Here is a 72,089-nt window from a genome sequence, read left to right on the forward strand (position 1 = left end):
TCCCATCGCCGATCCACCTCGGTGAACCGGGCCTGCTTGCCGGGACACTGCTCACCGCGGGAGGTCGAGTATTGTGTTGACAAAGTTGCTGTTATATTAACTTCATGATCGTTTGTTTGTAAACTGTTAACATAGGCAGTCTTTGATTGGGTTAAAATTCTCCATATGGAATTTTTTGAATGAAATTATTTGTATAAGAAAAAAAACTCCCCACAAAACCAAGCAAGGGACTCAGCCAGGATTGAACCCGGGTCTCAGGTGCCGTAAGGCAGCAACTCTGCCACTGCATGAGGACGCCGTTGCTAAGGATGGTGATATAGTTGTTTAATAGTTCATTTAGTATATTTGTTTTGCTGGTATTGAGGTGGTGGGGTTTGTTTTTGAATCGTTTATTGCCATTATTGACATTGTTGCCATAGAGGGAGTGCATAGAAGGTTCACCAGACTGATTCCTGGGATGTCAGGACTGTCTTATGAAGAAAGACTGGATAGACTCGGCTTGTACTCTCTAGAATTTAGGAGATTGAGAGGGGATCTTATAGAAACGTACAAAATTCTTAAGGGGTTGGACAGGCTAGATGCAGGAAGATTGCTCCCGATGTTGGGGAAGTCCAGGGCAAGGGGTCACAGCTTAAGGATAAGGGGGAAATCCTTTAAAACCGAGATGAGAAGAACTTTTTTCACACAGAGAGTGGTGAATCTCTGGAACTCTCTGCCACAGAGGGTAGTCGAGGCCAGTTCATTGGCTATATTTAAGAGGGAGTTAGATGTGGCCCTTGTGGCTAAGGGGATCAGAGGGTATGGAGAGAAGGCAGGTACAGGATACTGAGTTGGATGATCAGCCATGATCATATTGAATGGCGGTGCAGGCTCGAAGGGCCGAATGGCCTACTCCTGCACCTAATTTCTATGTTTCTATGTTTAGTATTGTACATGTTATTGTAAATAGGTGAATGCATTATTTTTGGTTTTTAAAAAAATCCCGTGCCGCTGCTGAGACGGCCTGCGACACTTCGCCGGTCTTGGCACAAATATGACACAAAGTGCTGGAGTAACTAACTCAGCGGGACACACCCATTCCTTCTCTCCAGAGATGCTGCCTGTCCCACTGAGTTACTCCAGCATTTTGTGTCTGCCTTTGGTTTAAACCAACACCGGCAATTCCTTCTTAATATGGTTCAGTTGCACCTCAGATTGGCTGGTATCGTTGTGGTTAAATATTTCCAAGATTACATGAAGTTACCATGAGAGACGGAAGTATCACAGGAATGATGCACAGGGAAGGGTGTGTGCCATTGAATTCCTCCAGTGAATTATCACCAAGGAATGGGAAAAAGCGAATTCATCCAAGTTCACAGTTCGGTTCCTGAACGACAATGGAACGAGGCCACAAAATGACTCAACAATGATTTAATTCAATGATTCTTTGAAAGTTTATTGTCACATATGCCAAGCAATAGAAGCAAGGTGCTGGTCCATACACAAACGGCCACTAAATGCTGGAGTAACTCAGCGGGTCAGGCAGCATCGCTGGAGCGAGACAAAAAATGCTGGAGTAACTCAGCGGGTCAGGCAGCATCTCTGGAGAGAAGGAATTGGTGACATTTCGGGTCGTGACCCTTCTTCAGATTGGTTAGGGATAAGGGAAGTGAGAGATACAGACGATGATGTAGAGAGATAAAGAACAATGAATGAAAGATATGCAAAAAAGTAACGATGAGAAAGGAAACAGGCCGTTGGTAGTTGTTTGTAGGGTGAAAACGAAAAGCTGGTGTGACTTGGATGGGGGAGGGATAGAGAGAGAGGGAATGCCGGGGCTACCTGGAGTGAGAGAAATCAATATTCATACCACTGGGCTGGAAGCTGACCAAGCAAAATATGATAACATAGATAGAAATATAGACAATAGGCGCAGGAGTAGGCCATTCGGCCCTTCGAGCCAGCATCGCCATTCAATATGATCATGGCTGATCATCCAACTCAGTATCCTGTACCTGCCTTCTCTCCATACCCCCCTGATCCCTTTAGCCACAAGGGCCACATCTTACTCCCTCTTAAATATAGGCAATGAACTGTGGCCTCAACTACCTTCTGCGGCAGAGAATTCCACAGATTCACCACTCTCTGTGAAAAATGGGTGAAAAATGATTTTCTCATCTCGTTCCTAAAAGACTTCCCCCTTATGCTTAAACTGTGACCCCTTGTTCTGGACTTCCCCAACATCGGGAACAATCTTCCTGCATCTAGCCTGTCCAACCCCTTAAGTAGTTTGTAAGTTTCTATAAGATCCCTCCTCAATCTTCTAAATTCTAGCGGGTACTATCCGAGTCTATCCAGTCTTTCTTCATAAGACAGTCCTGACATCCCAAGAATCAGTCTGGTGAACCATCTCTGCACTCCCTCTATGGCAAGATTGTCTTTCCTCAGATTAGGAGACCAAAATTGTACGCAATACTCCAGGTGTGGTCTCACCAAGACCCTGTACAACTGCAGTAGAACCTCCCTGCTCCTATACTCAAATCCTTTTGCTGTGAATGCTAACATACCATTAGCTTTCTTCACTGCCTGCTGCACCTGCATGCCTACTTTCAATGACTGGTGTACCACGACACCCAGGTCTCGTTGCATCTCCCCTTTTCCTAATCGGCCACCATTCAAATAATATAATAGGGGATGTTCGTGTCAATATCTGGATTCAACACCTGTAGTCAGGATCGAACCTAGATCTCTGGCGCTGTGAGGCAGCATCTCTTCCCCTGCGCCACAGTGCTGCCTGTTACTAATAATTCACACATTAATAACACCAATAGTATCCAGAAGCCCCGATTCCAGATCTGGAGACTTAATTTGGAATTGGATCATGTCTTCAGGGAAATTTACATTCCAATATGAAATAAATCTGGAATTTAAAAAAAGTTAATCCTTCTGGTGGTGACTCTTAGACACCAGACTGACGTGAAATATACATGAAGGAACTGCAGATGCTGGAAAATCGAAGGTAGACAAAATTGCTGGAGAAACTCAGCGGGTGCGGCAGCATCTATGGAGCGAAGGAAATAGGCAACGTTTCGTCCCGAAACGTTGCCTATTTCCTTCGCTCCATAGATGCTGCCGCACCCGCTGAGTTTCTCCAGCAATTTTGTCTACCTGACGTAAAATCTATCTGGTTCATTGCCAGGAAGGTAAACGGTGAGGAGAGGGTAGGGCTGAAGATGTCCTGGTTGGGTTGCTCCCGGGCCTGGCCAAGCTGGCTATCCGCGAGTCACTGCGCCAGGCGGAAGGCGGCTCTGCCCGAGCCGGCTGCCTGCCCCTTTTCCGGGGTTAGGTCCGTGCCCGGATGGTACGAGAGAGGGACTATGCGCTGTCCAAGGGCGCCCTGGGGGATTTCGCGGTCCGCGGGGGGTGTAAAGCATCCTTAATAATTTAAGGATAGAAACATAGAAACATAGAAATTAGGTGCAGGAGTAGGCCATTCGGCCCTTCGAGCCTGCACCGCCATTCAATATGATCATGGCTGATCATCCAACTCAGTATCCCGTACCTGCCTTCTCTCCATACCCCCTGATCCCCTTAGCCACAAGGGCCACATCTAACTCCCTCTTAAATATAGCCAATGAACTGGCCTGGGATAAGGGGGAAATCTTTTAGGACCGAGATGAGAAAAACATTTTTCACACAGAGAGTGGTGAATCTGTGGATTTCTCTGCCACAGAAGGTAGTTGAGGCCAGTTCATTGGCTATATTGAAGAGGGAGTTAGATGTGGCCCTTGTGGCTAAAGGGATCAGGGGGCATGGAGGGAAGGCAGGTACAGGATACTGAGTTGGATGATCAGCCATGATCATATTGAATGGCGGTGCAGGCTCGAAGGGCCGAATGGCCTACTCCTGCTCCTATTTTCTATGTTTCTATGTTTAATAAGGATGGGGCAATAGTTATCTAATGTTCAGTATATTTGTTTTACTTGTACTACGGTGGTGGGTTTGTTTGAATAGTTTAGTATTGTAAATAGTATTGTAAATAATCGAACAAATCTACTTTAGGTTAAAAAAAATGAAGCAAATCTGTCCTCCTTACTTCCAGATTCAGGGACAGTTTCTCCCCAGCTGTTATCAAGCATCTGGTTCATTTTATCGCCAACTAGAGAGCGGTTCTGAGCTACTATCTACCTCATTGAAGACCGTTGGACTATCATAAATCATAAAGTCTACTGGACTTTGCACACTTTGGGTTGCCCGAGGCAAACAAGGATTTCACTGTGACTTATCACATGTGACAAAGTATTCATTCATTGCCCTTGCACTGAACGCTATTCCCTTTATCCAGTATCTGTACACTGTGGGCGGCTCGATTGTTAAAGCCCTGTCCCACGGTACGAGTTCATTCCAAGAGCTCTCCCGAGTTTAAAAAAAAATCAAACTCGGAGAATGAATGTAGCGGGTACTTCGGAGCTCGGCGAAGTCTCTTAGCGGCTCGTAACGCTAACGGCAGGCACTCGGGAAGACTCGCTAACGGCAGGTAAGCACGGGAAGACTCATGAAGATTTTTCAACAAAAATTGCAGGTAATGGGCCCCGAGTACCGACGAGTGGCCATTACTGTAAATCTCTGAGTTCGAATCAGGGCAAACTCGGGAGAGCTCTTGGAATGAACTCGTACAGGGCTTTAATCATGTAGTCTTTCCGCTGACTGGTTAGCATGCAACAAAAAAAGCTTTTCACTGTACTTGGGTACACGTGACAATAAACTATAAACTAGAACCTCAGGGATTCAATGATGCTTTGCCACATGTACTTAGGTACAAATTATTTGTTTTTGCATACAATCCAGTAAAATTATATTATAGATGAGTACTCTATATGACTGTAGTACTCTAGCGTAAGAATAGTAGACTTTAGAGATACAGCGTGCAAACAGGCCCTTCAGCCCACGCCGACCAGCGATCATCCCGTACACAAACCCTATCCTACACGGGCAGGTGGGACGAGTGTAGCTGGGACATGTTGGTCGGTGTGGGCAAGTTGGGCCGAAGGGTCTGTCGGTATGTCTAGGGGGTAAACTATGAGAGTGTTTGCCCGCATTTATTAAGCATCCACTTAACCAAAACCAGGGCATTGAACTCTGACCTCATTGATCTAATCTTCAATTGTGAATTTATGGCATTCCCTGCCACAGAGGGCAGTAGAGACCAAGTCACTGGATGGATTTAAGAGAGAGTTAGATAGAGCTCTAGGGGCTAGTGGAGTCAAGGGATATGGAGAGAAGGCAGGCACGGGTTATTGATAGCGGATGATCAGCCATGATCACAATGAATGGCGGTGCTGGCTTGAAGGGCCGAATGGCCTACTCCTGCACCTATTTTCTATGTTTCTATGTTATATTGACTGATTGAAAGATCCTGTCAGGACCTGGAGACTTATCCACTTTTATAATTTTCAAAAGTGTCAGTACTTCCTCTTCTTTTGAATCTCATAGTTTCCATAGCTACTCTACTTGTTTCCCTTACCTCACATAATTCAATATCCTTCTCCTTGGTGAATACCGAAGAAAAGAAATTGTCCAAAAGATGCATCGAGTCCATGCCGACCATCGATCACCCATTCACACCAGTTCATTTGTTATCCCACTTCCCGTCCACTCCCGACACACTCTGGCTATTTTGAAGAGGCCAATTCTCCCGCAAACCCTTTGTATGTCTTTGGGAATTGGGAGCAAACCGGAGCACCTGGAGGAAACCCATGCGGTAACAGGGGGATCGTGCAAACTCCGCGCAACAGTGGCTCTACCAGCTGGGCGTTTGTGCCGTCCGATTTAGCACAGAAGACAATTGACAGCGAAGAAAACCAAGAATTCAAAACTGCTTTATTTTTTTTCGTAAGCTGTCCATGTGCAGTATCTTCATTCAGACAATCTACCATATTCCCATAGCAAGTGCCACCAAGTTTAAGATGGATGCCATTCCCATCAATTATAAAAGGCCATGAATAAATATTGGAACAATCTTCTTACGCCTTCAAACATCGGAGCCCGCCACTTCACCGCACCAGTTTTGTCCTGTAAATCGTGAAATAATGCAAACACCAACTCACACACCCAAAGTTCGCCCGCACCAGAGGACATTTAATTGTGCAATACGATAAAACCCGACAATAAAACTCCTGATTTGAAGTACTTGTGGCCCCATAGCACAAGCGTCCATGTCGCGGGGGCTGGAAGCTGGAAGTATCCCGAGCTAAATCTGCTACCACCATCATCTATTGCAGGGGTCGGCAACCTGTGGCCCCCGGGCCGAATCCGGCCCGTAACCCGAAATCATCCGGCCCGCAGACTTCTGTCATCTCCGGTACCTGAAATGTTTAAGAAAGAACTGCAGACGCTGAAAAATCGATGGTAGTAAAGAAATGCTGGAGTGAGTTCCTCCAGCACTTTTTTCTACCTCCGGTACCTGGAAGGTGATTTGGTGGTATCGCATCCTGCACCTTCTGTGTCTGGGCTTCGCTGTCGGGATCGGGGTTGTCCGTAGGCCGGGGACGAGCGAGTGTGAGTATTTGAGCTCAGTGCTCCGGGTGGAGTCCTCGAAGGGGCGGGATCCATGTGTACACGTGGTAGATGTGGCCCGCCATCCACTCACAGACATGCGTCCCGGCCCCTATGCAGAACACGGTTGCCAACCACTGATCTATTGCGACAAGTGATGGCTCCCACTGATTGGCGCCGGATGTTTGCGTCCTTTTCAGGACGAGCGATGGCAGCGAGGTCAACATTTGAAACACGGAAGATGGACACGAAAGAAGATGGGAGTACTTGCGATACAAGTTATTCAATTCAACGTCGGGAGGGGTCTAGAAGGGACGTTAAAACAGTACTAGGTAGAGACCACGCAGATTCCATAATTTCTGTCCAATCTCCTCTCCTTCTAAAGGTAAGACTCCAAATGCTGGAGTAGCACAATGGGTCTTGGCAGCATCTCTGGAGAAAAGGAACGGGTGACGTTCCGGATCGGAACCCTTCTTCAGACCTGGAATGGTCACCAATTCCTTTTCTCCAGAGATGCTACCTGACTCGCTGAGTTACTCCAGCATTTTCATAAGTGATAGAAGCAGAATAAGGCCATTCGGCCCATCGAGTCTACTAAGCCATTCAATCACGGCTGATCTACCGTTCTTTAGTTTAGTTTAGTTTCGTTTAGAGATACAGCACGGAAACAGGTGTTTAAGGAGGAACTGCAGATGCTGGAAAATCGAAGGTAGACAAAAGTGCTGGAGAAACTCAGCGGGTGCAGCAGCATCTATGGAGCGAAGGAAATAGGCAACGTTCCGGGCCGAAATCGGGCGGGAATAGGAAGAAAGTGGGGTGCCCGTCGGAAACCCAACCAATCACGGGGGAGACTGTGCAAACTCCACACAGGCAGCACTGGAGTTCAGGACCTCAGTTATAGGACTGACTGCATCAACACTGTACCAGGGGAAAGGTTCCACGGCATCAAGTGTGTTGCGTTTCCACAGTGGATGTGGTGAGATTCAAACTCATACTTCAGGTTATCCATCATTGAGTCAAAGAGTCATACAGCATGGAAACAGCCCAACTTGCCCACGTCGACCAACATGTCCCATCTACACTAGCCCCACCTGCCTGAGTTTGGCCCATATCCCTCTGAATCTGTCCTATCCATCCACACATCAAAATGTTCTTAAACCTTGCAATAGTCCCTGCCTCTGTTCCAGATGAACTCCTGTGTATACACATAGATACATAGACAATGGGTGCAGGAGTAGGCCATTTGGCCCTTCGAGCCAACACCACCATTCAATGTGATCATGGCTGATCATCCACAATCAGTACCCCGTTCCTGCCTTCTCCCCATATCCCTTGACTCCGCTAGCTCTAAGAGCTCTATCTAACTCTCTTTTGAATGCATCCAGTGAATTGGCCTCCACTGCCCTCTGAGACAGAGAATTGTACAAATTCACAACTCTTAGGGTGAAAAAGTCTTTCCTCATTTAGTTTAGTATAGAGATACAGCACGGAAACAGGCCCTTCGGCCCACTGGGTCCGCTCCGACCCGCGATCCACACACATTAACACTATCCCACACCCACTCGGGACAATTTTTACATTTACTCCAAGCCAATTAAACTACAAGCCTGTACGTCTTTGGAGTGTGGGAGGAAACCGAAGATCTCAGAGAAAACCCGCGCAGGTCACGGGTAGAACGTACAGACTCCGTACAGACAGCACCCGTAGTTGGGATCGAACCCGGGTCTCCGGCGCTGCATTCGCTGTAAGGCAGTAACTCTACCGCTGCACCACCGTGACCACCTATGATGTGCTTGCCTTCATCGGTCAGTATAAGAGTCAGGAAGTCGTGTTACAGCTTTATACAACTTTGGTCGGGCCACATTTGGAGTATTATGTGAGGTTTCTGATTACCCTACTACAGGAAGGATGTTTTGAGGTTTTGGTGAAGATACAGAGGAGGTTTACCGGAATACTGTTATCAGGCCAATACCTTTATCAGGCCAATTAATCGAGCCAAATTAACCTACAAACCTGTACGGCTTTGGGCTGTGGGAGGAAACCAAAGATCTCAGAGAAATCCCGCACAGGTCATCTTCATTCTAAAAGGCCTTATTCTTATATAAGTGTCCCCTGGTTCTGGACTCCCCCAACATCAGGAACATGTTTCCTGCATCTGGCGTATGTTGAAAGGCATTTACAGGTATGACTAACAACATTCTGAAAAAATATAGAAATCCATCCACTTTTTTTGTTGGAAGCATTCAAGTTAAAAATATACATTTTTAAAGAAAAACATATAAATGCTACATCCCAGAAGTTTACCCAAGATCAATAAACCTTTGGCACAAGTTTGTGAACGGTTCCACAGTGGCGCCTATAGAAAACTCACCAGGAATGAGCAGGTTTAACTACGATGAGCGTTTGTCGGCAGTGGGCGGCACGACTCACGTGGCAGCGGCCTCTGCAGTCCGTCTGTATTTTTTATTATTTTTTGTCTCGTTTGAATGTAGTTTTTTTTTTTTTTTTTTTTTGTGTGTGGGTTGTGTGTGTGGGGGGGGGGGGTGGGGGGGGTGGGGGGGGGGGTGGAACGTTTAAAAATCTATCCCCTGCACGGAGAACCCGACCTTTTCTCTGTCGGGTCTCCGTTGTCGTTGGGGCCTAGCACCGTGGAGCGGCCTCCAGCAGGAACGACCTGGGGCTCCAGTCGCGGAGCCTGCGGACCTACTCACCATCGCGGAGCTGGCCGAGTTCGGAGCGGGAGGAGCGGTGGTGGCGCGCTGCTGCGACCCGACCCCGGGGATTCGGAGGCTTATCCGCAGGTCTGGTGGACAGTGACACCGGGAGTCCGCGGGTCCCTGCTGGGAGACCGCTTTTCGGGGCTTCCGCAATGGCGACTTCACCCGCCCGAGTTGCGGGGTTGAAGAGTGCCTGGAGCGGGGCCTGACATCACCGCCCCGAACGGCTTGGAACGGCTGCGGGACTTTGCTAGCGCCCGCCGGGGGCTCCAACAACAAGACCCGGAGTGTGGCCTTGCATCACCCGGTGCGGTGTTAATGGCCGCGGGACAATTGCCATCGCCCGCCGGGGGCTTTGACTCTGGAGGGGAATGGGGAGTGCAGGGGAGAGATAAGTCTTTGCCTCCCATCACAGCGAGGAGCAGATGCGCTGTGATGGATGTTTGTGTAAATTATGTTGTGTCTTGGTTCTTTTTTGTGTGTATGACTGCAGAAACAACATTTCGTTTGAACCACAATGACAAATAAATTGTATTGTATTGTGTATTGTGTATTGTGGCCTGTACTCGCTGGAGTTCAGAAGAATGAAGGGGGACCTCATTAGAACGAACACAATAGTGAAAGGCTTGGACAGAGTGGATGTGGAGAGGATGTTTCCACTAGTGGGAGAGTCTAGGACCAGAGGACATAGCCTCAGAATTAAAGGACATTCTTTTTGGAAGGAGATGAGGAGAAATGTATTTAGTCTGTCATCCTCCGTGGTGTATGTGTGGAATTCTTTGCAGTGGAGGCCAAGTCAGTTGATATTTTTAATGCAGAGATAGATAGATTCTTGATTTGTTATGAGGTTATGGGGAGAAGGCAAAGGGTTAGGAGGGAGAGATAGATCAGCCATGATTGAAAGGCGTAGACTTGATGGGCTGAATGGCCTAATTCCACTCCTATCCCATGACCTTATGACCAGTCCACACGTTAATTACATTTCATCAACATTTCATCAATGCATAACCAATAATGTTCAACCAAGATGTATCACACTCCTTGTGCTACAAATTTAACATTGACGAAGGATTTCCAAGAAATCATCGATATTTACACTTGTCTCAAGAGGACAGTACCAGTGAAATCTCAATTCAGTAGTGCACCGAAGCAAACGTTCTGGCAATTAAACCATGAGTTGACGTTTCAAATAGACGTCAAGAAACACAAAATTACACCCCATCATAAGTAAGCCAGGTGTCCAAAAACCAGCGCAGATGAAAAAAAAACAAAAACAAAATCACATCTGAATTACAGTGAACATATCTGAAAACTGAAGCTGAACCCAAGAAATCTGATGTTGGACCACAGCCATGTGTATCCTGTCTCCGATGAACAGTTTGTTCCTTCCAACAGGTGCGTTGATTGAAGGTTGGGTGGATGAATGCTAGGATTAAGAATACGCCACAGACAAGTAGATTAATTTGACATGTGTAGCTCCGGGCAACAGTACACATCACAACAGAGTTTTATTGAGTCGTACAGTGTGGAAACACGCCCCATCGGTCCAACCTGCCCACACCGACCAACATGTCCCATCATGATTAGTACGGGTGTCAGAGGTTCTGGGGAGAAGACAGGAGAATGTGGTTAGGAGGGAGAGATAGATCAGCCATGATTGAATGGCGGAGTAGACTTGATGGGCCGAATGGCCTAATTCTACTCCTATCAGTTATGATCTGTGCCCGTCCCACCTGCCTGCATTTGGCCCATATCCCTCCAAGCCAGCACTATCCATATACCTGTCGAATTGCTTCTTAAACGTTAGGTTAGTCTCTGTCTCAACTACTTCCTCCAGCAGATTGTTCCATACACCCACCACCCTTTGCATGAAAATGTCACCCCTCAGATTGCAATAAATGTTTCCCCCTTATGCCTTATGAGGGGGGAAACCAGACACCCAAAGTGAAACCCATCTTTAGTATTTAGTTTTAGAGATACAGTGGAGAAACAGGCCATTCGGCCCACTGAGTCCGTGCCGACCAGCGATCCCCCTGTACACTGGCTCTATCCTACACTCTAGGGATGATTTTACAATGTTATCGAAGCCAATTCACCCACAAAGCTGTACGTATTTGGATTGTGGGAGGAAATCAGTGATTCCAGAGAAAAGCCATGCAGGTCACGGGGAGAGCGTGCAAACTCCGTACAGGCAGCACTCTAGTCAGGATCGAACCAGGTTCTCTAGCACTGTAAAGGGCCTGTCCCACGAGCATGTGACTGCATGCGGCAAGCGCAACCAAACCGGACGTGGGGGCCGCGCGGAGTAGAGTGATCCCGTAGGAGTTGACATGAAGTTCGAGCGAAGTCCGCGGGAAGTTCACGCTAGACGTACGACGTCAAGATGCTGCGCACGGCGCCAAGACGGTGCGTATGGCGTCGAGGCGCTGTGTACGGCCTCAATGCGGCTGCGGGCCTGCGCAGAATTTTTGGACAGTGTCAGTTTTTCGGAGCCCCGCGCGATGTTGGGACCAGCTCCGCACAACTCCATACGGCTCCGGCGACCATGTTAATTCACGCTTGCCGCATGCAGTGGCATGCTGGTGGGACAGGCCCTTTAGGCAGTAACTCTATTGCTGCGCCACCCTTGAGGCAGGGAGAGCGTGAACAATAATATACTTGAACCTAAACCATTTCCATCCCTCTCATTATTTATTCCAAACAGATAGTCGGTGACAGAGAAAAGCAATAAAACTCTACATACCCTGAATATCTTCTCACTGCTCCTGTGGCGTGTTATACAGATCTTTCAACATTTCTAATAACACAAACAGAAATATATAATAAGTAAGGCAAGACAGTAGTCACAAGTAGGTCTGCAAAATGCTGGAGTAACTCAGCGGGACAGGCAGCATCTCTGGAGAGAAGGAATGGGTGACGTTTCGGGTCGAGACCCTTCTTCAGACTGTGGGCTCGGCTGGGATTTGAACCCGGGACCTCTCGCACCCCAAGCAAAAGTCATACCCCTACACCAACGAGCCATTGTGTTTACGATTAACACAATTTCCAATTAACAGAAGCCGATTAGCCTACTAACCTGTACGTCTTTGGAATGTGAGAGGAAACCGGAGCACCCGGAGGAAACCCACGTGGTCACGTGGAGGGGGGGGGGGGGGTACGTACAAACTCCACAGAGGCAGCACCCATAGTCAGGTTCAAGCTTGGTCTCTGGCGCTGTGAGGCAGCAACTCTACCGCTGCGCTGATGTGCCTCCCCAGTCACCCCCAGACCCGATCTCGCCCCCAGACCCTTCTCTCTCGCCCCCAGTCTCCAACCACCAAGTGGATCTCTGTAAACAGGCCAAACAGCCTCACCCATCAACTTGAAGCAAATCTTCTGAAAATGCTCTGATGTGCCTCCTAGTAGGGTCATCAGAAAGTCGCTGATCTGGTCACTCGTGCCAGCAGGGTCCTGACCTGGGAGGATTTTAAAACAAGCCAACTTACCTTTAAGCAATTATAAAAAATAAATTTCAATTTAGTCCCGTTTATTAGTGTCACGTGTACCGAGGTGCAGTGAAAACAGTAGTTATGTGCTAACCAGTCAGCGGAAAGACAACACATGATTACAATCGAGCCATCCGCGATGCACAGATACATGATAAAGTGTATAACATTTAGTGCAAGATAAAGTCTAGTAAAGTCCCATAAAAGGTAGTCCGATTATAAATTGGTCGAAAACCATCTTAAAAAATGCAAAACAAAATATGCTGGACAAACATTAATAGTAATAAAAACACGATAGAGGGTTCTAAAGGGGCTGTCCCACTTGGCGATTTTTTCGGCGACTGTCGGCATCATTGACCGACTTATCAGTTCACCGAAAAAGCCGCGGCGTTAACAACTGACGTATTTTTTGTAGCCGCTGGATTTTGAAACGATCAAAATCTTTCCGCCACCCTCATACGTCAGTCGTTAACGCCGAAAAAATCGCCAAGTGGGACAGGCCCTTAAACGTGCAACTGATAGAAATAATTATCAAAATACTATCTACACTTCTTGTCCATGTCTAAAGTACGTTGATTCCCTGGCACCTGTGGATTCAGAGTCTTTCTGGGTTACTTGTTTGGCCGCACCAGCAGAGGTCACGGTTCCCGCGAGGAGTCCAACGGAACCGGAATGTTAGGTCGTGGAGGGGTCGTGCCAGGCCACCAGTTTAGTTTGGATACAGCCCTTCAGCCCACCGGGTCTGCGCTGACCAGTGATTCCCCCGCACACTAACACTGTCCGACACGCACTAGGGGCAACTTACATTTATACCAAGCCAATTAAACAACAAACTGGTACATAGAAACATAGAAACATAGAAAATAGGTGCAGGAGTAGCCCATTCGGCCCTTCGAGCCTGCACCGCCATTCAATATGATCATGGCTGATCATCCAACTCAGTATCCCGTACCTGCCTTCTCTCCATACCCCCTGATCCCTTTAGCCACAAGGGCCACATCTAACTCCCTCTTAAATATAGCCAATGAACTGGCCTCAACTACCCTCTGTGGCAGAGAGTTCCAGAGATTCACCACTCTCTGTGTGAAAAAAGTTCTTCTCATCTCGGTTTTTAAAGGATTTCCCCCTTATCCTTAAGCTGTGACCCCTTGTTCTAGACTTCCCCAACATCGGGAACAATCTTCCTGCATTTAGCCTGTCCAACCCCTTAAGAATTTTGTAAGTTTCTATAAGATCCCCCCTCATCTCAGTTTTAAAGGATTTCCCCCTTATACGTCTTTGGAGCGTGGGAGGAAACCGGAGATCCTGGAGAAAACCCGGGGAGAACGTACAAACTCCCTACAGGACAAGCACCCGTAGTCAGGATCGAACCCGGGTCTCCGGCGCTGTAAGGCAGCAACTCTACTGCTGCACCACCGTGCTCTAGGTGAAACGAAATCTAAATTTAAGATCTAAATGAAAGGAAGCTGGCTCATCAACAAGTGGTTATTTACAAGGCTGTCAGATAGACATATGGAAATGTAGGCAAAGGACGGAAGTGGATCACGTGCAGGCGGTGGAGATTCATTTGGCTACATGTTCGTCACCTACATAGAGGGTGGAGAGGCAGTTCCTGTGCTGTACTGTTCAAAGTTAATTGGGGGCGAGCTCTTCCATTTATCCAGATGGTCTCATTTGAGAACTTCACAACTAGTAATTAGGCGGAATTAAGCAAACTGCAACATCTGTTATACTTGTGTAAGTCAATGCTTAAAAAAAGATCAAAGGGCAGTTGACGGATCTGCCTGAAAGAAAGATTGCTGCAGAGATAATGGGAACTAAGATGGGTGAAGGGGACTCTCTTGGGGGACCAGCATTGACCTGATTTAGTTTAGTTTAGAGATGCAGCGCGGAAACAAGCCCTTAGGCCCACCGAGTCCGCGCCGACCAGCGATCCCCGCTCATTGCCTGACACACACTAGGGACGATTTGCATTTATACCAAGCCAATTAACCTACAAACCTGGAGTGTGGGAGGAAACAGAAGATCTCGGGAAAACCCACGCAGGCAACGGGGAGAAAACGTACAAACTCCGTACAGACGGCAGCCGTGGTCAGGATCGAACCTGGGTCTCTGGCGCTGTAAGGCAGCAACTCTACAGCTGTGCCACCACGCCCGTATCCCTCACAACCTGTGGTCTTACGTGTATAAGAAAAGCATGAATAGACTACATGGTTCCTTATGCCCCTGTCCCACTTAGGAAACCTGGACGGAAACCTCTGGAGACTTTGCGCCCCACCCAAGGTTTCCGTGCGGTTCCCGGAGGTTGCAGGTGGTTGCCGGAGGTTGCAGGTAGTGGAAGCAGGTAGGGGGACTGACAAAAACCTCCGGGAACCGCACGGAAACCTTGGGTGGGGCGCAAAGTCTCCAGAGGTTTCCGTTCAGATATCCGAAGTGGGACAGGGGCATAAGAAAGTTACTTGCATGCGCATAAAAAGGTACCGGTATAAAGGTTTACCTTTCGAGACGGTCTTATCAGGTTTATAGTCACCATTCACCACATGTAGAAGGTCTGAGTCGTCAAAATCTCCACCTGCGGCATTAAAAGGAAGAAGCTAAAATGAGAATAAATGAAGATACCTAATCTTAAAATCACACCCTAAGTCGTACTTTGGTTTGAACAGTTGGTGGGTCACCATTATCTTTGATTGTTAAGTATCCTACACAATCAGCAGTTAGTTTAGGACCAGAGTGGAAAATGTGAAAATTAATATCCAGTCTTCGGAAAAAGTTCACACAAGGAGAATGGATTCCAATTATACTCACTTCCACCGAAACCACAAAGTCAGAAGGTTTGTACAGCTGGCAATCAATACCTCAAGGACTTAGTCTATGTTATCCCACTTTCTCATCCACTCCCTACACACTAGGGGCAATTTTACCCAGGCCAATTAACCTACAAGAGGGCTGTGAATCTGTGGAATTCTCTGCCACAGAAGGCAGTGGAGGCCAATTCACAGGGTGTTTTCAAGAGAGAGTTAGATAAAGCTCTAAGGGCTAACAGAGTCAAGGGATATGGGGAGAAAGCACTGATTTGCCATAGAGAAGGTTCACCAAACTGATTCCTGGGATGTCAGGACTGTCTTATGAAGAAAGACTGGATAGACTTGGTTTATACTCTCTAGAATTTAGGAGATTGAGAGGGGATCTTATAGAAACTTACAAACTTCTTAAGGGGTTGGACAGGCTAGATGCAGGAAGATTGCTCCCGATGTTGGGGAAGTCCAGGACAAGGGGTCACAGCTTAAGGATAAGGGGGAAATCCTTTAAAACCGAGATGAGAAGAACTTTGTTCACACAGAGAGTGGTGAATCTCTGGAACTCTCTGCCGCAGAGGGTAGTCGAGGCCAGTTCATTGGCTATATTTAAGAGGGAGTTAGATGTGGCCCTTGCGGCTAAGGGGATCAGAGGGTATGGAGAGAAGGCAGGTACGGGATACTGAGTTGGATGATCAGCCATGATCATATTGAATGACGGTGCAGGCTCGAAGGGCCGAATGTCCTACTCCTGCACCTAATTTCTATGTTTCTATGATTTTGGATGATCAGCCATGATCATATTGAATGGCGGTGCTGGCTCGAAGGGCCGAATGGCCGGCTCCTGCACTTATATTCTATATTTCTGCAAACTCACATGTCTACGAGTTGTGGGAGGAAACCAGACCAACTGGAGGAAGTCCATCTGGTCACAGGGAGAACGTACAAACTTCACACAGATAGCAACTGAGGGTAGGATCAAACTTGGGTCTCCAGAGCTGTAAGGCAGCATATCGACAGCCCCCTGCACCAAATCTATATTATTACTACAACTCTCATCTTATCCTCTTCCGGTAGGCGGTGTTTTTAAATTTGCGCAAAAAAACTATCCTATACCGCGAGGTTTTTCGCCGCCTTCCTCACCGTTCTCCTCTGCTCCAAGCGCACCAAGTTTTGTTCCAATCGGTGAAAATTTACAAAAGTTATGAAGGTTTAAAAATCGTGAGATCAGCAGATTGGTCTTCTCGCCTGTCAGTCAGCGTGAAGGTGACGCCCCTTCTGGCACCCGCTGTCAATCACCGGGGCGGGGAGTATAAAGCCCCAGAGGCCGGGCATGAGTTAGTCAGCCTGGAAGCCCGGAAGCCCTGATACCCGCAAGCTGTGAGTGATAGTCGAGTCCAGAAGCTGTGAGTGAGTGAACTGTGAGTCCGTAAGCCATGATTCAGTGAACTGTGAGTCCAGAAGCTGCCCGGTGTGCGGAGGTGGCCCAGAGCGTGGAGCCTGCCTGATTGCTGCAAACATAAGATCCTGGGGAAGTGAGGAGTGAGAGCGGCGGTGATTGAGGAGGCCGGGCGCTGGCGGGGCTCACAGAACTCTCCCTCCGGCCCCCACCCAAAGCCTCCCCATCCCCAGCTGCAGGACCAGCCCAAGAATCCATTCGGCCCACAATGTCCATACTAGCCCTCTGGAAACCAATCCCTTCGGTCCACAACAGGCATACTAGCCCTCCAGAACCCCCCCCCCCACTGGCCACCGTCTGAAGCCGTCTCCTTCCCCAGGTTGCAAGACGCTCGCCCTATTAGCCCTCGACAGCCCCCGCCTGAAGCCGCCCCCCTTCCCCCGGCTGCAGAACGCAACAAGTTTTCCCACGCACGATTGAACAATTGTTTGCTGAGTATCCGTGCGCCATCATTGTTGATGACACTCACGTCCATGGACGCGACCTGGCTTAAAATGCCGCTAATCTGAAGAAAGTACTAGACCATGCTAAAGACATTCAGTTCAAACTCAATCCCCTGAAGTCCAAGTTTCGAGTCCCGGAAGTTACATGCGTCGGACATGTTTTCGCAAGTGATGGTCTCAGACCAGACCCGTCTAAAACTGCAGCTATCAACGAGATGCCGGCTCCTACTGACGTTGCGAGTCTACAAAGGTTCCTTGGAATGGTCAACTACCTGGGGAAATTTATTCCCAACCTCAGGGACATATCTGCACCCCTGCGGGAACTGACACACAAAAGAGGCTGCATGGTTCTGGTATCTGCAGCACCAGAGAGCCTTCGACACTCTCAAGTTGCAGCTGGGTAGCGCACCTACTCTCGCCGAATTCGCTTTGGAGATACCAGTAACGCTCACCTGCGATGCGTCCCTGTACAGACTCGGCGCTGCTTACCTGCAAACCACTGCCGACGGCCATTGTAAGCCTGTTTCTTAAACCTCTCGTACACTAACTGACACAGAACAATTTTACGCCCAGATCGAAAAAGAATTGTTCGCAGTGGTTTTTGCCTGCACAAAATTCAAGAACTTTATCTGATCTGATCGTCCTAATCTGAGGAAAGACATTCTTGCCATAGAGGGAGTACAGAGAAGGTTCACCAGACTGATTCCTGGGATGTCAGGACTTTCATATGAAGAAAGACTGGATAGACTCTGCTTGTACTCGCTAGAATTTAGAAGATTGAGGGGGGATCTTATAGAAACTTACAAAATTCTTAAGTGGTTGGACAGGCTAGATGCAGGAAGATTGTTCCCGATGTTGGAGAACAAGTCCCAGAACAAGGGGTCACAGTTTAAGGAAAAGGGGGAAATCTTTTAGGACCGAGATGCGAAAAACATTTTTCACACAGAGAGTGGTGAATCTCTGGAATTCTCTGCCACAGAAGGTAGTTGAGGTCAGTTCATTAGCTATATTTAAGAGGGAGTTAGATGTGGCCCTTGTGGCTATAGGGATAGATAGATAGATAGATAGATAGATAGATAGATAGATAGATAGATAGATAGATAGATAGATAGATAGATAGATAGATAGATAGATAGATAGATAGATAGATAGATAGATAGATAGATAGATAGATAGATAGATAGATAGATAGATAGATAGATAGATAGATAGATAGATAGATAGATAGATAGATAGATAGATAGATAGCAAAATTGCAGGTGGTATGGAGAGAAGGCAGGTACAGGATACTGAGTTGGATGATCAGCCATGATCATATTGAATGGTGCAGGCTCGAAGGGCCGAATGGCCTACTCCTGCACCTAGTTTCTATGTTTCTGTGAACTGGTGTTACAGGATGGGATTATAGTTAAGGGACACAAGGCAGTGGTCACAGCGGTCCTCTGGGACGAGTACTTTAACGCCGTCCACAGGGGCAACCCCGGCGTGGGGGCAACCTTACAATGGGCACAGAGCATGTTTTACCGGCCTGGTATGACAAAGTACATACGTGACAAAACTGAAGTCTGCGCCTTCTGCAAACGCCTGACGCCACACCAGCAGAGGCTGCCCTTACTGCCGCACCCCGTTCCCCCTCTACTGTGGTCCACGTTAGCCACCGATATATTCGAATGGCATGGGAAACACCATCTGGTTCTTGTTGATTCTTATTCGGGCTGGTTTAACATCGATCTACTCCAAACCGTTGCACCTGAAGTGGTTGTCGGCAAGTTGCAGCGTCACTTCTCCGTGCACGAAGGCTCCCCTGCACGTCTTCTGTCCGACAACAGCAGACAGTTCACCAGCCAGTCTTCCAAGAACTTTGCAAAACGATGGAACTTCCAACATATCGGCAGCAGCCCTTAGTTCCCGCAGTCCAACAGACTCGCCAAACCAGCCGACAACTGATGGAGCGTTCATACTTTGCAAAATCGGACGTCTACCTAGACCTGCTCAACTTAAGGAACATTGCAAGGGATCCCATTCTGGAGTTCCCCAGCCCAGCGACTGATATCTCGCCAAACTCGTGCTCCCCTGCCTGTGTCCCAGCAGCTTTTGCGGCCACAAGTTCGTTCTCCGTCCGCGGTCCAGAAACAACTACAATCCAAACGCGATACTCAGAAACGTTTTTTTTTTTTGACAAATCCAGTAAACCACTTAAATCTCTCACCAGTGGACTGGTGGTTCGTCTCCAGACCAACAAGGGCTGGGTCACTGGATCTACGGCCCTGCTAAAGAACCGCGCTCTTATCTGGTTGAAGCGGACGGGGGCCATTTACAGACTCAACCGTCAACATATCCTTCCAGTGAAGGATCAACGTCCTGCAACTCCGTATCCAGATGTCTCGGGTTTTGTATACCCTCCCACTGCCGGTCCTGCTGCTCCACTATCAGCGAACGTTTCCACCGCGGCCTCCCCATGGCATTCGGCGCCTGGCTCGCCTATCTCACCACCTCCCCGCCCCGTCGGGTTGCCAGTCACGCCTCCCGTTCCCTCCCTGGTATCTTCTCCGGTGAAAGGAGGTGAAGCGTAGTCGTACCACACACGTGCCGGACGGGTTAGTAGGCCACCCATTAGATACAGTGATTTTGTGCAACTATATAACCTTCCCCATATGTGTTATTCCACGTTCCGCTACCTATATTGCTTCCATGTTCCTATGTCCCGATGTTTTATTTTAGTTTCTACAAGGAAAGATGTAGATTGGTTATTTCCTACCAGCCAATTGTAGTGCTCGTTAGTAGTTGCTCCGCCCAACTTGCGTTTTATATTAGCAAGAGTTTGCCTGCACCATTCAGTATGAGTAGCTGCTACTAACTGTAATGTCCTGCAGACTGATTATGTAAAGGGCCTGTCCCACTTGCATGCGATTGCGTGCGTTTGGCGCGAACCAACGGAAGCGGAGTTCACGCGGAGTTCGCCCTAAGTTCGTGTGTGACGTCGTTTGCGTCACGCTTACCAATCAGTGGGCCGGCTGAATTTGGGCGTCACACAGTGTCGGGCGGTGACTTCATCACGCAACGCCATGCCGGGCAGTAATATCATCGCGCAACACCACACGCTAGGCGTACGCCGTTAAGACGCTGCGTACGCCATCAATGCGCCTCCGTGCCGACAGGCCGTTGGCGAGCGAAGATTTCGGCCACTGCCAGAATTTCGGAGCCCCGCGCGATGTAGCGATCGTCCCTGCACAACTCCGCGCTTCTAAGTGGGACCGGCCCCGCGCGGCCATACGGTGCCCGTACACCTCAAGCGATCACGAGGTTGCGTAATTTGTGAGCCAAGGTCGCATAAGTGGGACAGGACCTTAAGTACATTTAATAAAAGTGTTGTATCCTGATATGTGTTTGACTCCACTCATTACAGTTATAAATGGCATGAATTAATAAGGGTTAATCTACAAACGGGTCCCACTTAGTCTAGTTATTGATCTTCCTTCCACAATGTGGTCACGATATTATTCATATAAAATACAGCACGCACCTGTTTTCTTAACAGAATGGTCATTCAACGCGGCCCCAAGATCAAATCCGTCAGGGTCTGGAAAGGAAACATTAATAAATTAGTCCAAAACATTCTCCAATGACATTCTCCAATGACATTTATCTACAAAGAGACCTAGTTAAAGATTTCACTTTTGAAAGTTAATATCTAATATTGGCCAGCTGCAATCTATGGGTTGGATCAGTTCCAGCTAAACTTGCTCTTGGCAGCATCTAATGTCAAAAACATAGAAACATAGAAAATAGGTGCAGCAGTAGGCCATTCGGCCCTTCGAGCCTGCACTGCCATTCAACATGATCATGGCTGATGGGGAACAAAAGTTTCACCATAAGGACTTGGAGCAACTATTTAAACCTCCCCTCAGCCAACAATAAAGCATTGTGTAGGAAGGAACTGCAGATGCTGGTTTAAACCGAAGATAGACACAAGATACTGGAGTAACTCAGCGGGACAGGCAGAATCTCTGGAGAGAAGGAATGGGTGACGTTGTGTACATTTCCTTGATCATCCTCTGCTTTGATCTGTCCTTTTCACACATGACATGCCATTTGTACCCTTCCATATCTCTAGGTTCCATCTCCCCTGACTGAAGAAGGGTCTCGACCCGAAACGTCACCCATTCCTTCCCTCCAGAGATGCTGCCTGTCCCGCTGAGTTACTCCAGCATTTTGCGTCTATCTTCAGTGTAAACCAGCATCTGCAGTTCCTTACGACATATTTAAACTGCACAGTGCTTTCACTTCCCTACTTCCCAAATTTGGAAAAGGGATCAGTTTAAAGGTTCAAAGGACAGTTTATTGTCACGTGTACATAGAAACATACAAAATAGGTGCAGGAGTAGGCCATTCGGCCCTTCGAGCATGCACCGCCATTCAAAGTGATCATGGCTGATCATCAAATTAAGGTACAGTGATATTTGAATTACTGTACAGCCATACTAAAAAAAGCAACAAGACACACAACTACATAAAAGTTAAAATAAACATCCACCACAGTGGATTCCCCACGTTCCTCACTGTGATGGAAGGCGATAAAGTCCAATCTTCTTCCTCAAAGAATTCCACAGATTCACCACCCTCTAACTAAAGAAATTTCTCCTCATCTCCTTCCTGAAAGAAAGTCCTTTAATTCTGAGGCTATGACCTCTAGCCCTGGACTCTCCCACTAGTGGAAACATCCTCTCCACATCCACTTTACCCAAGCCTGTGCAGGCAGATCAGAGTTGGTCTTGGCAAGGGGCCTGTTCCTCTGTGGTACGTTTTATGAAAATGTGAGGCTGATCGCCCTATCGTATTTGACCTGGCCTGGTCGTTAAAATTTTTCTGAGCTAAATGGGGTCTTTTGACAGCAAGTCTCTATCTGGAACACATCTCGCTGACAAGCAAGCACATCTCCCCCCCCCCCCCCCCCCCCCCCTCCTTCCTTATGGAGTAAGCTCTCCATCAAATGTTTAAGTTGCTTTCTTGGAGATTTGGCAGCTACTTAAAAGGGTAGTATTGAATTGCAAATTACATCCTAATTACAAAGATATTCCTCACCAACACGTACCTCGGGACTGGGTGGCATCATCTTGTAGAGCATCGTTAAGATCAAATTCAACATTATCATCTGAAAGATAAATGGTGACCGTCACTAACGGAAGCTCGTAATTATACGCAGTGGCCCCAGGGCCAATTTGGTTCCCAATTTAAGGTAGTCTCGTTGCAACAATTGGTCTTTACCTGTCGGCCAGTTCTGGAGATTGTGGCTTAACCAAGTCATCAAACCCAAAGAGCGAGCTTGTGTGTGAAACCCACGAGGGCAACAGATAGGATGAATGCACACTGTGTAAGAGAGAACTGTAGATGCCGGTTTAAATCAAAGGTAGACACAAAATGCTGGATGTAACTCAGCGGGTGAGGCAGCACCTATGGAGAGAAGGAGTGGGCGACATTTTGGAATGAGATGCTGCCTCACCCGCTGAGTTATTCCAACATTTTGTGTCTACCTTCGGGTAAATGCACACAATCTTTTACCAAGAGTGTTCAAGAAGGAACTGCAGATGATGGAAAATCGAAGGTACACAAAAATGCTGGAGAAACTCAGCGGGTGCAGCAGCATCTATGGAGCGAAGGAAATAGGCAACTTTTCGGGCCGAAACCCTTCTTCAGACTGATGGGGTGGGGGGTAGAAGAAAGGAAAAAGGAGGAGAAGGAGGAGCCCAAGGGCTGAGGGAGAGCTGGGAAGGGGAGGAGACTGCAAGGGTTAACAGAATTGGGAGAATTCAATGTTCATGCCACTAGGGTGCAGACTGCCCAAGCGGAATATGAGGTGCTGTTCCTCCAATTCCCGGTGTTGCTCACTCTGGCCGTGGAGGAGGCCCAGGACAGAGAGATCGGATACGGAATGGGAGGGGGAGTTGAAGTGCTGAGCCACCGGGAGGTCAGGTTGGTTAATGCGGACCGAGCGGAGGTGTTCGGCGAAACGATCGCCAAGCCTGCACTTGGTCTCACCGATGTAGATCAGCTGACACCTAGAGCAGCGGATGCAATAGACGAGGTTGGAGGAGATGCAGGTGAACCTCTGTCGCACCTGGAACGACTGCTTGGGTCCTTGAATGGAGTCGAGGGGGGAGGTGAAGCGTAGTACCTGGAGTAGTGGAATCAAGAACCAGGAACCGAGGAAAGATTTAATAGGAACCTGAGAGGCAACATTTTCCACACAGATGGTGGTCGGTACATGGAATGGGCTGCCAGTGGAGGTAGTTTATGTAGGTACTATAACAGCATTTAAAAGACATTTGGAGCGGTAAGGATTAGTTTAGTGTACGGGGAAATGTTTTGTTTGCGCGCTATCCAGTTAGCGAAAAGACTATACATGAATGTAATTAAGTTGCCAACAGCGCACAGATAACAGATAAAGGGTTTAACATTTACTGGAAGATATAACATTCAAGTCCAATAAAGTCAGGACTTTCATATGAAGAAAGACTGGATAGACTCGGCTTGTACTCGCTAGAATTTAGAAGATTGAGGGGAGATCTTATAGAAACGTACAAAATTCTTAAGGGGTTGGACAGGCTAGATGCAGGAAGATTGTTCCCGATGTTAGGGAAGTCCAGAACAAGGGGTCACAAGGGGGAAATCTTTTAGGACCGAGATGAGAAAAACATTTTTCACACAGAGAGTGGTGAATCTCTGGAATTCTCTGCCGCAGAAGGTAGTTGAGGCCACAGTTCATTGGCTATATTTAAGAGGGAGTTAGATGTGGCCCTTGTGGCTAAGGGGATCAGGGGGTATGGAGAGAAGGCAGGTACAGGATACCGAGTCGGATGATCAGCCATGATCATATTGAATGGCGGTGCAGGCTCGAAGGGCCGAATGGCCTACTCCTGCAACTATTTTCTATGTTTCTATGTCTGATTAAAGGTCATAAGGTTCTTAAGTCATAGGAGCAGAATTCGGCCATTCGGCCCATCAAGTCTTCTCCGCCATTCAATCATGGCTGATCTATCTCTCCCTCCTATCCCCGTTCTCCTGCCTTCTCCACATAACCTCTGACAACTATTAAAGACAGCTGTAATGTCTCCATTGAGGTAGACGGGAGGTACAGAAAGGAACTGCAGATGCTGGTTTACACCGAAGATAGACACAAAATGCTGGAGTAACTCAGCGGGACAGGCAGCGTCTCTCGATAGAAGAATGGGTGACTATTGCTTTCGGATTGGAGACCCTTCTTCAGGGGACAGAGATGAGGAAGGGTAAGGTGTGAGCAAGAAACATCAAAGGGGATGGGGATCAAGGAACATGTCGAATGGATCATTGTTAGCTCGGGGAAGTTGACAACGAAGCATACAGAAATAAAATTGAATCAGGGGACAGTCAGACTGGTCAGAGAACAAGGACGGGCGGGTGCGGGGGATGGGTGGGTGGATGGAGAGAGAGGGAAACCAAGGGTTACTTGGAGTTAGAGAAGTCAACATTCACACCACTGGATTGGTAGCTGCCCAAGTGAAAAATGTCCTCATTCTTTAGGGAATGGGGGTTCCCCTCTTCCATCATTGATGAGCCCCCCATTAGGGTCTCCTCAATATCCTGCAGCTCTGCCATTGCTCTCCCTCGCCCCCATCGCACCAGGGACAGAGTCCCCCTCGTCCTCACCTTTCACCCCATCAGCCGTCATATACCGCACATAATCCTCCGGCATTTTCCCCACCTCCAACGGGATCCCACAATTAGCCACATCTTCCCATCTCCACCCCTTTCTGCTCTCCGCAGAGACCGTTCCCTCCGCAACTCCCTGGTTACATTTGAACTCTGTATCCTTCCTTGTTAACAATGAGCTATTCTACATTCTCCTTTAACCCCATCCACTTTGATGTCTCATGTTCACTCCTTAATCTTCCTTATCTCTGTCTCCCTCTCCCCTGATTCTCAGCGTGAAGAAACGTCTCGACCCAGAAAGTCACCTGTTCTTTTTCTCCAGAGATGCTGCCTGACCCGCTGAGTTACTCCAGCATTTTGTGCCTGTCTCTGAGAGGTCGGATGTCCTCTCTGACAACCAGCAATGGACGGAATTGTTCCCTCCATTCTGAAACAAGACTTGGATACAAAACGCCATCACTAAAACCACAGGATATTGATACGTACCCCTGGATGCAACATGGTCATCACTCAGAGCGTCAGCAAGGTCAAAACCCTCTCCATCATCTGAAAAGAAAATGTTATACAGTCAATAGAACTTCCAGGAACATCATGATTTTAGATACAAGGAACTCCAGATGCTGGTTTACCAAAAACAATGTTATGGACAATAGACAATAGACAATAGGTGCAGCAGTAGGCCATTCGGCCCTTCGAGCCAGCACCGCCATTCAATGTGATCATGGCTGATCATCCACAATCAGTACCCCGTTCCTGCCTTCTCCCCATATCCCCTGACTCCGCTATCTTTAAGAGCTCCATCTAACTCTCTTGTTATATTTGAAGTTATCCAATGCATCGACTAAAGATTTAATTTTTAGTTTTAGTTTCAGAGATACAAAGCGGAAACAGGCCCTTCGGCCCACCGAGTCCGTGCCGACCCACGATCCCCGCACATTAACGCTACCCTACAGACACGAAGGACAATTTACATTTATACTAAGGCAATTAACCTACAAGTCTGTACGGATTTGGAGTGTGGGAGGAAACTGAAGATCTCAGAGAAAACCCACGCGGGTTTTGGGGGAGAACGTACAAACTCCGTGCAGACAGCACCCGTAGTCGGGATCGAACCCGTGTCAGCGGCGCTGGTTTACAAAAAAAACCCACAAAGTGCTGGAGCAACTCAGCAGGTCAGGCCACATCTGTGGAAGACATGGATACATGATGGGTAGGAAGGAACCGCAAATGCTGGTTTACTACGGAGCTAAATACAAAGTGTTGGAGTAGCTTAGCTGGTCAGGCAGCATCTCAGGAGAAAAAGGAATGGGTGACGTTTCAAGTCTGGGGAAAGGGAAACTAGAGGGATAAAGGTACAGAACCCACAATGGTCCATTGTTGGCTGTGGGGGAGGTGATAACGAAGAGATACAAACAGTGAAACTGGCAAGATGACTGGTTTGTGGGGGGGGGGGGGGGGGGGGGGGGGGGGGGGGGGGGGGGGGGGTGGGGTGGGGGGGGGGGGGGGGGGGGTGGGGGGGGGGGGGGGGGGGGGGGGGTTGGGGGGTTGGGGGGGGGGAGAGGGGAGGGAATGCCAGGGTTACTTGAAATTTTGAGAAATCAATATTCATACTGCTGGGTTGCAAGCTGCCCAAGCGAAATATGATGTGCTGCTCCTCCAATTTATGTTGGGCCTCACTCTGACAGTGGAGGAGGCCTCGGACAGAAAGGTCAGTGTGGGAATGGGACGAGGAGTTAAAATGTTTGACAACTGGAAGATCGTGGAGGCCAAGGCGGACTGGGTATACTTTTAAGAAGCATTAATCGGCAGAGTCATAGGACAGGGTCTGGACTTTGTGGGCAGAATTGCCTCTTGTTATGCTGCATAGAAGCATTGCATTGATTTCCTTTCTCCCAGGAGAATATTATTGTGCAACAAGATTATTCAAATGAGTTTAGACGGATGAGGAGGGAGGACCTCATTGAAACTTACCGACAAGTGAAAAGCCTGGATAGAGTGGATGTGGAGAGGATGTTTCCCCTAGTGGGAGAGTCTAGGACCAGAGGCCACAGCCTCAGAATTAAAGGGTCTAACTTTAGAGAGGGGATGTGAGAATATGTAGAATTGGAGATACTTTAGGACTAAGGTTTAAGTATTCCGAGTTAAGTTTTAATTTCTTTGTTTTGATATCATTAAATTTCATTATTCCAGCTGTGATAATTTTTCCTGGAAAATGGGAGTTTTATGTAATGTTTAATGCTATTGTAATTGGCTGAGATGTACTATGCTGTGCATGATTCTAATTGGGTAGAAAGATAGTCCACACATATATAACCATGTTATACTGCAGTTATTGGCCTAGAATCACCACCCTATGTAAGTTACCTCGCACTGTATCAACCCTAACACAGTGACCATCTGCGGGCGGCAAGACTCAAGTTGCAGTGGCCCCTACGGCCCCTGTCTGGCTTTTTTTTTGTCTGGGGGGGGGGGGAGCGGGAAACTCCGTTGTTGTTTTGGGCCTAGCACCGTGGAGCGGCCTCCAGCCGGAACGACCTGAGGGCTCCAGTCGCGGAGCAGCGGACTTACCATCGTGGAGCTGGCCGGCCTCGGAGCGTGGGGCAGCGGTGGCGGCTCGCTGCTGCGGCCCGACTCCGGAGCTCGGAGGCTCCAGCTGCAGGCCGGTGGGAGACCGCTTTCCGGAGCTCCCCCAACGCAACTTCTCCAGCCCGTGTCGCGGGGTTGGAACGACCCGGAGCGGGGCCGTGCATCGCCCGGCGCGGCTTTAATGGCCGTGGGACATTCCAGCGCCCGCCGGGGGCTCCAACTTTGTGATTCTTAGACCCGGAGCGGGGCCGTACATCGCCCGGCGCGGCCTTAAATGGCCGTGGGATTCACCATCGCCCGCCTGGGTCTTCAACATCGGAAGAAAAATGGAGAGCAGGGGAGAGAGAAGACTTTGCCTTCCATCACAGTGAGGAGGAGATTCACTGTGATGGATGTTTGTGTGAATTTAATTGTTTGTGTGTCTAGTTGGAATCGTTTTTTTTTTGTTTGTATGGCTGTAGAAACAGAGTTTCGTTTGAGCCTCACTGACGTTCAAATGACAATAAATATTGTATTGTATATATATATGCTAATTCCTTTGTTTGAAACATAGAAACATAGAAACATAGAAATTAGGTGCAGGAGTAGGCCATTCGGCCCTTCGAGCCTGCACCGCCATTCAATATGATCATGGCTGATCATCCAACTCAGTATCCCGTACCTGCCTTCTCTCCATACCCGCTGATCCCCTTAGCCACAAGGGCTACATCTAACTCCCTCTTAAATATAGCCAATGAACTGGCCTCAACTACCCTCTGTGGCAGAGAGTTCCAGAGATTCACCACTCTCTGTGTGAAAAAAGTTCTTCTCATCTCAGTTTTAAAGGATTTCCCCCTTATCCTTAAGCTGTGACCCCTTGTCCTGGACTTCCCCAACATCGGGAACAATCTTCCTGCATTTAGCCTGTCCAACCCCTTAAGAATTTCGTAAGTTTCTATAAGATCTCCTCTCAATCTCCTAAATTCTAGAGAGTATAAACCAAGTCTATCCAGTCTTTCTTCATAAGACAGTCCTGACATCCCAGGAATCTGTCTGGTGAACCTTCTCTGCACTCCCTCTATGGCAATAATGTCCTTCCTCAGATTTGGAGACCAAAACTGTACGCAATACTCCAAGACCCTGTACAACTGCAGTAGAACCTCCCTGCTCCTATACTCACATCCTTTGAGCACATGTGTTTCTCCGTGATCCACTGGGAGAGCTTCCCAGGGAGGTACAGAGAAACCTGGTCACCATGGTGAAATAAAGGATGATTTAAAGTATTCTAGTCGGTGATCTCACTAAACGGACTAAGGGATATAAATACCAGAATTATCATGAGGCGGAATTTGTTTCGTCAGTGGGCGGTGAATCTGTGGAATTCATTGCCATGGATGGCTGTGGAGGGCCAAGTCAGTGGATATTTTTAAGGCGGAGAATGACAGGTTCTTGACCAGTACGGGTGTCAGGGGCTATGGGGAGAAGGCAGGAGAATGGGGTTGAGAGGGAACGATAGATCAGCCATGATTAAATGGCAGAGTAGGCTTGATGGGCCGAATGGCCCAATTCTTCGCCTTGAACTTTTGAACTTAAGACAGAATAATACACACCTGTTGGAACATTGGAATCATCATCAAGAGCATCACTGAGATCAAACTCGTCAGCCTCTAGAAAAGAAATGTTTATAGTTGTAGATCAGTGCATGTTCCTTTAACATAGTGACCTCCCCACCACTAACCACTCCCCATTGTCTCCAGTATAATTGTAGTGTCCCCACCTCTAGCTCGCTCTCTAGCTCCAGTGATGACCACGGACAGCTATTGCATAGTGTGTATCAGTGAATGTAATAAACAGTTATAGTAAAAGACTCTGTGTGGAATCAAGTCGTTTTACAATAGTTACTCCACTTAGTTCCATGAAACTTTCTGGCACAACATCTAGTTGCTAAGAGACAAACGTAAAGTTGCCATTTTTGGTGTCGGGATGTAATGCAATCATTTGGGTGCTGTCGTCTGGGGTCTCAGAGGAGACCCTCGCAGATTTGCGATAAAAGGGTGGAGTTGTCATGTCAGGTAATCTAGGAATTGGGCTCCCAATGAGTGATTTCACTCCATCGGTTTTCCTCCGATTCGCTGATCCAGATACTCAGCAATTCGCTGAGAGGCTTCCCGAAGAGACTGAGGTCAGTAGTCTGTAGAATACTGGTATTGGGTCGGTTATATTGATAAAGGGGTTCAGCTGAGGGAACATTTCAGTATTGAGGTAATTGGAAATACGTTTCGTGCTGAAGTAATAATTTGACAATTTACTTTAAAATCAGCTTTGAGGTAGAAAGTCAGGATGATAAATTACTTTGAGAGCCTGTAGTATGTAAAAGGTAGGGAAGGGATTTCGGCTAAAGTAAAAATACCTCAAAACCAGCGCCAAGGTGGGAAGGGGTGTCTGTGGTATTTCAGGACTGCGATCAAAACATTTCTGCTCTTAATTCTGTTGTCAAAGTATTTTATTGAATGTTTTCGTTTAAGTTTGTATGATTTTGCTTTAAAATTGAAGTAGTAAGGAGGATACCACATTTTTCTGATAACAGCATTCTTTTGCTGATAAGGATTCTGCTGCCAATGGTTTCACTTAAAGCGATAGATTCTTCAGATTTACTATTGAAATCATTGTAAACTTTTGTCGATCGAAAATACTCTGAGTTTTGTGGAGGGGTATTGTGGAATTTATTTTATTGTGGAATTTAGTTTGATGTGTAAATTTTGTGCCGTGGGGATCTAATTGGTTTGTGTGAAATTTTTGGCCAAAATGAATCACAAGGCATGAAAGGGCTATTTGCTATTGCTATTTGCTACTGAGACTAGATATTGTGGCTTTGTACTTCTCTCAGACAGGCTTTCTCTAGTGGAGCAGATAAGAGGGGGCCCATTAAAGAGCTCGAACATTATAAGCCGTTAGATGGCACAGAAAGGCAAGTTCTTGGCTGATGCTTCTTACAATACAATACCATTTATTGTCATTTGAACCTCAAATGAAGTTCAAACGAAATTTGGTTCCTGCAGTCATACAACAAGAAAAAAAAAACAAATCACACAATTAACACAATTTACTCAAACATCCATCACAGTGAATCTCCTCCTCGCTGTGATGGAAGGCAAAGTCATTGTCTCTCCCCTGTTTTCCATTCTTCTCCCGATGTTAAAGCCCCCGGCGGGCGTTGGCAAGTCCCGCGGCCGTTAACGCCGCGCTGGGTGATGTAAAGCCCTGCTCCGGGTGGTTTTCGACCCCGCAATTCAGGCGGGGGAAGTTGCCATTGCGGGAGCTCCGAAAAGCGGTCTCCCACCAGGGACATGCGAGCTCCCGATGTCACCGTCCACCGGAACTGTGGTTGGAGCCTCCAAAGCTCCGAAGTCGGGTCGCAGCCGCGCGCCACCATAGCTCTCCATGCTCCGAAGCCGGCCAGATGGTGAGTCCGCAGGCTCCGCCACTGGAGCTCCCAGGTCGTTGCGGCTCGAGGCTGCTCTACGGTGCCAGGCCCCAACGACAACGGAGACCCGACAAGGAAAAGGTTGGGTCCCCCGTACAGGGAAGAGATTTTAAAGTTTCCCACCCCCCACATGTACACGGCTAAAAACAATATCTATATTACTAAATCTCTGTTCTTGACCACTTTTGGCCGTCTGTGCTGTGATTTCCGAGAGAACGCCGCCACCTACGGCCGTCATTTTTGGCCACCTTGCTCAGAGCCCCCCCTCCGCCGCATATGTGCCAAGGATTTTTCACGTCGATGAAAAATGACAGAGATATTAATGTTTTTACAAAATTCCCCATTCTCTCTGCTGCCCCCGCTGGCGGCAGGGGGGAGGGACTATAAAACCAGGAAGTGGTGTGCCTCACTCACTCTTCAAGATGGAGGAAGGCAGAGGGTCACGTTTCTCTGAGCTGTGAATAACACTGAACACATGTCTACTCAAATGTGAGTGCCCTTAGTGGTTCTAAAATGCTTGCAAAAAGTGCCTGTTGGTTCTAAAATATTTGCAAAAAGTGTCTATTGGTTCTAAAGCTTGAAAAAAATGTGTCTATTGATTCTAAAGCTTGCAAAGAAATGTCTATTGGTTCTAAAGCTTGCAAAAAAATGTCTATTGGTTCTAAATGCTTGCAAAAAAAAAATGTCTATTGGTTCTAAAATGTTTGCAAAAAGTGTCTCTTTTGGTTCTACAATGCTTGCAGAATGTGTCTTTTTTGGTTCTAAATTGCTTGCAAAAAATTTCTATTGGTTCTAAAGCTTGCAAAAAAATGTCTATTGGTTTTAAAATGCTTGCAGAGAGTATCTCTATTGCTTCTAAAGTGTGTGTGCGTGTCGTCTGTCTGTGCGTGCGTATGTATGAGTTGCTGTGTCTGTGTATGTGTCTGTGGATGAGTGTGTGAGTGTCTGTGTATGAGTGTGTGTATGTGTGAGTGGCTGCATGTGTGTGAGTGTTTGACTGTGTCTCTATGTATGAGTGTCTGTATGTGTGTCTGAGTGTGTGTCTGCGTGAGTGTCTGAGTATCTGAGTATCTGTGTGTGTGTGTGTGTGTGTGTGTGTGTGTGTGTGTGTGTGTGTGTGTGTGTGTGTGTGTGTGTGTGTGTGTGTGTGTGTGTGTGTGTGTGTGTGTGTGTGTGTGTGTGTGTGTGTGTGTGTGTGTGTGTGTGTGTGAATGCGTGTGTGTGGTGTGTGTGGAGAGCCACTAAGAGTGCATGGGGGGGGAGATTGAGGGGAGATGGACTGAATGCGTGTGGGGGAGGGGAATGGCATGGAGCAGAGTGGGGGGGAGAAGGGAAGAGGGGTGACTGAGTGAACCGCCACCACCAGCTGTGAGTGACAGGGCTGCCAGCCCACCAGCCATGAGTAAGTGAAATGCCAGCCCACCAGCTGTAAGTGACTGAAGTGCCAGCCCACCACCCATGACTTAGTGAACTGCAAGTCCAAAAATCCATTCAGCCCACAATGTCCATACTAGCCCTCTGGAAACCAGTTCCTTCAGTGCACAACAGCCTGAGTGCCTGAGCTGCCCGGCCAGAGTGACTGAGCTGCCAGCCCAAGAATCCATTCAGCCCACAATGTCCATACTAGCCCTCTGGAAACCAGTTCCTTCAGTGCACAACAGCCTGAGTGACTGAGCTGCCCGGCCAGAGTGACTGAGCTGCCAGTCCAAGAATCCATTCAGCCCACAATGTCCATACTAGCCCTCTGGAAGCCAGTCCCTTTGACCCACAACACGCATACTAGCGCTCCAGAAACCCCCCCAACTGGCCAGCAATATTGGAATTGGTGGAGAGGTGGAATATTGCGTTGGGGGACCAGCCCTCCCGTGTGATACTGGGACCCAACGGGTCCCACTTAGTCTAGTATAAACTACAACCAAACTCAACAGAACAACAATTTTTTTTAAAACAGACAAACTGCAGAGGCCGCTCTTGGGACATTATTTAATGCCTTTGGTAGTCTGCGTTGTTAATTTGATTGGACCTACATGTTTATGGAAGTTGTTTTATATATGTGGTGAAAAAATAAACGCTGTCTCTCCACGTTTAGTTCTGACTGGTAGCACCTGGCCCAGACGACCTCAGAGGTCTGGATGGTTCATAATTCAGCAGAAGGTCAGAAATGTATTTGGCCCTAGACCATTCAGTGCTTTATAAACCAACAGTCACATTTTGAAATCAATTCTTTGACAGACTGAAAGCCAGTGTGAAGACCTCAAAACTGGAGTGATGTGATCCACTTTCTTAGGCTTAAAGAGGACTCGAGCAGCAGCTTTGGTTTTTCGTTTGGTAGAGAGAGGCTACGAGGATTGATTTGGATGAATGGGAGAGTAGAATCTGTACTAACGCTCACGAGCTGTGGCAACCGTCACCATTCGTGGAGCCCCCTGCGGTGGCCATTTGGCCTGTTTTGCATGCCATTGATGATGGCATGTACCTTTAAATTTTAGACTGCCCGTTATATTGTGGGTGGGATTTATGACGTGTTTCTGGGCGTGTTTGGAGCTTAGATGCTTGCGCAGAAGTATAATTGTTAGTGTAGTTTGGAGACTGCAGGAAGAAGGTTAACCCTTCGACCATGCAGGCCACATGCGAGATCTAAAGGAGATCATTCCAGTGTTACGGAGACACGAGGAGTTTTCTAATGTCTAAAGTAAAAAGCTGGAGTTCGATGAAGATTGCAGTAACGAGTCGGAAGAAATTTGGATGTATCTCACTGTTTTCCATCAATAATAAAGCATTTATTCATCAAAAGACTGTGTTTTGAAGCCACAAGTTCTAACCCCAGCAGAACACGCAAGATTCCTAGCTAACGAGGGGTTCCAAACCCATGACGTGCTGGTTCATTAATTGGAGTATTGCCATGTTACCATGCTCCTTGGAACCGGAAGTGGCCGTGCTGCCTTGCAGCTGCGGCTCGCCTGCAGTCTTTTTGTCTTTTCTTTTTTTGTTTTCTTTTGTCCCATTGTTACAGTTTATTTTGGTTTATTTAGTTGTGTATGTGTGGGGGGTGGGGGTGGGTGTAACATGTTTTTTGACTCTTCCTTCGGGGGAGGGGATGCGAACTTTCGTGTCATATCCCCTGTCTCCGTGTCCGTCTGCTGAGGCCTAATCGCGGAGCAGGCGGCCTCCAACTGGGACCGACCTCGAGGCTCCGGAGGCAGTAGCCAGGATTTACCAACACGAGGCTGGCCGACTTCGGGGCTGTGGCTGGGGCGACCCGACTTTGGAGCCTCGGAGGCTCGGCCGCGGGCCCAGTGGACGACATCGTCGGGAGCTCGCAGGTCACAGGTTGGTGACCTGTTTTTCCGGAGCTCCCGCAACAACAGCTTCGTCCGCTGGACTGGAGGGCGGCAGCTTCGGCATCTTCGACCACCCCCGGGCCGCGGAGTTTGAACCGGCCCGTTCGCGGAGCACGGATTCAGCCGCGGGACTTGCTCGCCATCACCCGGCGGGGTCACAACATCGGAGGCCTGGATCGCCTCAACGCAGAGGGAGAGCAAGGAGGGAAGAGACAAGGTCTTTGGGACTTTAAACTGTGTTGAGTGTTTGTTTTGTTATTTATTCTATTTTATGACTGCAGGCTAAACCATTTCTTTGCACTGAAAAGTACAATGACAATAAAATTAAATCCAATCCTTGTAAATTTGATGATGCATGTCAAAGGAGGGAGTAAAAGTCCCTGTGCCTATTTAGATGAAGAAATTACAAGTAACATTAGCAGATTTCCAGATGACACAAAGGCTGGGCGGCAGTGATAACTGTGATGAGGATGCAATGAGAATGCAGGGGGAATTGGATAGGTTGGGTGAATGAGCAGATGCACAGCAGATACAGTATGATGTAGATAAATGTGAGGTTATTCACTTTGGTGGCAAGAGCAGGAAGGCAGATTATTATCTGAATGGCGTCAGGTTAGGAAAAGGGGAGATGCAACGAGTCCTGGGAGTAAGACTAAAAAGAGGTAACACATACCACAAGTTCTAGCCCCAGTAGAACACGCAAGAATCCGAGCTAACTAGGGGTTTCAAACCCATGACACGCTGGTTCATTAACACGCTCAGAATGAAGGCAGAGAGGAAGCAATCCTTACTGCTCTTACCACAACTGTGCAAAAACGTACTGATATCTCCATAATTCTGGATACTAAACAAAGGAGAGGGGGCAGAAGAATATTCAATGGGATTTTCAGAGATATACATCAGTCAGTCGGGGGTATTTGAGACAGCCAGAATTCATCCCAGCTCTGTGCTATCCTAGTACTTCCAGGATCTCGCCCACCCCAGTCTCCCAGCTACTGTCACAGAGGCAGTAAAACTAACAATACGGACTGGACTGACAATTCTCAAGAGCCAAAATGGCCTGTGCAGTTAAATGATACTTTAATTGTATCCAGCGAGGCCATTGGTGTAAGGAGCGCCCATGGCGGAGACAAGCGGGAGGGGGTTATCAGCAAGAACAAAGGGGAGGTTGGCAAAGAGGTCAAGGCCAAGGGAAGCACACAGACTTCTCCCGGGCTGATCCATTTCCTTAATGCTGACTAGCCGACAGTGGTGAACGGGTGTCGCACTGGCAAGGAACCTGTTCTGGGATTACAAGTTGCGGAAAAACATTCACAACCTCCCCAAACCCGACAAGACTGGGAGATTATCTGGATTTATCTATCAATACCCCATCTCTATGTCAGTCGGAGTAACATACCGGAATGAGATGGTGCAGCATCAGTTTGTGATCACCCCAGGCATAGACTGTTATCTAGGCTGAGATTTGTTATGTATATTTCAGTTAAAGATTGTATAGAAACATAGAAAATAGATGCGGGAGTAGGCCATTCGGCCCTTCGAGCCTGCACCGCCATTCAATATGATCATGGCTGATCATCCAACTCAGTATCCTGTACCTGCCTTCTCTCCATACCCCCTGATCCCTTTAGCCACAAGGGCCACATCTAACTCCCTCTTAAATATAGTCAATGAACTGGCCTCAACTACCTTCTGTGGCAGAAAATTCCACAACTCTGTGAAAAAAAAATAGCCAATGAACTGCCTTCTGTGGCAGAGACAGATCTTGATCCTAAAAGACTTGCCTCTTATCCTTAAACTGTGACCCCTTGTTCTGGACTTCCCCAACATCGCAAACAATCTTCTTGCATCTAGCCTGTCCAACCCCTTAAGAATTTTGTAGGTTTCTATAAGATCCCCCCTCAATCTTCTAAATTCTAGCGAGTACAAGCCAAGTCTATCCAGTCTTTCTTCATATGAAAGTCCTGCCATCCCAGGAATCAGTCTGACGGACCTTCTCTGTACTCCCTTTATGTCAAGAATGTCTTTCCTCAGATAAGGAGACCAAAACTGTACGCAATACTCCAAGTGTGGTCTCACCAAGGCCCTGTAAAACTGCAGTAGAACCTCCCTGCTCCTATACTCAAATCCTTTTGCTATGAATGCTAACAGACCATTAGCTTTCTTCACTGCCTGCTGCACCTGCATGCCTACTTTCAATGACTGGTGTACCATGACACACAGGTCTCGTTGCATCTCCCCTTTTCCTAATTGGCCACCATTCAGATAATAGTCTACTTTCCTGTTCTTGCCACCAAAGTGGACAACCTCACATCTATCCACATTATATGTGGAGAAACTGGAATAACTGTGACCCCCATGGACAATAAAGAGACAGTGTTACTCGTCAGTAACACCACAACGGTGGTCCCTAACACTGGAAGATGAGCCCCTGCACCATATCACCTTAGCCTATGACCGGAGTGGCGGGAATAAAGAGCGAGAAACATATTTTAAATCCCGTGAAGGAACTAGATGGGATGTAAACCTTTTGGCATTAGTAACCGGACTATAGGGAACAGCAAAGTATGCTGAGGTGTCTTTGGAATTGTGGAAGCAGGAGTATGGGGTTGCCCCACATATAACAAAGAAAGTGAGCTTCCCATCTCATGCAACGGATTTAAGAGCTATGGTTTTTTTTTTGTTTTGTTTATTTTATTAGAAGTTAATACAGTACAAAACAGTACAGTGGAACCTAATTTTAGGTGCCAACTATGTAATACCGTAATCCATTCTATGTACAACCTCTAGTTTAGGAGCTATGGTTAAGCAAGCGATTTATCTGGCGAATCCAAACACAAGCCAGGAACAAGAACGGTCTCATAATTGTACCGTTCAATGTTATCATTCACCAAGGATGGTTACTATGCAGCCACGCCATCATCTGGGGAGTGAGGCAACAGAGTATGTGGACCCACAGGTGTGGGCACAAGTCTCTACACAGGTAGTAATGCGTCCAGATTAACCCCATCCAAGTATCTTCCCAGAAACGTTAACACTGCCCTCTATATGACAGTACCCGCTGAAGAAAGACAGGGATAGACTTGGTTTATACTCTCTAGAATGTAGAAGATTGAGAGGGGATCTTATAGAAACTTACAAAATTCTTAAGGGTTTGGACAGGCTAGATGCAGGAACGATTGTTCCCGATGTTGGGGAAGTCCAGGACAAGGGGTCACAGCTTAAGGATAAGGGGGAAATCCTTTAAAAACGAGATTTTTTCACACAGAGTGTGGTGAATCTCTGGAACTCTCTGCCACAGAGGGTAGTTGAGGCCAGTTCATTGGCTATATTTAAGAGGGAGTTAGATGTGGCCCTTGTGGCCAAGGGGATTAGGGGGTATGGAGAGAAGGCAGGTACGGGATACTGAGTTGGATGATCAGCCATTATCATATTGAATGGCGGTGCAGGCTCGAAGGGCCGAATGGCCTACTCCTGCACCTAATTTCTATGTTTCTATGTTAAGTATTGTGCCACCATCAATCTGGTATCCTTTCTAACTAAACCACCGGAGGATCAGGCCGAGTCAGGGCACGACTGTATGTTTGTAAGATATCTCTGTTCGGGAAGATTTGACAGATATTCCCATGGCAAACCCCGACTCAACACTGTATGTAGATGGGAGTGCATTAATTAGATCTCTAGGTGAAAGACTTTCAGGATACGTAATTATAGATAAGGATGGCAATGATGTGGAGGTGGCAGCCATTGAAACACCATCCTCCACCAAGGCAAAGGAAGATCTTATCGAGGCAAACAAGCAGAACTGTTTGCCCTGATAAGAGCCTGCATCTTAGGGAAGGACTTGAGAATCAATGAGCCAATCAAACATTGAAAAATAAACTTGCCAAATTACAGATTAAAAACAGGGACCAATTGGCTGAAACTACTCCCTGTGTAGCTATTCCAGATGTGTATCACCCCAGCAGGGAAGGCAAGGTTGAGTCCAGCAGAGGTGGTAGATGGCCGTTCACTCAGAACCCCATGGAACCAGAATACAACAAAGGCTGTTCACTTTCATCACATGACAATGGAAATGACTAACTATATTTTATGGTGACTATGTTTGCAGGAAGTGTGTCCAGCTGCAGCTCCTGGCAGACCGCATTGAACAATTGGAACTGTGGTTGGATTCATACTGGAGCATCCACGATGCTGAGAAAGTCGTGGATAACACGTACAGTGAGTTGGTCACACCGCAGGTAAAAGGTAAGAGGACAGAAAGGGAACGGGTGGCCAATAGTCAGCAAAGCAGTAGGCAGGTAGTGCAGGAGTCCCCTGCGGTCATCTCCCTCCTAAACAGGTATACCATTTTGGATACTGTTGAGGGAGATGGTTCATCAGGGGAATGCAGCAGCAGCCAAGTTCATGGCACCATGGGTGGCTCTGCGGCACAGGAGGGGGGGAAAAAGAGTGGAAGGGCAATAGTAATAGGGGATTCAATTGTCAGGGGAATAGATAGGCGTTTCTGCGGCCGCAAACGAGACTCCAGGATGGTATGTTGCCTCCCTGGTGCAAGGGTCAGGGATGTCACTGAATGGCTGCAGAACATTCTGGAGGGGGAGGGTGAACAGCCAGTTGTCGTGATGCATATTGGCACCAACGATATAGGTAAAAAAAAAGGGATGAGGTCCTACAAGGGGAATTTAGGGAGCTAGGAGATAAACTTAAAAGTAGGGCCTCAAAGGTAATAATCTCTGGATTACTACCAGTGCCACGGGCTAGTCAGAGTAGAAATAGGAGGATATTGCAGATGAATACGTGGCTTGAAAAATGGTGCAAGGGGGAGGGATTCAAATTTCTAGGGCATTGGAATCAGTTCTGGGGGAGGTGGGACCAGTACAAACAGGACGGTCTGCACCTGGGCTGGAATGGAACAAATATCTTTGCTAGTGTTTGCTAGTGCTGTTGGGGAGGATTTAAACTAATATGGCAGGGGGATGGGTACAAGAGCAGAGAGGCAGGGGGGTGTAAAATGAGGGTAGAAGCAATAGGTAGCAAGGTGAAAAGTAAACGTGGCAGGCAGACAAATCCAGGGCAAAAATCAAAAAGGGCCACTTTTCAACATAATTGTATAAGGGGTAAGAGTGTTGTAAAAACAAGCCTGAAGGCTTTGTGTCTCAATGCAAGGAGCATTCGTAATAAGGTGGATGAATTGAACGTGCAGATAGCCATTAATGATTATTATATAGTTGGGATCACGGAGACATGGCTCCAGGTTGACCAAGGCTGGGAGCTGAACATCCCGGGATATTCAATATTCAGGAGGGATAGAGAGAAAGGAAAAGGAGGTGGGGTAGCGTTGCTGGTTAGAGAGGAGATTAACACAATGGAAAGGAAGGACATTAGTTTGGAGGATGTGGAATCGGTATGGGTAGAGCTGCGGAACACTAAGGGGCAGAAAACGCTAGTGGGTTGTGTACAGGCCACCTAACAGTAGTAGTGAAGTTGGAGATGGTATCAAACAGGAAATTAGAAATGCGTGCAACCAAGGCAAAACAGTTATAATGGGTGACTTCAATCTACATATAGATTGGGTGAATCAAATTGGCAATGGTGCTGAGGAAGAGGATTTCTTGGAATGTATGCGGGATAGTTTTCTAAACCAACATGTAGAGGAACCAACGAGATAGCAGGCTATTTTAGACTGGGTATTGAGTAATGAGGAAGGGTTAGTTAGTAGTCTTGTTGTGCATGGCCCCTTGGGCAAGAGTGACCATAATATGGTTGAGTTCTTCATTAGGATGGAGAGTGACATTGTTAATTCAGAAACAAGGGTCCTGAACTTAAAGAAAGGTAACTTTGAGTGTATGAGACATGAATTGGCCAAGATAGATTGGCAATTGATTCTTAAAGGGTTTACAGTGGATATGCAATGGAAGGCATTTAAAGGCTGCATGGATGAACTACAACAATTGTTCATCCCAGTTTGGCAAAATAATAAATCAGGGAAAGTAGTGCATCCGTGGATAACAAGGGAAATCAGGGATAGTATCAAAACAAAAGATGAAGCATACAAATTAGCCAGTAAAAGCAGCCTACCAGAGGACTAGGGGCAATTCAGAGTCCAGCAGAGGACAAAGGGCTTAATTAGGAAAGGGAAAATAGATTATGAAAGAAAACAGGCAGGGAACAGAAAAACTGACTGCAAAAGTTTTTATAGATATGTGAAGAGGAAAAGATTAGTTAAAACAAATGTAGGTCCCTTGCAGTCAGAAACAGGTAAATTGATCAAGGGGAACAAGGACATGGCAGACCAATTGTATAACTACTTTGGTTCTGTCTTCACTAAGGAAGACATAAATAATCTGCCAGAAATAGCAAGGGACCGGGGGTTAAATGAGATGGAGGAACTGAGTGAAATCCAGGTTAGCCGGGAAGTGGTGTTAGGTAAATTAAATGATTAAAGGCCAATAAATCCCCAGGGCCAGATAAGTTGCATCCCAGAGTACTTAAGGAAGTAGCCGCAGAAATAGTGGATGCATTAGTGATAATTTATCAAACCTCTTTAGATTCTGTAGTAGTTCCTGAGGATTGCTAATGTAACCCCACTTTTTAAAAAGGGAGGGAGAGAGAATACGGGGAATTACAGACCAGTTAGTATAACATCGGTGGTGGGGAAAATTCTGGAGTTAGTTATTAAAGATGGGATAGCAGCACATTTGGAAAGTGGTAAATTCATTGGACAAAGTCAGCCAGTGGATGTGTTATATCTGGACGTTCAGAAGACTTTCAACAAGGTCCCACATGAGAGATTAGTATGCAAACTTAAAGCACGGTATTGATGCGGATAGAGAACTGGCTGGCAGACAGGAAGCAGAGTAGGAGTAAACGGGTCCTTTTCAAAATGGCAGGCAGTGACTAGTGGGGTACCGCAAGGCTCAGTGCTGGGACCCCAGCTATTTACAATATATAATGATCTGGATGAGGGAATTGAATGCAACATCTCCAAGTTTGCAGATGACACTAAGCTGGGGGGCAGTGTTAGCTGTGAGGAGGATGCTAGGAGGCCGCAAGGTGACTTGGATAGGCTGGGTGAGTGGGTAAATGCATGGCAGATGCAGTATAATGTGGATAAATGTGAGGTTATCCACTTTGTTGGCAAAAACAGGAAAGTAGACTATTATCTAAATGGTGGCCGATTAGGAAAAGGGGAGATGCAACGAGACCTGGGTGTCATGGTACACCAGTTATTGAAAGTAGGCATGCAGGTGCAGCAGGCAGTGAAGAAAGCGAATGGTATGTTAGCATTCATAGCAAAATGATTTGAGTATAAGAGCAGGGAGGTTCTACTGCAGTTGTACAGGGTCTTGGTGAGACCACACCTGGAGTATTGCGCACAGTTTTGGTCTCCTAATCTGAGGAAAGACATTCTTGCCATAGAGGGAGTACAGAGAAGGTTCACCAGACTTATTCCTGGGATGGCAGGACTTTCATATGAAGAAAGACTGGATAGACTCGGCTTGTACACACTAGAATTTAGACGATTGAGGGGGTATCTTATAGAAACTTACAAAATTATTAAGGGGTTGGACAGGCTAGATGCAGGAAGATTATTCCCGATGTAGGGGAAGTCCAGAACAAGGGTTCACAGTTTAAGGATAAGAGGGAAATCTTTTAGGACTGAGATGAGAAAATTATTTTTTACACAGAGAGTGGTGAATCTGTGGAATTCTCTGCCACAGAAGGTAGTTGAGGCCAGTTCATTGGCTATATTTAAGAGTTAAAGAGTTAGATGTGGCCCTTGTGGCTAAAGGGATTAGGGGGTATGGAGAGAAGGCAGGTATGGGATACTGAGTTGGATCAGCCATGATCATATTGAATGGCGGTGCAGGCTCGAAGGGCCGAATGGCCTACTCCTGCACCTATTTTCTATGTTTCTATGTTAACCAGGGCATTGAAAGATGTACACTCTAACCACTCCGTCTAAAATTGAACCAGGTACTTACGTAATGATCAAGAATTGGATGAGGAAGAGACTGGACATTCGGTAGGAAGGGCATTACCAGATCCTTCTAACAACCACTACCGCTGCTAAGGTGGAGGGGAGGGATGCGTGGGTTCATTTTCGTCACTGTAACATTGTCAGTATGGTGCCTAAGACATAAAACGCTAACCTTTTCTTTCTTTTAAGAAATCCCTTTCTAGGATAAACCATGATGGACATTCCGTTGTTGTCCGCCTATCTTGGGACATTGATAGCCATCGGGGCAGTGAAAACACAGTATGCCGATGTAATCTATCGCCTATGTGAAGGAGATGCACAGCAATGTGATGGTGATTGCAAGGATGGAGTATTGCCATGTTACCATGCTCCTAGTAAATTTGATTATGCATGTCAAAAGGAGGGAGTAAAAGTCCCTGTGCCGATTTAGATGAAGGGATTACAAGTAACATTAGCAGATTTGCAGATGACACAAAACTGGGTGGCAGTGATAACTGTGAGGAGAATGCAGGGGGAATTGGATAGGTTGGGTGAATGGGCAGATGCATGGCAGATACAGTATAATATGGATAAATGTGAGGTTATTCAAATGTGAGGTGGCAAGAACAGGAAGGCAGATTATTATCTGAATGGTGTCAGATTAGGAAAAGGGGAAGTACAACGAGATCGGGGTGTGATTGTACATCAGTCACTGAAAGTAAGCATGCAGGTATAGCAGGCAGTGAAGAAAGCCCGTGGCATGTTGGCCTTAATTGTGAGAGGATTATAGTATAGGAGCAATTAGCTCCTTCTGCAGTTTTACAGGGCCCTAATGTGACCACACCCGGAGTATTGTGTGCCGTTTTGGAGAGCTGGACTTGTATACAATGGAATTTGGAAGGATGAGAGGATATCTTATTGAAACGTATAGGATTGTTAAGGGTTTGGACACACTAGAAGCAGGAACTGGGTACTGATTGTGGATGACCAGCTATGATAACATTGAATGGCGGTGCTAATAAGAGAACAGTTGTATAACATGAAGGAAGCAAGTGACTGGGGTGATTGGGGCTTCGGAAGCTGGTCAGACTGGCTAATCAACATGGCTATGTACCGAGTTATTGCGATTATTTTGTATTTTTGTAGGATAAAGGGGCTGTCCCACTGCAGTGACCTAATCTGCGAGTTTAGAAGAGTTTGCCCTCGACTCAAACCCGCAGCCTGGTCGACACGTGGTTCTAGGGGAACTTATGAGTTCACTGGAACTCTCCTTCATGCTCGAGGGAAGTTCCCGAATACTCGTGGCCTCAGCTAGGTCGCGGAAAACTTTTCAGCATGTTGAAAACATTTCCGCGAGTAAAAATTTGTCAGCCTGGTTCTTTTTAACTCGTAGTGCAGTGGAGTGGGGTCGCTATGTAGTTACAGGCAGTCGAGGGCTGCCCTAGGCAATCTCTTTCGCTGACCGGGCATTATAATTGGCTCATTGGTGTTTTCAGGACCTAGGAAAACCGACCGGTAGTTAAAATGCCCGCTAAACTTTATTAAACGTTGTCTGACTTCTTAAAAGTGTCTCCACTCCTTCCCCACCCCCTTCTCTCCCATTCATCTCCCCTTTCTCCCCTTCTCTCCCCTTCTCTCCTCCCCCCCCCCCCCCCCCCCCCCGCGCTCTCTAAAGGACTTACCGTACACTAGTGGGACAGCCCCTTTAGAATAGTTTCTTTATTGTCATTGTAACATGAACCATGTACAACAAAATTTAAAAATGTCAGCCAGTCAGTGCACCATTCAAACATTTCTAAAAGCTAACGATACATACAAGGTAAAATATTAAAAGATAAACAACTAAATAAATATCACGAAAATAGCACGCATAAACACCCAACCCTCCATCCTTCTGTCAATTAGCTGTTGTAAAATGTGTGTATTGGGGGAGAAAATGAGACCTGGGTGCTCCGAGAATATTATTGGTGAGATGGGATGAAGTATATGATGAAGCAAAGACTGAATATGTTGATAAGGTGCAGGAAGATTTTGAATGACTGGGAAGGATAGAAATAGGTGGGAACATGGGGGGTTATCATGGAATGATAAAAGGGAGGAATGGGAATATGTAGAATTAGGACTACATACATTAGGACTACGGTTTAAGTATTCGGAGTTAAGTTTTAATTTCTTTATGTTGCCATCATTTAGTTATGTTTAATTATCCCAGCTGTGACATTAATTTTTCCTGGAAAACATGTGATGTTTAATGTTATTGTAATTGGCTAAGATGTATTATGCTGTGTATGATTGTAATTGGATACAAAGATTGTCCACATCTATATAAACCATGTTATACTGTAGTTACTGGTCTACAATCACCACCCTTTGTAAGTTACCTCCCACTGTATCAACCATATTAACCGTATGCTAATTCCTTTGTTTGAGCATGTGTGTTTCTCCGTGATCCACTGGGAGAGCTTCCCAGGGGGGTACAGAGAAACCTGGTCACCATGGTGAAATAAAGGATGATTTAAAGTATTCTAGTCGGTGATTTCACTGAACGGACTAAGGGATATAAATACCTGAATTATCATGAGGAGGAATTTGTTTCGTCAGTGGGCGGTGAATCTGTGGAATTCATTGCCACAGACGGCTGTGGAGGGCCAAGTCAGTGGATCTTTTTAAGGCAGAGAATGACAGATTCTTGATCAGCAAGGGTGTCAGGGGCTATGGGGAGAAGGCAGGAGAATGGGGTTGAGAGGGAACGATAGATCAGCTATGATTGAATGGCGGAGTAGACTTGATGGGCCGAATGGCCCAATTCTTCTCCTTGGACTTTTGAACTTAAGAAGGAATAATATAGTCTGAAGGGTTTCAACCCGAAATGTTGCCTATTTCCTTCACTCCATAGATGCTGCCTCACACGCTGAGTTTCATCAGCATTTTTGTCTACCTTCAATTTTCCAGCATCTGCAATTCCTTCTTAAACAAGGAATAATACACACCTGTTGGCAGATTGGAATCATCATCAAAAGCGTCACTAAGATCAAACTCGTCAGCCTCTGGAAAAGAAATGTTTATAGTTACTCCACTTAGTTCCATGAAACTTTCTGGCACAACATTTAGTTGCTAAGAGACAAACGTAAAGTCTCCATTTTTGGTGTAGGATTGTAATGTCTGCCAATTTTGTTTGTGATCTTAGCATGGATCAGTTCCAGCTACACATGACCAATCTCAAAATAGTACCAACAATTATCTTTAGACTTTAGAGATACAGAACAAAAACATGCCCTTCATCCCACCGAGGCTCACTAGAGTTTAGAAGATTGAGGGAGGATCTTATAGAAACTTACAAAATTCTTAAGGGATTGGACAGGCTAGATGCAGGAAGATTATTCCCGATGTTGAGGAAGTCCAGAATAAGGGGTCACAGTTTAAGGATAAGGGGGAAATATTTTAGGACCGAGATGAGAAAAACATTTTTCACACAGAGAGTGGTGAATCTGTGGAATTCTCTGCCACAGAAGGTAGTTGAGGCCAGTTCATTGGCTATATTTAAGAGGGAGTTAGATGTGGCCCTTGTGGTTAAAGGGGTCGGGGGGTATGGAGAGAAGGCAGGGATGGGATACTGAGTTGGATGATCAGCCATGATCATATTGAATGTCGGTTCAGGCTCGAAGGGCCGAATGGCCCACTCCTGCACCTATTGTCTATGTTAACCCCGTACACTAACATTATCCTACGCTCTCGGGACTACTTACGATTTTTACAAGCCAATTCACCTACAAACCTGTACGTCTTTGGAGTGTGGGAGGAAACCAGAGCACCCGGTAAAAATATACACAAGTGGTCACACGGAGAAAGTTCAAACTCTGTTGATGGAATGGGTGACGTTTTGGGTCGAGGCCCTTCTTCAGGGACAATCTTACTTGTGCTCTGTGAAGTGCATGAGAAGTAGGTTGGAGATGAAAGCTATTCTGGGTGGTGACGTGACAGCCCAAGGCATCTGTTGAAACCTGAATGGAAACAATATGTAACCTGGGACCTCATCAAAAGATGCCCAAGTGTACAAGGTGGTTTCAGATGTCAGTAGAGAAATCAGAGACTTTCCTCTGCAAAGGTTGAGCAGAAACCAAAGCGTGGTTGAAAATGCCAATGGTTTATTTAGATGTTAGTTTAGTTTAGTTTAGTTTAGTTTAGTTTAGTTTAGTTTAGAGATACAGCGTGAAAACAGGCCCTTCGGCCCACTGAATCCACATCGACCAGCGACCCCCGCACACGAACACTATCCTACACACACTAGGGATAATTTACATTTGTACCTTCCATCACAGTGAGGAGGTGCCTGGTGAACTCACTGTGGTGGATGATAAATTTGTGTTTATTGTTTTTTTAATTGACTGCAAGACACAAAATCTCGTTCAGACCGAAAGATTTGAATGACAATAAAGGATACTCACTTACTTACTTATTTATACCAAGCCCACGAACCTACAAACCTGTACGTCTTTGGAATGTGAGGCCAAATCGAAGATCTCAGAGAAAACCCACGCAGGTCACGGGGAGAACGTACAAACTCCGTACAGACAGCACCCGCACACGGATTCGAACCCGGGTCACAGGTGCTGTAAGGCAGCAACTCTACCGTTGCGACACCGTGCCATTTATATGAAAGGGTTTCAATTTTTTTTTTAAAAAGAGTCATCATTTGTGGGGACGTGCGAACACACACACACACACGAGCGCGCACGCATACATTCGCAAAGAGCGCAGGAGGATGAGAGCTGATCTTATAGAGGTGTGCAAAATCATGAGGAATGAGTGGGGTAGATGCTTAGAATCTCTACCCCAGAGGAGGTGAATCGAGAACCAGAGGACATAGGTTCAAGGTGAAGTCAAGTCAAGTCAGTTAAGTTTATTTGTCACATACACAATGAAATGAAAGTGGCAATGCTCGCGGACTTTTGTGCAAAAGACAAACAACAAAACAACCAAACAAATTATAAACACAATCATAACACACATATTCTTTTACATAATAAATAATGGAAGGAAAAACGTTCTGTAGAGTTAGTTGAAGGGGAAAAGATAGGAATCTGAGGGGTAACTTATTCGCACAAAGGGTGGTGGGTGTGTGGAGCGAGCTGCCAGAGGAGGTATTTGCGGCTGGGACTATCCCAACTTTTAAGAAACAGTTAGACAGGTACATGAGTAGGACAGGTTTGGAGGGATATGGGCCAAATGCGGGCAGGTGGGACTACTGTACATTGGGACATTGTTGGCCGGTGTGGGCAAGTTGGGCCGAAGGCCCTGTTATCACTCTATGACTGGATGACACACACTCGTATCTCGAAGCCGAGAGTGCAGCAATATGGCTCACATCTCCAAATGCATTAAAACAACGGAAACTAAATTGAAATCATTCAAAGTTGGTGGTTTTGCATACAATGACGCAAGGCGGTTTCAGCAAACATTGCCTGCAATGCTAGCGGAATCGCTGTTCACCCACACAAAACCCGAATTTCCATTTTATAGCATTAATTGTAGTTCAAAGTAATTAGTTGACTGTAAAATTCACTTTGTGGACATACCAGGATCATGAAAGATATTTTGAAATACAGCTGCCTGTTTTATCAAGGGATGGGTATAGAGTCACAGGGATACAGCGTGGAGACAAGCCCTTGAGCCAAACTTGTACACATGTCCCATCTACAGTAGCCCCACCTGCCTACATTTGGCCCATATCATTCCAAGCCTGTTCTATCTATGTACCTGTCCTGTTCTTAAAGTCCATGCAAATACCTGTCGCTCCAACACCCACCACCTTTTGTGTTCTAGAAACATAGAAATTGGGCAGGAGTAGTTCGCCCTTCGAGCCTGCACCGCCATTCCGATCAAATCATACCTATCCTACCTGGCTCCATACCCTCTGATCCCCTTAGCCACAAGGGCCACATCTAACTCCCTCTTAAATATAGCCAATGAACCCTCAACTACCCTCTGTTGCAGAGAGTTCCAGAGATTCACCACTCTCTGTGTGAAAAAAGTTCTTCTCATCTCGGTGTAAAAAGGTTACCCCTCAGATTCCTATTTAATCTTTTCTCCTTCACCTTGAAGCTATGACCTCTGGAGTATCTGAGTAAACTTCAAGGCTCAAGAGTGTTTTATTGCCGTAGATCCAGAAACTGAACATTAAAGTTCTTACTTGCAGAAGCACAACAAATATGTAAACATAGTACTCTGTAAACAACACAATAATAAACAACAACAAATTTCAGTACATAAAATGAAACATAAACAATCAGTGGGTGGTGAATCTGTGGAATTCTTTGCCACTGAAGGCTGTGGAGGCCAATTCAATGGATATTTTGAAGGCGGAGATAGATAGATTCTTGATTAGGACGAGTATCAGGGGTTATGGGGAGAAGGCAGGAGAATGGGGCTAGGTGGGAAACATAGAACATAGGTGCAGGAGTAGGCCATTCGGCCCTTCGAGCCTGCACCGCCATTCAATATGATCATGGCTGATCATCCAACTCAGTATAGAAACATAGAAACATAGAAAATAGGTGCAGGAGTAGGCCATTCGGCCCTTCGAGCCTGCACCGCCATTCAATATGATCATGGCTGATCATCCAACTCAGTATCCTGTACCTGCCTTTTCTCCATACCCCCTGATCCCTTTAGCCACAAGGGCCACATCTAACTCCCTCTTAAATATAGCCAATGAACTGGCCTCAACTACATTCTGTGGCAGAGAATTCCACAGATTCACCACTGCCAGTGTGAAAAATGTTTTTCTCATCTCGGTCCTAAAATGTTTCCCCCTTATCCTTAAACTGTGACCCCTTGCTCTGGACTTCCCCAACATCGGGAACAGTCTTCCTGCATCTAGCCTGTCCAACCCCTTAAGAATTTTGTAAATTTCTATAAGATCCCCCCTTAATCTTCTAAATTCTAGCGAGTACAAGCCGAGTCTATCCAGTCTTTCTTCATATGAAAGTCCTGCCATCCCAGGAATCAGTCTGGTGAACCTTCTCTGTACTCCCTCTATGGCAAGAATGTATTTCCTCAGATTAGGAGACCAAAACTGTACGTAATACTCCAGGTGTGGTCTCACCAAGACTCCGTACAACTGCAGTAGAACCTCCCTGCTCCTATACTCAAATCCTTTTGCTATGAATGCTAACATACCATGAGCTTTCTTCACTGCCTGCTGCACCTGCATGCCTACTTTCAATGACTGGTGTACCACGACACCCAGGTCTTGTTGCATCTCCCCTTTTCTTAATCGGCCACCATTCAGATAATAGTCTACTTTCCTGTTTTTCCCACCAAAGTGGATAACCTCACATTTATCCACATTGTACTGCATCTGCCATGCATTTGCCCACTCACCCAACCTATCCAAGTCACCTTGCAGCCTCCTAGGGAGAGGTAGATCAGCCATGATTGAATAGTGGAGTAGACTTGATGGGGCCAAATGGCCTAATTCTGTTTCTATATGACCTTATAATAGCGCAAATACAAAAATTAATGCCCCCGAGTCTACATAGTTCAGTGTCTATTTGGAAGTTGAGGCGAGCGTGGGGGGACTGTTGTGAGGGAGGGGGAAGAGCAACAGGGAAAAGGCGTGGGGGGATTGTCGTGTCGTGAGGGGGGGGGGGGGGGGGAGGGGGGGAGGGGGGGGGGGGGGAAGAACAAGGGACAAAGGAGTGGGGGGGATGGGGGGACTGCCATGAGGGGGGGGGAGGTGAGGGTGGGAGGACAAAGGGGGAACTGGAACTGGGGGGGGGGGGGGGGGTCGGAGGGGTCATTTGTAGTTTGTAAGCACCCTTTATGGGTGACTATTTGCATACCTTGTGTATGCAAGCAAATCATTTCAGTGAGACTTTCCACATGTGACAATGAAGTATTCAATTCAGTGTTTAATAGCCTGATGGTTATAGGGAAGAAGGATTGTAGGGAAATGAGACACATACAGACAGATGAGATCATTTTAACACAACAAGAGATAAGATAAGAGAGTGTTTAATTGTCATGTGCATCAAAAAACACAACAACCCAGTTTACAACCCAGTGGTATGAATCTTGATTTCGCTAACTACAAGTTACCCTTGCATCCGTTCACTCTCCATCCCTCCCCCACTCAAAGTCGTACTAGTTTCAGTCGTGTTGTTGTGTCTCATTGGCTGTAATTCATTTTCACCTCGCCCACAGCTAATAATGGCCTGATTCCTTTTTATCATTTTTGCCTATCTTTCATTAATTTGTTCTATTTCCCCCTAAATCACCATCTATATCTCTCGTTTCCCTTTCCCGACTCTCAGTCTGAAGAAGGGTCTCGATCCGAAACATCACCTATTCCATTTCTCCAGAGATACAACTGTGTTAAGTAAGTAAGTAAGTAAGTAAGTTTATTGGCCAAGTATTCACATACAAGGAATTTGCCTTGGTGCTCCGCCCACAAGTAACAACATGACATCCAGTGACAGTTACGAATGACTCAGAAAACACTAAACATTAATGATAATAAAACATTAATGATAAAACACCATTGATCAAGCATGTGAACCAACAAAATACCAGATCAAAGGGAGGCTACAGATTTTTGGCTGTTGAGTAGAGCAACTACTCGTGGATAAAAACTGTTTTTATGTCTGGCTGTGGCAGCTTTGACAGTCCGGAGTCGCCTTCCAGAGGGAAGTGATTCAAAGAGTTTGTGGCCAGGGTGAGAGGGGTCAGAGATGATCTTGCCCGCTCGCTTCCTGGCGACTCTGGTTACTCATAGATATTATAATTAAACCCCCCCCATAAAATCAATAAACTTAAAAAAAAAACAATATTGGGTAGCTCCCAGTGTAATCAATATAGTTTGTAGTTTAGTTCGTGTTTGTTGTGTTCAAGACCTTGATGGCTGTTGGGAACAAGCTGTTCCTGAACCTGGAGGTCACAGTTTGAGAATGACTCCTCAATTATGGTTTAGTCTAGTTTAGATTAGGGATACAGAACGGAAACAGGCCCTTCGGCCCACCGAGTCCACGCCGACCATCAATCCCCTCACTATCCTACACACACACACTAGGGACACTTTACAATTATACCAAGCCAATTAACCTGCAAACCTGTACGTCTTTGGAGTGTGGGATCAAACCGAAGATCTCGGAGAAAACCCACGCAAGTCACGGGGAGAACGTACAAATTCCGCACAGACAAGGGGTTGGACAGGCTAGATGCAGGAAGATTGCTCCCGATGTTGGGGAAGTCCAGGACAAGGGGTCACAGTTTAAGGATAAAGGGGAAATCCTTTAAAACCGAGATGAGAAGAACTTTTTTCACACAGAGAGTGGTGAATCTCTGGAACTCTCTGCCAGAGGGTAGTTGAGGCCAGTTCATTGGCTATAATTAAGAGGGAGTTAGATGTGGCCCTTGTGGCTCAGGGGATCAGGGGGTAACCAGGTACGGGTCTGAGTGGCGCCATGATCAAGAATGGCGGCAACTCTAAGGGCCGCAGCACCACCGTTTCGCCCTACAAGGTAGTTGTGTTCAGGACTTGATAATCGTAGGGAAGTAGCCTCTCCGGAAACCTGGTGGTGTGGGATATTTTTAAGGCAGAGCCAGATACGTAGATCCTTGGTTTGTATGCATGTCAGGGGCTATGGGGAGACGGCAGGAGTATGCGGTTAAGAGGGGAAGATATATTTGCTATGATTGAATGGTGGTGTGGACCTGATGGACCAAATGGCCTGACTCTGCTCTCTTATCACTTATGAACCACAGTGGTACCATGGTAGAGTTGCTGCCTTACAGCGCCGGAGACCCGGGTTCGATCCCAACTACGGGTGCTGTCTGTACGGAGTTTGCACGTTCTCCCCGTGACCTGCGTGGGTTTTCGCCGAAAAAACTTTCCGTTTTCTCCCACGCTCCCAAGACATACAGGGTAATTGTAGGTTAGTGCTTGGTGTAGGTGTAAATTGGCCCTAGTGTTAGTGTGCAGGGATCGCTGGTCAGCGCGGACTCAAAACTAAACTTCTGTACCCAACGGAAGGAGGAGTATGTCCCGATTGGTGGGGAATCCGTGATGGACACAAAAAAAAAGCTGGAGTAACTGAGCGGTACAGACAGCATCTCTGCAGAGAAGGAATAGGTGACGGTTCGGGTCAAGACCATTCTTCATCTTTCATCCCTGATGATGGATACCATCTTCTTAGGGCAGGACCTCATGTAGATAGAAACGTAGACATAGAAAATAGGTGCAGGAGTAGGCCATTCGGCCCTTCGAGCCTGCACCGCCATTCAATGTGATCACGGCTGATCATCCAACTCAGTATCCTGTACCTGCCTTCTATCCATACCCCCTGATCCCTTTAGCCACAAGGGCCACATCCAACTCCCTCTTAAATATAGCCAACGAACTGGCCTCAACTACCTTCTGTGGCAGAGAATTCCACATATCACCACTCTCTGTGTGAAAAAAGTTTTTCTCATCTCGGATTTCCCCCTTATCCTTAAACTATGACCCCTTGTCCTGGACTTCCCCAACATCGGGAGCAATCTTCCTGCATCTAGCCTGTCCAACCCCTTAAGAATTTTGTAAGTTTCTATAAGATCCCCTCTCAATCTCCTGAATTCTAGAGAGTATAAACCAAGTCTATCCAGTCTTTCTTCATAAGACAGTCCTGACATCCCAGGAATCAGTCTGGTGAACCTTCTCTGCACTCCCCCTATGGCAATAATGTCCTTCCTCAGATTTGGAGACCAATTTGGACTTGGAGCACGGCACTGAAGGCCCCAGACCAAGTGTTGGTAAATATGACACAAAATGCTGGAGTAACTCAGCAGGACAGGGAGCATCTCTGGAGAGAAGGAATGGGCGACTGAAGATCCAGTGTGAAGAAGGGTCTCGACCTGAAACGTCACCCATTCCTTCTCACCAGAGATGCTGCCTGTCCCGCTGAGTTACTCCAGCTTTTTGTGCCTATATTCAGTGTGAACAAGCATCTGCAATTTTGTTCAGCTTGGAGATACAGCACGGAAACAGGCCCTTCAACCCACCAGGTCCGTGCCGACCAGCGATCCCCGCACACTATCACTATCCTACACGCACTAGAGATCATTTTTACATTACACCAAGCCGATTAACCTACAAACCTGCACGTCTTTGGAGTGTGGGAGGAAACCAAAGTCAATAGACAATAGGTGCAGGAGTAGGCCATTCGGCCTTTCAAGCCAGCACCGCCATTCAATGTGATCATGGCTGATCATCCCCAATCAGTACCCCGTTCCTGCCTTCTCCCCTTATCCCCTGACTCCGCTATTTTCAAGAGCCCTATCTAGCTCTCTCTTGAAAGTATCCAGAGAACCTGCCTCCACCGCCCTCTGAGGCAGAGAATTCCACAGACTCACCACTCTCTGTGAGGAAAAAGTGTTTCCTCGTCTCCGTTCTAAATGGCCTACTCCTTATTCTTAAACTGTGTGTGGGCCCTGGTTCTGGACCCCCCAACATCGGGAAGATGTTTCCTGCCTCTAGCGTGTCCAAACCCTTAACACTCATATATGTAAGGCAGCAAACTCTACTGCTGCGCCATCATGCCAATATTAATAGAGTGACTACTTACGTGTTTTTGGAGTTGGTTCATCATCACTGAACGCGTCTTCAAGGTTGAAACCACCGTCCTGTCCTGGATGGTAAAATAGAACAATTGAAATCAATTTCCACAAACCATATGTTCATATAAAACACTCAATAAACCCAACACAACAGCCATCTTTTCACAGAACATCTGCGTTAAGACCGCCTAGGCCTACACAAGCTCCCGGTTGCTACCCACTTTTACTTCCCCTCCCATTCCCACACTGACCTTTCTGTCCTGGGCCTCCTCCACTGTCACAGTGAGGCCCAGCGCAAATTGGAGAAATATTTCGCTTGGGCAGTTTACAACCCAGTGGTATGAACATTGACTTCTCTAACTTCAAGTAACCATATAACCATATAACAATTACAGCACGGAAACAGGCCATCTCGGCCCTACAAGTCCGTGCCGAACAACTTTTTTTCCCTTAGTCCCACCTGCCTGCACTCATACCATAACCCTCCATTCCCTTCTCATCCATATGCCTATCCAATTTATTTTTAAATGATACCAACGAAACTGCCTCCACCACTTCTACTGGAAGCTCATTCCACACCGCTACCACTCTCTGAGTAAAGAAGTACCCCTCATGTTACCCCTAAACTTCTGTCCCTTCATTCTGAAGTCATGTCCTCTTGTTTGAATCTTCCCTATTCTCAAAGGGAAAAGCTTGTCCACATCAACTCTGTCTATCCCTCTCATCATTTTAAAGACCTCTATCAAGTCCCCCCTTAACCTTCTGCGCTCCAGAGAATAAAGACCTAACTTATTCAACCTTTCTCTGTAACTTAGTTGTTGAAACCTAACATCACAGTATGGTACGGCAACTGCTCTGTCTCCGACCGGAAAGCACTGCAGAGGGTGGTGAAAATTGCCCAACGCATCACCGGTTCCTCGCTCCCCTCCATTGAGTCTGTCCAAAGCAAGCGTTGTCTGCGGAGGGCGCTCAGCATCGCCAAGGACTACTCTCACCCCAACCATGGACTGTTTCCCCTCCTACCATCCGGGAGGCGCTACAGGTCTCTCTGTTGCCGGACCAGCAGGTCCAGGAACAGCTTCTTTCCGGCGGCTGTCACTCTACTCAACAACGTACCTCGGTAACTGCCAATCACCCTCCCCCCCAGACACTCCTCCCACAGGAAAAAAGAAGTCTATGACTGTATGCATGTAAACAGATTTATTTATTGAAATCATATTCTATGTCGCTCTCCCAGGGAGATGCTAACTGCATTTCGTTGTCTCTGTACTGTACACTGACAATGACAATTAAAGTTGAATCTGAATCTGAATCTGAATCTAGAGGGAAGATAGACCAGAAATGCTGTTCTAACTCAGCGGATCAGGTAGCATCTCTGGAGAAAACAAATAGATGACGTTTTGGGTCAGAATATCTTCTTCAGGCTGATCCGAAACATCATCTCTTCTTTTTCTCCAATGATGCTGCCTGACCCGCTGAGTTACCCCAGCAATTTGTGTCTATCTTCGGTAAGAAACCAGCATCTGCAGCTCTTAAAGATAGCGGAGTCAAGGGATATGGGCAGAAGGCAGTAGACATAGACAATAGGTGCAGGATTGTAATCTGCCTTCCTGTTTTGCTACCAAAGTGGATTACCTAACATTTATCCACATTAAACTCATCCGCCATGCATCTGCCCACTCACCCAACCTGTCCAAGTCACCCTGCATTCTCATAGCATCCTCCTCACAGTTCACATTGCCACCCAGCTTTGTGTCATCTACAAAATTTGCCAATGTTACCTTGAAGGCAGGAACGGGGTACTGATTGTGGATGATCAGCCATGATCACAGTGAATGGCGGTGCTGGCTCGAAGGGCCGAATGGCCTACTCCTGCACCTATTGTCTATTGTCTTCCTAGACAAGGTTTAGAGGGGTATTGGGCCAAAGGCAGGCAGGTGGGACTAGTGTGGCTGGGGTATCTTGGACTGCACGGGCAAGTTGGGCCGAAGGGCCTGTTTCCATGCTGTGTGACTCTACTGTGTGTAGGTGTGCATTGTATGTAGCAGACTGGAGGACTCCAGAGTGAAAACCGCAAACTTTACAAACTATTCTGCTATTGGGAAAGGGGGAGATGCAGCGAGACCTGGGTGTCATGGTACACCAGTCATTGAAGGTAGGCATGCAGGTGCAGCAGGCAGTAAAGAAAGCGAATGGTATGTTAGCTTTCATTGCAAAAGGATTTGAGTATAGGAGCAGGGAGGTTCTACTGCAGTTTGTACAGGGTCTTGGTGAGACCACACCTGGAGTATTGCGTACAGTTTTGGTCTCCAAATCTGAGGAAGGACATTATTGCCATAGAGAGAGTGCAGAGACGGTTCACCAGACTGATTCCTGGGATGTCAGCACTGTCTTATGAAGAAAGACGGGATAAACTTGGTTTATACTCTCTAGAATTTAGGAGATTGAGGGGGGATCTTATAGAAACTTACAAAATTCTTAAGGGGTTGGACAGGCTAGATGCAGGAAGATTGTTCCCAATGTTAGGGAAGTCCAGGACAAGGGGTCACAGCTTAAGTATAAGGGGGAAATCCTTTAAAACCGAGATGAGAAGAACTTTTTTTCACACAGAGAGTGGTGAATCTCTGGAACTCTCTGCCACAGAGGGTAGTTGAGGCCAGTTCATTGGCTATATTTAAGAGGGAGTTAGATGTGGCCCTTGTGGCTAAGGGGATCAGGGGGTATGGAGAGAAGGCAGGTACGGGATACTGAGTTGGATGATCATCAGCCATGATCATATTGAATGGCGGTGCAGGCTCGAAGGGCCGAATGGCCTCTACTCCTGCACCTAATTTCTATGTTTCTATATTTCCAAGCATGGTTTATTTTGCACAGAAACTATATTGAATTGCACAATGCACAGAAAACGGAGCACAGCACCACTTAAACATAGCTCGTTCCTCCTTCTTGCAGGCAGCTCCTGGGCAAGAAGGGGTTCTGAGGTTTTATAGCTCGATTGACCAGTAATCCCACTACACCTGCACCAGGTATTGCACCAATTTCTGTTCCTGTCCAAGGCTCCTACACACTGCAAGTTTTAAGAAACCCCCCCTGCCTGTCCTGCCTCCCCTCTCCCCCACCTCGCCTTCCCTCCTATCAGTCTGAAGCAGGGTCCTGACTCAAAAGCCTCACTTATCCATGTACCCCCAGAGATGCTGCCTGACCCGCCGAGTTACTCCAGCACTCTGTGGATTTATGGAATTCCCTGCCACAGAGGGCAATGGAGCCCAAATCACTGGATGGATTTAAGAGAGAGTTAGATAGAGCTCTAGGGGCTAGTGGAGACAAGGGATATGGGGAGAAGGCAGGCACGGGTTATTTATAGGGGACGATCAGCCATGATCACAATGAATGTCGGTGCTGGCTCAAAGGGCCGAACGGCCTCCTCCTGCACCTATTTTCTATGTTTCTATGTGTCTATTTCTGAAACGTCACCTATCCTTGTTCTGCAGAGATGCCGCTGAGTCGTTGAGTCATCGTGCAGGCCCTTCGGCCCAATTTGCCAAAATATCCCACCCCCACTAGTCCCACCTGCCTGCATGTTGGCCCGCATATCCCTCCATGTACCCGTCTAAAGAACTAGGGCCTCAACCCCATTCCTTCTCTCCAGAGACGCTGCCTGTCCCCGCTGAGTTACTCCAGCTTTCTGCGTCTATCTTCGGTCTAAACCAGCATCTGCTGTTCCTTCCTTCCTTCCTACCTTCCTGTCTGAAAGTTCATGATATTACCCCAGAACTTGTGCCCATCTGCTAATTCTACTGTGTCCAAATCACCCCCCTCTCTGCCCTCGATTTGCCAATGTCTTTGCAAGGAACGCCTTTGTTGGCAAGAGTCTTAAAAATGCGCATTGAATCACCCAGAGAAAAAAAAGACTTGAAACAAGCAACCTCATGACTGACTAGTAATTACATTAAAGTCTCACCGTTCACTCTGACAGCGACCAGCGCCAGGCAGGCGACCAGTATATGTCTCCAAATCAACATCGCGTGAAGGGAAGGGGGAGGCAAACGCCACTAGCTTCTTCCCTGCTTCGCACCGACTCTCGCCTGCCTGCAAAATAAATTAATGCCAGGAGCTATTTTTGGCCAGCAAACTCCCAGCAGCGAAGTGGAACCAAGTCTCTCTCACTCGCTCTCTGTGTCAGTCTAAGTTGACTGACGGGGACCTCCGTCAATAGGAACAGAGATTGTCGGGCAGTGTTGCCAGACTCCGCCTGGTTTATACATTGAGAGTTGTGCAGAAAGGAACTGCAAATGCTGGTCTACAACGGAGATAGACACAAAATGCTGGAGTAACTCAGCGGGGCAGGCAGCATCTCTGGAGAGAAGGCATGGGTGACGTTTCAGGGTCGAGACCCTTCTTCAGGCTGAGACTCAGGGGAAAGTGGGATTCAAAAGAGAGTTAGATAGAGTTTTCTTATAGAAACTTACAAAATTCTTATGGGGTTGGACAGGCTAGATGCAGGAAGATTGCTCCAGATGTTGGGGAAGTCCAGGACAAGGGGTCACAGCTTAAGGATAAGAGGGAAATCCTTTAAAACTGAGATGAGAAGAACTTTTTTCACACAGAGAGTGGTGAATCTCTGGAACTCTCTGCCACAGAGGGTAGTCGAGGCCAGTTCATTGGCTATATTTAAGAGGGAGTTAGATGTGGCCCTTGTGGCTAAGGGGATCAGATTCAGATTCAGATTCAATTTTAATTGTCATTGTCAGTGTACAGTACAGAGACAACAAAATGCATTTAGCAATTTAGCATCTCCCTGGAAGAGCGACATAGCAAATGAATTGAATAAATAATAATAAGTGTCCGGGGGGGGGGGGGGGGGGGGGGTGGTGATTGGCAGTCACCGAGGTACGTTGTGAGTAGAGTGACAGCCGCCGGAAATGGAGGGTATGGAGAGAAGGCAGGTACGGGATACTGAGTTGGATGATCAGCCATGATCATATTGAATGGCGGTGCAGGCTCGAAGGGCCGAATGGCCTACTCCTGCACCTAATTTCTATGTTTCTATAGAGCTCTAGGGGCTAGTGGAGTCGAGGGGGTATGGGGAGAAGGCAGGAATGGGGTATTGATTGTGGATGATCAGCCATAATCACATTGAATGGCGGTGCTGGCTCGAGGGGCCGAATGGCCTACACCTGCTTCTATGTTTCTATGTTTCTATACAACATGAACTTAGTACTTGCAGAGGTGTCAGTTGCTCGATCGTACATACCTTCTTTCCTTCTCTCCAGAGATGGCGGTCACGGTGGCACAGCGGTAGAGTTGCTGCCTTACAGCAAAATGCAGCACCAGAGACCCGGGTGCTGTCTGTACGGAGTTGGCACGCTCTCCCCGTGATCTGCGTGGGTTTGTTTTCATCTGAGATCTTCGGTTTCCTCCCACACTCCAAAGAACCTGTATGTTAATATCCTTGATTAATTGGTTTGATAAAAATGTAGAATTGTCCAAGTTGGCGATATGCAGAGTACTGCCCTGCCGACTACAACATTCAGAAGGGTACTGCCTGTCCCGCTGAGTTACTCCAGTTTGTTTTGTGTAAACCTTCTGACCTGGTGGTTTTCAGTGGAAGTGAGTATATTTCACCCAGAGAGTTGTGAATCTGTGGAATTCTCCGACACAGAACGCAGTGGCGAGCAATGTACTAGATATTTTCAAGAGAGAGTTCGATTTAGCTCTTAGGGCTAAAGGAAGGAATGTGGGGAGAAAGCAGGAACGGGGTACAGATTGGGGATGATCAGCCATGATCATATTGAATGGATGTGCTGGCTCGAAGGGCCGAATGGCCTACTGCCACCAAGGACGGCCGGATGTACTCAGCGGCGGTGGAAAGCATCTTGTCCGGGAACATTACCATCTGGTTCGGGAATTGCTCTGCCAAGGACAAGAAGGCTCTGCAGAGAGTAGTGCGTTCGGCCAAACGCACTATGGGAACTTCACTCACCCCCCTGCAGGAACTATACAACAGGAGGTGCAACTCCAGAGCAAACAAAATCATGAGAGACCCCTTCCACCCCTGCAACGGACTGTTCCAGCCGCTACGGTCAGGCAAACGCCTCCGTTGCCATGCAGTGAGAACGGAGAGGTTGAGAAGGAGTTTCTTCCCAGAGGCCATTCGGACTGTAAACGCCTTTCTCACCAGGGACTAACTGTACAGAACGTTTTTCCTTCTATTATTTATTATGTAAAATAATATGTGTGTTATGATTGTGTTTATAATTTGTTTGGTTGTTTTGTTGTTCCGCGAGCATTGCCACTTTCATTTCACTGCACATCTCGTATGTGTATGTGACAAATAAACTTGACTTGACTTGACTTGACTTGATGTACAGGCCCTCTTGCCGTGATGATCGAACCTCTGACGTCGGGATGGTCGAACACACTCTGCGTGCCCGAATCGGCCACTTTCCCACCGGAGACCGCGGCTACAGGATGTTATCGGCCACAGGCCGGCGGTCGGAGCTCTTGAACTACTATCTACCTCATTGGTGACCTTCCAACTAAGATTGTTAAGGGCTTGGACACGCTGGAGGCAGGAAGCATGTTCCCGATGTTGGGGGAGTCCAGAACCAGGGGCCACAGTTTAAGAATAAGGGATAAGCCATTTAGAACGGAGACAAGGAAACCTTTTTTCTCACAGAGAGTGGCGAGTCTGTGGAATTCCCTGCCTCAGAGGGCGGTGGAGGCCGGTTCTCTGGATGCTTTCAAGAGAGAGCTAGATAGGGCTCTTAAAGATAGCGGAGTCAGGGGATATGGGGAGAAGGCAGGAACGGGGTACTGATTGGGGATGATCACATTGAATGGCGGTGCTGGCTCGAAGGGACGAATGGCCTACATCTGCACCTATTGTCTATGTCTATTGTCTATCGTTGATTGGACTTTACTAATCGTTAGCCCTTTTCATGTGTCACTGTAAATGGCTGGATGGTAATCATGTATTGTTTTTCCACTGACTGGATAGCACACAACAAAAAGTTTTTCACTGTACCTCGGTACACGTGGCAATACACGAAACTGAACTGAGCAAGCGATCTGGACAAAATGCTGGAGTAACTCAGCGGGACGGGCAGCAACTATAAGAGAAGGATTTTTTTTAATTCCATTTTTTTTTTCTAATTGGTCAGCAAGAACTCAATACGTAAGAAGTATTTAAGTAGATATTCAAACTACAAAGAGGTAACAATATTCTGGTATGAAATAGCCTTCCTTCAGAATTGCAAATGTCCTCAAGGAGTAGGTGAGATCCTTTTTGGGTCGAGACCGGTCAGACTAAGTGTCAGTGGAGAGGGGGAAATGGAGATATGGGATGGGTGCAGAGAGAATAGAAGGTGTTTTTCAGCCCTGGCTGAATGACTTCTAATCTTGTGTGTGGACTCGATGAGAAGAAGAAGTGTGGACACAGGCCCTTCAGCCCACCAAATCCATTCCGGCCCCCCACAGCCAATCTGTTCTTGATCAATCCTAGATTAGAACGGGTGTCAAGGTTTATGGAGAGGGCAGGAAAATGGGATTAGGAGGCAGTGATCAGCCATGATTGAATGGCAGAGTAGACTTGATGGGCCGAATGGCCTAATTCTACTCTTATAACCTGTGGACCTGTTCACACACACTGGTTCTTTTTGTCAAACTCCGTAGAGACAGCACTCGTAGTCAGGATCGAATCCAAGTCTCAGGGGCTCTAACTTTGTGCCACTGTGCCATCCCTCAGTGTGATTAGCTATAGTTTTTGTAGTTTTAGAGATACAGCGTGGAAACAGGCCCTTCAGCCCATCGAGTCGGTGCCGGCCACAATCCGCATATATACTAGTTCCATCCTACACACTAGGGACAATTTACAGAAGCCAATAAACCTGTAAACCTGCACGTCTCCGGAAAGTGGGAGGAAACTGGGGTATCTGGAGAAAACCCACACGGTCACAGGGAAAAGGTACAAATTCTGTAACGACAACAACCGGGTCACTTGTGCTGTAATAGAAACATAGAAACATAGAAAATAGGTGCAGGAGGAGGCCATTCGGCCCTTCGAGCCAGCACTGCCATTCATTGTGATCATGGCTAATCATCCCCGATCAATAACCCATGCTTGCCTTTAATAGTCAATAGTCAAGAGTCAATTTAATTGTCATTTGGACCCCTTGAGGTCCAAACGAAATGCCGTTTCTGCAGCCATACATTACAAACAAATAGACCCCAGACACAACATAATTACATTTTACATAAACATCCATCACATCGCTGTGATGGAAGGCCAAAAAAAACGTATCTCTCCACTGCACTCTCCCCCCCCCCCCCCCCGATGACAGAGTCAAAGTCAAAGCCCCCGGCTGGCGATGGCAATTGTCCCGCGGCCATTAAAGCCACGCCGGGTGGTGCGAGGTCGCACACCGGGTCTTGATGTTGGAGCCCCCGGTGTGCGCTCGCAGAGTCCCACGGCCATTCCAAGCCGCGCGGGGCAGTGATGTTAGGCCCCGCTCCAGGAGCTCTTCAACCCCGCAACTCGGGCGGGAGAAGTCGCCGTTGCAGGAGCCCCGAAAAGCGGTCTCCCTCCAGGGGCTCCCGGTGCCGCCGTCCGCAGACCCGCAGTTGCAGCCTCCGAATCAGCAGCAGCAGCAGCGCTCCACCACCGCTCCACCCGCTCCGGACTCGGCCAGCCCCGCGACGGATATGGGGAGAAGCCTTCTCCCCATATCCCTTGACTCCACTAGCCCCTAGAGCTCTATCTAACTCTCTCTTAAATCCATCCAGTGGCTTGGGCTCCACTGCCCTCTGTGGCAGGGAATTCCACAAACTCACAACTCTCTGGGTGAAAAAAAATGTTCTCACCTCAGTCTTAAATGACCTCCCCTTTATTCTAAGACCGTGGCCCCTGGTTCTGGTCTAAGGCAGCGACTCTACCGCTGCGCCATCATGCTGCCAAAAGTTTACTTTAGAGATACAGCGATAGAAACAGGACCTTCGGCCCACCGAGTCCATCTTGGCCATCGATCACCCTTTCACACCAGTTCCATGTTGTCCCATTTCTCATCCACTCCCTACATACTAGGGTCAATGTTATACCAGGGTCGGCTAACCTACAAAAGCCGTTCGTCTTTTGGGATGAGGGAGGAAACCGGAGCACCCGAAGACAATCTGTGCGGTCAAAGGGAAACGTGCAAACTCCACACAGACAGAGTGGTGAATCTCTGGAACTCTCTGCCACAGAGGGTAGTTGAGGCCAGTTCATTGGCTATATTTAAGAGGGAGTTAGATGTGGCCCTTGTGGCTAAGGGAATCAGGGGGTATGGAGAGAAGGCAGGTACGGGATACTGAGTTGGATGATCAGCAATGATCATATTGAATGGCTGTGCAGGTTCGAAGGGCCGAATAGCCTACTCCTGCACCTAATTTCTATGTTTCTATGACAGACACCCATCCAGAGATGCAACTAAATCTAAAGTAGCTATTTCTTCCCAATAACCCTTTCTGGCTTAAGTCCTCCCTCCACCACCTCCAGTTTAAATTCCATTTGGAATATTTTGGAGGACCATGAACCTGGGGTCAGGATCGAACCTGGGTCCCTGGCGCTGTGAGGCAGTTGCTCTACCCGCTGCACCACCATGCTGCAGGGAGAATGACTTCCCACTGTGAGAATGTTTTTAGAAACAGTTGGTTAAATGCCTGTCGTTTAGAAGTAAAATTGAGGAATTCAAAGCATTGAGCAAAAGCTTCCATTTTGCAAACGCTGCAAGGTTGTGTTTCCAGTTTGCTTTAGTGGTTAAAACAGCCGTGCCAAGCAAGCAAGCAAGCAAATTATAGAGGTGAGTCATCGGAGAACTTGGAATAGAGTGAGGTGAAAACAATCCGGATCGCTGCAAGTAAGAAAGTACTAACACATCCAGAGCCAAGGACCAGAGAGACAGGCCCTTTGGCCCATCATTTACAAGCAAGGAACTGCAGATGCAGGTTTACAAAAAAAAAAAAATGAGAGACTCTGGACACAGAAAAGGCTGCAGTAAATCAGCGGTTCATAGAAACATAGAAAATAGGTGCAGGAGTAGGCCATTCGGTCCTTCGAGCCTGCACCGCCATTCAATATGATCATGGCTGATCATCCAACTCAGTATCCTGTACCTGCCTTCTCTCCATACCCCCTGATCCCCTTAGCCACAAGGGCCACATCTAACTCCCTCTTAAATATAGCAAATGAACTGGCCTCAACTACCTTCTGTGGCATAGAATTCCACAGATTCTCCACTCTCTGTTTGAAAAGTGTTTTCCTCATCTCGGTCCTAAAAGACTTCCCTCTTATCCTTAAACTGTGACGCCTAGTTCTGGACTTCCCCAACATCGGGAACAATCTTCCTGCATCTAGCCTGTCCAACCCCTTAAGAATTTTGAAAGTCTATAAGATCCCCCCTCAATCTTCAAAATTCTAGTGAGTACAAGCCGAGTCTATCCAGTCTTTCTTCATATGACAGTCCTGACATCCCAGGAATCAGATGAACCTTCTCTGTACTGCCTCTATGGCAAGAATGTCTTTCCTCAGATCAGGAGACCAAAACTGCATGCAATACTCCAGGTGTGGTCTCACCAAGACCCTGTACAACTGCTGTAGAACCTCCCTGCTCCTATACTCAAATCCTTTTGCTATGAATGCCAGTCATAGCAGGGTCAGCGGGTCAGGCAACATCTCTGGAGGGAAGGTATGGGTGACGTTTCGGTCAAGACCCTTAACCAGACTAGCTCACATCTCTTCCAGTTTTCTCACCCCCACCCCACAATCGGTCTGAAAAAGACTCCCGACCAGAAACATAGAAACATAGAAACATAGGTGCAGGAGTAGGCCATTCGGCCCTTCGAGCCTGCACCGCCATTCAATATGATCATGGCTGATCATCCAACTCAGTATCCCGTACCTGCCTTCTCTCCATACCCCCTGATCCCCTTAGCCACAAGGGCCACATCTAACTCCCTCTTAAATATAGCCAATGAACTGGCCTCAACTACCCTCTGTGGCAGAGAGTTCCAGAGATTCACCACTCTCTGTGTGAAAAAAGTTCTTCTCATCTCGGTTTTAAAGGATTTCCCCCTTATCCTTAAGCTGTGACCCCCTTGTCTTGGACTTCCCTAACATCGGGAACAATCTTCCTGCATCTAGCCTGTCCAACTCCTTAAGAATTTTGTAAGTTTCTATAAGATCCCCTCTCAATCTCCTAAATTCTAGAGAGTATAAACCAAGTCCTACCCATCCATGTCACCCATCCATGTCTTCCAGAGATGCTGCCTCACCCGCTGAGTCAGTTCAGCATTATATGCCTTTGTTTAATGTACACCTGGAATGAGTCAAGATTGAGTCATTTTTCTCTGTTATGGAGTGAAATTGTCAAAATACCATTGCCAGCAGGATTTCCACTCGTGAGTCATGCAGTAATGATTAGCAACTCGAAAGTTAAACATGCAAATTCCATCACTCAGCTTTTAAAGGGGAAGTCTGGACTTTGGCGTGGCAGAACTGACATGGAAAATCAATTGAACATTTAAAAAATACCAACTATTTTTTTTATTCCAGATTATAGCAATCTGAAATTGCAGCGTAAACTTGCTGGAAAGGCTCAGCAGCGCAGGCAGCAGCTCGGGGAAGAGAAAACATTTGCATTTCAGCTGCAGAACTCTTTGTTGCTGGGAAAGTGAACCACAAGCTGGCTATTTATTGTCGAGAGGGTGGGGCACGGGTGATGAGGCCTCGGGGATTATGTCTGACAGGGTGGGGCCCAGGTTGCCATGGTGAGCGTAAAGTGTAGAGACCTATTTGCTTTGTGGAGAGAGAGAGAGAGTGAGAAAGAGGAGAGAGAGAGGTGTGTGGGAGAGAGAGTGAGAGGGGTGTGGGAGAGAGAGTGTGTGAGAGGGAGAGGTGAGGGGCGGGTATGAGAGAGGGGGGGGGGGAGAGAGAGAGTGAGAAAGAGACTATAAATTCTGTAGCCTCCCTTTGATCTGGTATTTTGTTGGTTCACATGCTTGATCAATGGTGTTTTATCATGAATGTTTTATTATTATTAATGTTTAGTGTTTTCTGAGTCATTCGTAACTGTCACTGTATGTCCTGTTGTTACTTGTGGGTGGAGCACCAAGGCAAATTCCTTGTATGTGAATACTTGGCCAATAAACTTACTTACTTACTTAAGAGAGGGGTGTGAGAGAGATGTGAGAGAGAGAGAGAGACTCTCAGATAATAAATATCCAGAAACAGTAATAGGTGACACAGGCTCCCCTCCCCCCCCCCACCCCCCCCCCCCCCCCCCCCCCCCCCGGGTCCCATCTTTGTTCTCGACTGCGCCCCCTGCATAGGCTTCCCCCAGTTGCGGGAGGTGTTACGTTCCAGCTATGTACAAGTCGTTGGTTAGGATGCAGCTGGACTATAGTGTGCAGTTCTGGATGTCTCGCCACAGGAAGGATGTAATTAAACCCACAGAGTCGATGCAGAAAAGAGTCACGAAAACCTTGTTTGAACGGGTGTTCAGATTCAGATTCAGATTCAATTTTAATTGTCATTGTCAGTGTACAGTACAGAGACAACGAAATGCATTTAGCATCTCCCTTGAAGAGCGACATAGCAAACGATTTGAATAAATAATAATAAGTGTCCGGGGGAGGGGGGAGTGGTGATTGGCAGTCACCGAGGTACGTTGTTGAGTAGAGTGACAGCCGCCGGGAAGAAGCTGTTCCTGGACCTGCTGGTTCGGCAACGGAGAGACCTGTAGCGCCTCCCGGATGGTAGGAGGGTAAACAGTCCATGGTTGGGGTGAGAGCAGTCCTTGGCGATGCTGAGCGCCCTCCGCAGACAACGCTTGCTTTGGACAGACTCAATGGAGGGGAGCGAGGAACCGGTGATGCGTTGGGCAATTTTCACCACCCTCTGCAATGCCTTCCGGTCGGAGACAGAGCAGTTGCCATACCATACTGTGATGCAGTTGGTAAGGATGCTCTCGATGGTTCAGCGGTAGAAGTTCACCAGGATCTGAGGAGACAGATGGACCTTCTTCAGTCTCCTCAGGAAGAAGAGACACTGATGAGCCTGCTTGATCAGAGTAGAGGTATTGTGGGTCCAAGAGAGGTCATCGGAGATGTTGACTCCCAGGAACCTGAAGCTAGAAACACGTTCCACCTCCGTCCCGTTAATGTGGATGGGGGTGTGCGTGCCGCTTCTGGACTTCCTGAAGTCTACAATGAGCTCCTTGGTCTTCTTGGAGTTAAGGGCCAGGTTGTTGTCAGCGCACCATGCTGCTAAGTGCTGGACCTCCTCCCTGTAGGCCAGCTCATCGTTGTTGCTGATGAGGCCAATCACCGTTGTATCATCTGCATACTTGATGATGGTGTTAGTACCATGTACAGGTGTGCAGTCATAGGTGAAGAGGGAGTAGAGGAGGAGGCTCAGCACACAGCCCTGTGGAACGCCGGTGTTCAGGGTGAGGGTTGAAGAGGTGTGCTTGTCTAACCTCACAGACTGGGGTCTGTTGGTTAGAAAGTCCAGTATCCAGTTGCAGAGGGAGGGGTCGATGCCCAGGTTACCGAGTTTGGTGATCAGTTTTGATGGTATAATGGTGTTGAATGCTGAGCTGTAATCGATGAACAGCATTCTTACGTAAGTGTCTCTGTTGTCGAGGTGGGAGAGGGCGGAGTGAAGTGCCATTGAGATGGCATCCTCCATACTCCTGTTCTTGCGGTAGGCAAACTGATAGGGATCCAGTGTGGGGGGTAGGCAGCTTTTGAGGTGTGCCAGGACCAGCCTCTCGAAGCACTTGGTGATGATGGGGGTAAGTGCAACTGGGCGGAAGTCGTTGAGGCTTGCCGCAGTGGAGTGTTTTGGCACCGGCACGATGGAGGTGGCTTTAAGGCAAGTGGGGACAACTGCTTGGGCAAGTGACAGGTTAAAAGGGGAAGTGGATAGGTTTAGGAATGTTTTCCCCCGATCAAGCTAGAGGTACAGAAGTGTGAAAACGTACAACTCCGGATTCAGGGACAGTTTGTTCCCAGCTGTTATCAGACAACTGTACCACCCTACCACCAACGAGAGAGCGGCCGTGAGCTACCATCTACCTCATTGGAGACCCCCAGACTATCTTTAATCGCAATCTATCGGACTTTGTCTTGCACAAAACCTTATTCACTTTATTCCCTTTATCATGTATATATACACTGTGGACGGCTCGATTGTAATCATGGATTGTCTTTCCACTGACTGGTTAGCACGCAACGAAAGTTTGTCACTGTACCTCGTTGACAAGAAACTAAACTAAAGGGCCTGTCCCACTTGGGCGACCTAATCCGCGAGTTCTGCGAGCTTGCCCTAGACTCATACTCGCAGCATGGTCGACACGAGGTCGTAGGAGGTCTTCATAACTCTCTTCCATGCTCGAGAGTGGTCTCCGCGTACTCGAGGCCTCAACTAGGCCATGGTAAAAAATGCCTGCGAGTTAAAAAAAGGTCGCCATGGAAAAAAATCGATACTTTTTTAACTCGTAGGTTTAGTTGTAGTAGGTCGGCATGTTAGTCGTAGGTAATCAAGGGTTGTCGAAGGTAGTTGTAGATAGTCTTCATCATAGTTGAAGGTAGGTCGAAGGGGGTTGGCTTCACTCTCCACTATGCGCTGTCCAATTTCCCCAAAGTTAGTTGTAGCTAGTTTTCAACAGTTGAAGGAGGTCTTCAACATGTCATTTTTTCAAACTCTTCTAAACTTGCCAATTAGGTCGCCCAAGTGGGACAGCCCCTTAAACTGAAAAATAGGAAGAGTAGGAAATAGCTGGCATATGAGATAAACCCCTTCAGTATAGTTGAACTTATTGGTATAACACCAAGTAGTTTTGGCTCTGGGCTCTACTGCTCAAATATAAGGACCCTTAACTGCTGCTGAGTACAATTGGGAACATCCTCTTGGAGTGGATTCAGAATGTAAGACTTCATTGAAGAGCCAACACTCGTTCTCAAGAGTCAAGATTCAAGAGTGTTTTACTGTCAGATGTCCCAAGACAAATTTTTACTTGCAGCAGCACAACAGATACGTAAACATAGACACAAACAAGCTGGAGTAATGCAGCGTCACATTGGAAGGGTCTCGACCTGAAACATCACCCATTCCATCTCTCCTTAGATGCTGCCTGTCCCGCTGAGTTAAGGGCCTGTCCCACTTGTATGCGATTGCAAGCGTTTGGCGCTACCAAACGTGGTCGCTTGAGGCGTTCTGCCGCGCGGGGCCAGTCCCACTCGAAGCGGGGAGGCGTATGGAGTTGTGCGGGGCTGGTCCCGACATCGGGAGGGGCTCCGAAAATCCTACACTGTCTGAAAATTTCACGCACCAACAGGCGCATTGAGGGCGTACGCAGTGTCTTGACGACGTACGCCTAGCGCGTGGCGTTGCGCGATGACATCACCGCCCCGCGTGGCGTTGCGTAATGACGTCACCGCCCGACGCCCAAATTCAGTCGGACCGCCTCCTGCCCAGCTGATTGGTGAGTATGATGCAAATTACGTAACCCGCAAACTTCGTGCGAACATAGCACGAACTCCGCTTCCGTTTGGTCGCGCCAAACGCATGCAAGTGGGACAGGCCCTTATCTCCTACTTTTTGTGTCTTTCTTCAGATTAAACCAGCAACAGCAGTTCCTTCCTACACAGATATAAGTAAACATAGTACCTTGTAATAAGCATCATAAAATCAGAAAGGTTCAGTGCATATATCAGGGGTCAAGGAAAGAGCCTTCACGTCGATCGCAGCCATGTCTCCACCAATCTTTCCTCCACCCCACACAAGAAGCAAAAGAAGCAACAAGACAGAGACGTGTGTTCTGCTCTGGCTCAACAACTTCTAATCCTGTGTGTGGACTCGATAAGAAGAAGTGCATGGATTTTTTTTTAAACTGATAAATAAACAAACTATAATAGTGCAAAGTCAAAAATAATGCCCCCAAGACTATGCAGCTCAGAGCCTATGTGGAGGTTGTTGAATGTTTTGGTTTAGTCTATTGTCACGTGTACCGAGGTACAGTGAAAACTTTTGTTGCGCGCTAACCAGTCAGCGGAAAGGCAATACACGATTACAATCGGAACATTTACTGTGTACAGATACATGGTAAAGGGAATAACCGGGATGTGCATAGATTGGGTAGTTGGGGGGGGGGGGGGGGGGGGGCAGTCTCAGTCTACCCCACGACAGAAGGGGGGGGGGTAGTAGTACAGTTTGATAGCCACAGGGAAGAAGGTTCTCCTTTTCGTTTAGTTTAGAGATACAGCACGGAGACAGGCCCTTCAGCCCACCGGTTCTGTGCCGACCAGCGATCCCCGCACATTAACACTATCCTACACCCACTAGGGACAATTTTTACATTCACCAAGCCTATTAACCTGCAAACCTGCACGTCTTTGGAATGTGGGAGGAAACCGAAGATCTCGGGGAAAACCCACACAGGTCACGGGGAGAACGTGCAAACTCCGTACAGACAGCACTCGTAGTCGGGATCGGACCCGGGTCTCCGGCACTGCATTCACAGTAAGGCAGCAACTCTACCGCTGCGCCACCGTGACCTCCTTGGATCTCCTATGGCGTTCTGTCCTGCATCTTGGACAATAACCTGCCAAGAGGTCTTGGTGAAACGCTAGTGATGAACCATTCCCCAGCCCTGCCCTGCTGTGCCCTGTTGTGCTTTGCTGTAGAATGGGAAGCGGAGATTCAGTCTGCCACCTCACTGGATGTTTCTGCTGCAGAGGACAGATAGATCAGGAAGAACACAGTGGCGAGTGTGTTCCACATTGACAACCATTGTATTTCTTTCCAGGCAGCTTGTAATAAAACAAGGACTCAAAGTGTTGGAGAAACTCCATGAGTCAGGCAGCATCTCTGGAGAATGTGGATTGGCAACAACTGAAGAAGGGTCCCAACCCAAAACGTCACCTCTCCATTTTCTCCAGAGATGCTGCCTGACCTTGAGATATTATAGCATGGAAACAGACCTCGTTGAAGTTTCCTCAGATTATGAGGTCCATAACTTTACACTTTGGAGATATAGAGTGAAGCCAGGCGAATTATAACCATATAACCATATAACAATTACAGCACGGAAACAGGCCATCTCGGCCCTACAAGTCCATGCCGAACAAATTTTTTTTTTCCCTTAGTCCCACCTGCCTGCACTCATACCATAACCCTCCATTCCCTTCTCATCCATATGCCTATCCAATTTATTTTTAAATGATACCAATGAACCTGCCTCCACCACTTCCACTGGGAGCTCATTCCACACCGCTACCACTCTCTGCGTAAAGAAGTTCCTCCTCATATTACCCCTAAACTTCTGTCCCTTAATTCTGAAGTCATGTCCTCTTGTTTGAATCTTCCCTATTCTCAAAGGGAAAAGCTTGTCCACATCAACTCTGTCTATCCCTCTCATCATTTTAAAGACCTCTATCAAGTCCCCCCTTAACCTTCTGCGCTCCAGAGAATAAAGACCTAACTTTTTCAACCTATCTCTGTAACTTAGTTGTTGAAACCCAGGCAACATTCTAGTAAATCTCCTCTGTACTCTCTCTCTTTTGTTGACATCCTTCCTATAATTGGGCGACCAAAATTGTACACCATACTCCAGATTTGGTCTCACCAATGCCTTGTACAATTTTAACATTACATCCCAGCTTCTATACTCATATATATCATGAGGACCTCGTTGAAGTTTCATCAGATTATGAGGTCCATAACTTTACACTTTGGAGATACAGCGTGAAAACAGGCCCTTCGGCCCACCGAGTCCGTGCCGACCAACGATCACCCCGTATACTAGCACTATCCCACACACTTGGGTCAATTTGCAAATTTTACAGAAGCCAATTAACAAACAAACCTGTACGTCTCTGGAGTGTGGGAGGAAACTGAAGCGCCCAGGATGAAAACCCACATGGTCACTTTGGGAATGGAGAAGCTCCATATGGACAGCACCCAAACTCAGGATCGAACCCGGGT

General features: G+C 47.2%; 1 protein-coding gene across 3 annotated transcripts; it reads right to left on the bottom strand.

Moving 5' to 3' along the window:
• Positions 1-9,780: 9,780 nt before the first annotated feature.
• On the bottom strand, positions 9,781-58,259 carry LOC129716154 (CD99 antigen-like protein 2). Of its 3 annotated transcripts, none has more exons than XM_055666030.1 (11): positions 58,029-58,259; positions 54,076-54,138; positions 45,463-45,519; positions 29,295-29,351; positions 25,606-25,665; positions 22,526-22,585; positions 20,957-21,013; positions 15,234-15,308; positions 12,605-12,706; positions 11,995-12,048; positions 9,781-10,677 (listed from the first exon to the last, which is right to left on the bottom strand). In XM_055666030.1, the coding sequence occupies exons 1-10, from the start codon at positions 58,087-58,089 to the stop codon at positions 12,008-12,010; spliced, it is 633 nt and encodes a 210-aa protein (XP_055522005.1). In that variant the 5' UTR covers positions 58,090-58,259; the 3' UTR covers positions 9,781-10,677; positions 11,995-12,007. The 3 variants fall into 3 exon arrangements, with proteins under 3 accessions (XP_055522005.1, XP_055522007.1, XP_055522006.1); XM_055666031.1 differs by lacking the exon at positions 9,781-10,677 and adding an exon at positions 10,708-10,855 and having other exon boundaries at positions 29,295-29,349; positions 45,461-45,519; positions 58,029-58,258; XM_055666032.1 differs by lacking the exon at positions 45,463-45,519.
• Between the last annotated feature and the right edge of the window lie 13,830 nt (positions 58,260-72,089).

The sequence above is a fragment of the Leucoraja erinacea genome, unplaced genomic scaffold (genome assembly GCF_028641065.1).
Source record: "Leucoraja erinacea ecotype New England unplaced genomic scaffold, Leri_hhj_1 Leri_175S, whole genome shotgun sequence".
NCBI lineage: Eukaryota > Metazoa > Chordata > Chondrichthyes > Rajiformes > Rajidae > Leucoraja > Leucoraja erinaceus.

Coding starts and splice junctions, on each gene's coding strand:
- LOC129716154 (XM_055666030.1), bottom strand. CDS start 58,089: ATGTTGATTTGGAGACATATACTGGTCGCCTGCCTGGCGCTGGTCGCT. Junction 21,014..22,525: donor TGATGCCACCCAGTCCCGAG/GTACGTGTTGGT, acceptor TTTCCTTTCCAG/ACCCTGACGGATTTGATCTT. Junction 12,049..12,604: donor GATTTGCTTCAAGTTGATGG/GTGAGGCTGTTT, acceptor TTGTGTTATTAG/AAATGTTGAAAGATCTGTAT.